Consider the following 72,089-nt stretch of genomic DNA (forward strand, 5'->3'; position numbering starts at 1 on the left):
CCAGGAGTAACCTCTGAGCGCTGGGTGTGACCCAAAAACCAATCAATCAATGCATCAATCAATAGATAAGTAAAGTAAAAAAAAATAACAACGCGGTAGGAGAGATAGCACACCAGTAGGGCATTTGCCTTGCATGCAGCTTACCTGGGACGAACCCAAATTGGATACCCGGCATCCCATATGGTCGTTGAGTCTGCCAGGAGCGATTTCTGAGCTCAGAGCCAGGAATAACCCTCGAGTGCTGCTGAGTGTGTTCCCCAAACAAAAACAAAATAAAACAAACAAAAAAAGCTCAAAATAAAAATAACTCAACAAAGGGAACAGGCAAAGGCAAACAGAAACACACCTTGGATTCTGCCCATAGAACTGAGGTAACCAGAGTGGGAGACAGCAGGAGTTGGGAAAAGATTGTTAGGCAGGGGAGGGAGAGAGGTAGTTTGGTGGCAGGTATGGTATGGAATCAAGAGGTTTGAGCTTGTGCTCCTAAGTCATGGAAGGTCTTCTCAACCAATTTTACCAGAATAAAAAATAAAATAGGGTGAAAGTTTAATGGTTCAAGCATTTTCCTGGCAAGCAGAAGACCATGAACTGGACCCCCACCCCCTTGCTGTCACATGTGCTACGACCCAATCTGCCATGTGCCATCCTTACTGAAGGCAACTTCCAGCCACATCTCAGCTAGGAGGTGCTTGTATTGGAGTGAATGATGTGCGAGCACCACAGCCATGAGTTCAAGCCCCAGTGAGAGCACTGTAGCCAGAATATGTGTGAGTGCCAAACAAATGAAGCGACTCCTGCAGAGCAGGAGTAGAGTGTGCAAGCCCTAGTGGGTACTGTTGTAAGATCTGGATTCACAGCACAACCACCTGTGCAAATACTACACCAAGTGGGGGCGTGACCTGTTATAGAAAAACAGCAGCAGAGGGAAGGAAAGGGAGGACACAGAAACCCAGGGTCAATGTTTCCGGGACATTCAGGATGCTGCAGCAGCCCCCCCCCCCCCCCCGTCACTGGTATAGATTTCTGGAACATTCTCATCACCCTCAAAAGAAATCCTGTACTAACGGTCACTTTCTTTTCCATCCTTGACCAGTGTTGGAGGCAATCATGAATCACCTTTTTATTTTTATTTCTCTAGATTTGTCTATTCTGATGAAGTATGTGTGTGTGTGTGTGTGTGAGAGAGAGAGAGAGAGAGAGAGAGAGAGAGAGAGAGAGAGAGAGAGAGAGAGAGAGAGAGATTAATGCACAAGAGGGAAGTTTGGAACAAAAACCAAAATATTCTTTGCCAGTGAAGTTCCCCTGTGTGACAGGAAATCCTGCTTTGCTTGAGAACACAAGGAGGTACAGTTTCTAGGGGGGAAGCTGAGTGTACTCCTGAAAGGTTTTGTTCAAATACAATAGAATTTGACTGAGATGTGACTATTCCCAGGGTCTGGTCAGGATATGGTAGCCCTGCTTCCCAGGAGACTTGAGAAATATCTGAAATTTGCTTTTATTTTCTCACGAAGGGCTACAGATGATAAATGTGGTTGATAAAAGTGAAATTCCCTGGAGCCCAGAGATGGTACAGCAATAGGGCATTTGCATTGCACTCAGCCAATTCAGGGTGGATGGTGGTTTGAATCCTGGCATCCCATATGGTCCCTCGAGCCTGTTAGGAGCAATTTCTGAGTATAGAGCCAGGAGTAACTCCTGAGTGCCGCCGGGTGTGACCTCAAAACAAAAACAAACAAACAAACAAACAAACAAACAAAAAGAGTGAAATACCCCAGTCAGTCATTAAAAGATGATAAACAGAACAATCAGGTGAGTGCCAGGTTAGCATTGATCATAAAGTTGTGCTCATAAAAACAACTAAGTAAATGCAGGAGCCTTCACAGCCCCCCTCAGCCTGTAAGAAGAGTGGATGTATATAGGATCAGAGGGCTGATGCCAATATCCTTCCAACAGACAATATTCTACCCAGTGTATGCCCCGAGCATTCTGCTCTTTTGCTCCCAGGCTGCATTTCTCTTGATAAAGTCATCTGTCTTGGTGTGCTGGGCGGTTGCTAGGGAGCTTACTCAGGAAACTCTGTTTGCTCAGGGAGGGATAATATTACTCGTGATTTCAGGTAGCAGCCTGCCTTATGTTGTCTATGCCTGCCTGGTTCTACAGCTTATGCTATTTTAACTTTAGAGTTTAGGGCTCACACCATGAAGTGCTGGAGGTTATTCCCAGCTCTGTGCCCAGGAGACCACCTGGTAGTATCTGGGACCAACCAGGGCTGGCTGCATGCAAGGCAGTGCCTTACCTGCAGCACAATCTCTCCAGGTACTACAGTTTAAGAGACAATTCCATGTAATTGGCCTCATTTCATCCTCATCAAGCGCTCTCAGAGGGGGTACGGTTGCTTCCACCTGGAGCTTAAAAAAATGGAGTCAGGGGGCTGGAGCTATAGCGTAGTGGTAGCATTTGCCTTGCATGTGGCCAACCCAGGACAGACTCTGGTTCGAATCCCAGCATCCCATATGGACTCCCGAGCCTACCAGGAGCGATTTTTGAGTGCAGAGCCAGGAACAACCCCTGAGCACTGCCAGGTGTGACCTGAACACACACACACACACACACACACACACACACACACACACAAAGGTGGTGTGGCTGAGAGATAGCACAGTGGTAGAGCATTTGCCTTGAACACAGCTGACCCAAGACGGACAGTGGTTTGAATCCCGGCATCTCATATGGTCCCTCTTGCCTGCCAGGAGTGACTTCTGAGCACGGAGCCAGGAGTAACCCTTGAGCACTGCCGGGTGTGACCCCCCCCCAAAACCAATAAATAAATAAATAAATAAATAAGTAAATAAGTAAGTGGAGTCAGTACTTCTGAGCTGAGTGAGGACTCTGGGACAAGGCATAGGGACTCTGTAGTCTGTTTTTACTCATCTGCAAAACAGAGACCATTAAAGAACTTACTTCCCAGGGAAGCGATGGAGATGAACAGGCAGGGGCTGTTCAAAGCATGTCTTGAATAAAGTAAACAAACACTCGGCCATGATTCCCATTAGCATTGTTATTTCTGGTGTTATTTTAGAAATGTGCGGACTGAGGCTTGGCAAGGGCCAATGGCTTTCCCAAGAGCGTAGCAAGAAGCAGCGAAGCTGGCTTTCTTCCCGGGGCTCCTGACTCACAGCCTAGGGGTTGTGAAACTCTCTGCCTGCCTGCAAAAACTAGTGTTCAGCAAACCACTCCGAGAGAGGGTGTTGCTAAAGTCAAAAAAACTGTGGCTTTCTAAATCAGCCCAAGGAAGTCAACAGCCAGACTTTTCTAGAACTCAAACATTTCCCCTTGGACTTTTCTTAGATTTTGAAGATTCACTGCCACGTTGTCAACTCTCCCTTGCTTGGAGTAAGTTCACAAGCAAGACAAATCTTCATATATGTGCAGTGGTTAGAACTTAGACCGAATTCAACAGATTTCTGTTTTCCTAGACACTTAATTTCAATGGCAAGCACCCCCCCCACACACACACACACAGACTTTCTGCAGGTTAAGCTGTTGTCCGTCACAGGGAAGAACTGGAGATGCACATAAACAAAGAATATCCTGCAAAGAACATGCTGTTCAGTTGGGAACTCAACCACTGCTAAATCCACCCTCCCTGTAGAAGCCTGATTGCCAAGAGTGCCACCCTTGCCTGCCCGGATCCATGGAACATGGGTGCTTTTCGCCTTTCTCCCACAACCATGCAATAAGGCCAGAAAGGTTCTCAGAGCTGCTTTGGAGAGTGGCACAGAGCTTTGGACCACACCTGAAAGTGCTCGGTTGCTATTCCTGACCCTGTGCTCAGGTGTTTCTCCTGGCTCTGTGCTCAGGCATCACTTCTGGTGATGTTTGGGAACCATAGGCAGTGTTAAGTATGAAATCCAAGTTGACTGCTTGCCAGGCAAATGCCTTAACCCCTATCATAGCTCTCAGATTATCAGCTACTCTCCGAGGAGACAAGAATGAGGAAGCCAGGATATCAAGGACAGACAGACCATGCATGTTTTTGCCATACAAGGTAACTGAGGTAAAAATCAGCCTGAGGGGGACTGAGGAAGAGTTCCTGTTGGAAGGCCACCCACTCCTTTTCATTTACTTATTTGGATGCTATGAGTTACAAAGTTGGCACTAGAGTCTCAAACACACAGTGTGCCAACTTCAGTCCCACCACCAGTGATGCATCAACCGCTTATGTCCCCCAGTTCCTTTCTTTCCCCCAATATGCCTCCTTGATAAAAAGCATCCTGAAGGTCAGTTTACTGTAGTTTGGAGCCTAATTCAGAAAGCCATGTTGCATTTCATGGTCTGGAGATAAACAGACACCAGACACTTCTGCACCTCTGCTGAGTACAAGGCCCTTCCCTGTGCCCCTCATGACCTCCAGGCAGCCCCTTCTTGCTTCAACTCTCCGTTTCACACACACTCCGCCCCTGCATTTTTCCTTAAAAAAATGTATGCTTTTAGTTTTGGAGCCACACCCAGGGAATTCAGAACTTCTCTGAGGAGCTCAAGGATCTTGCCTGGGGCTCAGGGTACAATCTGGGGTACTGGAGATTGAAGTTGAATCAGCCAGGCGCAAGGCAAGTGCTTTACTTATTGTATTGTCTCAGTGACCCCCTCTTATTTTTTTGTTTAAAGAAATTGATGGTCCACACCAAGCAGTGCTCAGAGGTTACTCCTGGCTCTGCATTTAGAAATCACTTCTGGCAGGCTTGGAGAGATAGCACAGAGGTGTTTGGATTACTCTTGGCAGGGCTTGAGAAATGCTAAGAATAAAATTGGATTGATCACATGCTATACAAATGTCCTGCCTGCCGTATTATTGCTCTGGCCCCTCTTTTTTTTCTTTTAGGGAGCTACATTTGGCCCTAGTGATGCTTGGAATGCCAAAGACCACCAGAGTGCTAGCTTAGGACCTGTTCGACAGAGCATATCCACCAACCCTTATAACCATTTCTCTGGCCCTTGTGTTGATCCTTTCAAGAGAAAGGCCACACAGGGCCTGCTGTGTTGTGATTGAAATAATAAGAACAAACATGTGGTCCCCCCTTTTCCCCTTAAGCCTGAATATTTGGAAGGAGTTCTGAGAAATGCTCTAGTATGTATATAAATTTAACAACATTTTTTGGGGGCCACACCCAGTGAAGCTCAGGGGTTACTCCTGGCTATGTGCTCAGAAATCACTCCTGGCTTGGGGGACCATATGGGACGCCAGGGATCAAACCCATGTCCATCCTGGGTCAGCTGCATGCAAGGCAAACGTTTACCCTACCACTGTGCTACCACTCTAGCACCAAATTTAACAACTTTTATTCCCCTCAAGCATGGAAGGTCATATAGGACAATGGCAGAACCAGAAAGCTAGTTTATAAAACAAACCAAAGCACAAAAGATTGAAGATGTGGAGAGAGAAGCAGCAAAAATATTAACACACAGAATACAGTGAAATAGCTCTAGTTCTTCAAAACAAGGAGGGATGCGATAGAACTCAATATCTTGTTTATGGGATACCCTGGGTTTGGTTCCTTATTATCTCTTTCTACTTCTTCCTTTTCCTTTACACACATACATATCAGTGGCCCAGAGTTTGGCAGAGCAGAAAGCTTCATGCCTGAGGTTCAAAACTAACAACACATAGAGGAAGGTAAAAGTGGAAATATAAAGTGGTAGGGCTGTAAAGCTATCATGAACTGCCAAACTAACCCTGTGGGGTTATTAGGAGGTATAAAGCTATTGGTTATTTTACATTGCTATCAAGTCAACAAGTCCAGTTGATGTGTCCAGTTGTGTTTTGGATTCACTAAATATCTTTTTATTTGGGGATGGGTGGGTCACACCCCGTGGTGCTCAGGGGCTACTTTTGGCTCTGTGCTCAAAAGTCACTCCTGGCAGGTTCAGGGGACCATATGGGGTGCCGGGAATCGAACCAGGGTCCATCCTGTGTTGGATTGCTGTGCTATTGCTCTGGCCCCTCACTAAATATCTTGATTTCTAATGCTTCCATCCCCGCCCCCAGCACCAAGAGTTACCCACTTCTTTCTACCCCCAAACCCCTTACATCTAATAGCCCTGGATTAGATCCCAGAACTGAGGAATGGTTCTCCTTTTTAGCCTCTCTGGCAGAAGAAGAGCTAAGGAGATTGGAAGTGGTTCTTAGGTCGGCGTTCAGCAATGTTTACATGGCTCCACGGTTCGTGGAAATGAAACTCAGGCTTACACTAAAGAGGACCAAACAATTCTCTGAGTGTGAAGCAAATCACATCAACACAGCAATTCTGGAGAAGTAAGAATCCATGCCTGTGGCATTACCACTGGGATGTTTGTCTTGTTTTGTTTTGCAGTGCCAGGAATCAAACTCTGAGCTTCACAAAAGCAAGTCAAGTGTTCTTTCAATAAGATTCAGCCCAGAGGCTGTAAAAAAAAAAATAGTACAGCAGGTAGGGCATTTATTTGCCATGCATGCAACCAACCAGGTTTTTTTTGTTTGTTTTTGAGTCACACCCAGCAGCGATCAGGGGTCATTCCTGGCTCTATGCTCAGAAATCGCTCCTGGCAGTCTCTGGGGACCATATGGGATGCCAGGATTCGAACCACCGTCCTTTTGCACGCAAGGCAAATGCCTTACCTCCATGTTTCTCTCCGGCCCCACAACCAACCAGGTTTAAACCCTGACATTCCTATGGTCCTCCAAGCATAGCCAGGAATGATTCCTGAGTTTAGAAGCAGAAGTAACCCCTGAGAATTGCCGGGTGTCGCCTCCCCAAAATCCCAGCCAATCAACCAAACAAACAAACAATGGAGTTACAATCCAGTCCCTACATCACCCCTTGGAATACTTTTAGGTCCTTGAAAACAGTAAATATTATAAAAGTTAAAAGAAACAAGGGTGAAATCTTTCTGTAAATATAATATAAAATTGTCATGTAAGCAACAGATGTGCCAAGCAGCTATTTCTTTCCTCAGGGGGCAAGTGTGTTGTTGTGGAGGCTGAAGTAACTGAAGAGGAAGAAAAAAAAAAAAGCCTCAGAAACACAGTTAACTACAGAAATGACTCTAAACCGCTTCCTGGGCCAGAGCAGTGCTTCAGAATCAAAAGCAACTGACTGCGTGCACGGAAATATCATTCGACTATATGACAAATGAGTTTGAACTGAAAGAAAAAGGAAGGAGCTTGCAGTGTTTACACATTTTGTCTAGGTTCCTGGAAGCCTAGTCTCAGAGCAGAAGATCCAAAGCTTCTTGCTAATTAAGCAGGGCGCCGCCTTGTGGTCATCTGTGGTCACTCACTATGTCCCTTCTGCTGATCATGGAAACTGGAGTCAAGACAGACAGACAGACAGACAGACAGACAGACAGACAGGGGACAGAGAGATAGCACAGCGGTGGGGGCTCTTGCCCCCACAGCCAATCCAGGACAGGCCTAGTTTCTATCACCGGCACCCCATACAGTCCTCCGAAAAGCCAGGAGCGATTTCTGAGCGCAGAGCCAGGAATAACCCCTGAATGACGCTAGGTGTGGCCCCAAAAACCAAAACAACAGCAACCACAAAAAGACAGACACTAAGGATGTAGAATGAGTGGTGAAGTTTGCTGTGGACCTCAGAAACTTAGAACTTAAAAAGCTTAGAACTCAGAGAAAGAGCAGTTTCTCAATAAATGAAGTCTTATAATTGAAAAAGAATTTTGAGTGGCAAAGCAATAGCACAGTGGGCAGGGTCCAGGTTTGATCCCTGGCATCTCAAGCATGCCAGTAGTAATTTGTGAGTGCAGAGCCAGAAGTAACCCCTGAGCAATGCTCAGAAGTAAACCCCCCTCAATATTTCCCCCCTATTTTGAGCAGCACCCATTTGTGCTCAGGGTTTACTTCTGGCTCTGTGCCCTGGATTCCCCCCTAGCTGAGTATGCAATCCAGGTCGGCTGCATTCAAGGCAAACTCTCTACCCACTGTACTTTCTCTCCAGATCTCTTATACGCAGTTTAAAGAAACTAAAGACCAAAGACAAAGGAAAGAGCCTCTTTTTCTTTTTTGGCTGGCTGAGTGGGCAGGAGACTTGGGGTCTGGACCTGTGTGTGATTTTCAGCCAACCTGGCCAGAGATTCAATGCAAGAACTGAAGTATGTGATATTGTTTGAAACCGGCAGTGATGGGGGTTTTCTGGGCTACTCTAAGGGTATTAGAGCCATAAGGTCTTCCAGGGCTGCTCCCAGAGGTGCTCAGGAAGCCACAGGATGCCAAGAGTCACACCAGCTCTGGAACATTCCAGGCACATGCATTAACAAATATATTATTTCTTGGCCCTTGAAAAGGTTTTCTTTTGTTTACTCATCACAGATGGGAAGGCAAGGGATGTGAGATGACTATCATATGTACCAGTGTTTTGGGGTCACAGTCCATCGTGTTCAGGGGAGCATATACAGTGCCTAGGATGGACCAGACTGCTTATCAAGTTCCTCCCCCACCTGTTGTATGGCCCAGGGTCATCTGTACCTTTTTTTATTTTCATTTTTTTTTGAGCCACACCCAGCAGCGTTCAGGGGTTATTCCTGGCTCTGTGCTCAAAAATTTAGCTCCTGGCTGGCTCAAGGGACCATATGGGAAGCTGGGAATAGAACCCAGGTCCATCTTGGGTTGGCTGCATACAAGACAAATGCCCTATCACTGTGCTATCTCTCTGGCCCCATATGTACCATTTTTAGACACAAAAGTTAGAGAAGGCCCGAGGTCCTCCACCTATGGCATTTGTTGTCCTTTTAGTCACCCTCAAATCTAGCTAATTTGACCTTTTTAACTCAGCATTCTGGTTGGAAAACACTCTTGAGCTTTCATCTTCTCACTTTCTCAAATCTCTTGTTGCCTCTACTCTCTGAGCACTTTATTACCAAAGGCACCTACTGCAGCTTGCAGAGCTGGCCCTGACACGTAGGTGTTGTCCTGCCCACAGTCCATCAGGGAGGTCATAAGTGACTCACTTGTCCTTCCCAGGACCTTCTGTTCACTGGAGCCTTGGCGATTTCTTCCAGGTATTTCCAAGTGGGTCTCTCCAGTAAGCGTCCAGTTCTCTACACTTGGAGAATGGTCGACCCAGAGACAAACTGAAGTAAGTGGGTACAGGAGTTCAGATGGCCTTTGCATTTTGTCTTTCTTGAAATCTGATCATGTAAACAAACAGAAAATAATCACCCCATCCACATACAAAAAGCCAATCCTTTTCTGTTTAACCTAGGTGGACTCAGGCTGCAAAAACAGTCAGTACTAAAATCTTCTGTACATGCCTTCTTCTTTCCCTTCAAAGAAGGAGTTTTACACAAACATGCTAATGGAATGCTTTTTAGCAGAGACAATTTATTTTGCAAATCACGTATGTTCAGGTTTATCTAGGTAAGTCCAAATTCTTGTCAAGCACCAGTGTTCTCAGATATATTTGGAAGGAATAGCAGTTAAAATACAGTTAAAATACAGGCAGGCAGAAGTTGTTTCTTTTTTCATATGCAATTTGAACACACAGAAGAAAATTAACTACTTTATTTTGCATGATAAAAATAGTATATCCACTCTATTATATAAAATATAATTAAATATTTACTTAAGTAATACAAGGGTTCAGAAACAATTTGGGTTCTAACCAGAGGATCATACTTGCATGATCCTATACATCTTGTAGAAAGATGTTTTCCAAACAAAACCCTAATGGAAGGCTAAACATTCACCAGCATTTCATGTACATGAGGAATAAATTACTTCTGGTTCACATGGTTTTTGCTTTGCTGTCAAAAGGCCACAACAAACACAATATGTGGATCAAAATTAGTTTATTAGAGATGGAAACACATCACTATGTGTTTAGGAAAGAGACCCAGTTTCTCAGAGCAGAGCCTGTGACAAAGAGAAAATGGATGGCCCAGGATCTGCCCTGGGAGGTGAGAAAGTGTTAGAACAGGAGGAAAAGGATGACATTGAGGGTGAGTCCAGCTATTCAAGATGGGCCCGACTGGAGCATGGATCTGGGCTATTAGTATTCAAAGACCAATTCCAGCAAGACAGCTGGTTCTCATCAAGCCTTGTTCCCATATGTCTGACTTTTAGCTCAGGTGTCAAACGGCCTACCTCCGGGGAGAGAATCCACCGGAATCTGCATCAGGAATCAGCAGCATGACAGGCTGAGGAGAAACAGCCCAGAAATGTAAATTTGGTGTTTCCTTAAGAACCTGACACACGGGGCCGGAGCGGTGGCGCAAGCGGTAAGGTGTCTGCCTTGCTCATGCTAGCCTAGGACAGATCATGGTTTGATCTTCTGGCATCCCATATGGTCCCCCCAGGAGCGATTTCTGAGCACAGAGCCAGGAGTAACCCCTGAGCATACAAAAAACAAACAAACAAACAAAAAGAACAGGACACACAAGGGCAAAGCTGACTAATGGGCTGGGCATAAAGAGCTTAAAACTGGGGAGTACCCATGAATAAAGTAGCTAGTGAGGGGAAGGAAGGCTGAAAGCTTCCTTCAGGGTTCTGTTGAAGGTCCAAGTGCCCAGAATCCTCTAAGCCACAAAGTGGGCAGCCCCTTGCCAGTCACTATGCCCAACGGGCAGAACCCACTGGGCACTTTCCCTTGTAAGTTGTAAGAATATTCTGGAGTGAATGTGAGTCCTGGACCACAGCTCTGCCCTGCCCTGAAAGGATTGTCCTTCATTGTTTTGTCAAAGGTGGGTTTGTCTAGATGTGAGGAATTCCACAGCAAACCCAGGCCAGGATGCTGCAGAAGAGACAGGCATACAGCTGTCCCTTGCTTCTGGCATTCACAATGCCACCCTTGGTGGTTTCTTTCAAAATTGTGTATTAGGAGGAAACGGCACTTGATTGATTTTTTTTTGTTGTTGTTGTTTGTTTTGTTTTTGGGCCACACTGAGCTGCTCAGGGGTCACTCCTATCTCTACGCTCAGAAATTGCTTCTGGCAGGTTCAGGGGGACCACTTGGGATGCTGGGAATCGAACCCAGGTCTGTCCTGGGTTGGCCATGTGTTAGGCAAATGCCCTACCAATGTGCTATCTCTCCAGCCTCCATTTTTTTTAAACTTATACAAATGAGTACATTCTTTGAGGCATTATTGCTTTATAGAACATTTTTCCCCATTGGGGATACTTTATCTTGGAGGGCTCTCTGCCATCCGCCCCACCCTCTCTCCAAAACTCCACTAAGCTAAATCCACATTCAGAAGGCTGCGCCTTACTAGAATGCCATTTACTGTGGCTTTTAACCATTAAGGAGCACTACACAATCTGCAATGTTTTCTTGGGCTCCCTCTGCAAGGAGAGTACATAGAAAGGATTTTGCTGGTCACTTCTGTCAACTTTGGGCCCAGTAGAAAAAATTACATTTCACTGTGAAACTATAACACAAATGCAAGTGTTCTTGGTCTTCATAGTTATTTGAAACTCAACATTTTTCAGTTTTGTTTGTTTTGGGCCACTCCTGGTAGTGCTCAGAGGCTACTCCTGGGTCTACATTCAGAAATTACTCCTGGCAAGCTCAGGGGACCATATTGGATGCTGGGGATTGAACTAGCCTTGGCCAAATGCTAGGCAAATGCCCTACTTGCTGTGGTAATGCTCTGACCTAGAATTCAGAATTTTTATGTTACCCAAATATTTTACCTTGTATTTATTTTTTGTGGTTTTGTTTGTGGGCCACATTCAGTGGTGCTCATGGCTTAATCCCGACTGTTTCCAGGAATCATTCCTAGAAGTCTCAGGGGACCACTAGGGGTTACCCATGTGAAAGGCCAATGCCCTACCCTCTCTACAATCCCTCTGCCCCCCTCCCCATGTGTTTTTAAAAGACAAAGATTAAAACATGTTCCCAATTGAGAAATAACACCCAAGGAAATGAAGGTAACTTTTCTGTCAAGATAGCTGAACAGGGGCTGGAGAGATAGCTTGGAGGTAGGGCATTTGCTTTGCATGCAGAAGGATGGTAGTTTGAATCCTGGCATCTCATATGGTCCCCTGAGCATGCCAGGAGTGATTTCTGAGCATAGGTTGAGCCAGGAGTAACCCCTGAGTGCTGCCAGGTGTGACCCCCCCCCAAAAAAAAAACAAAAGCAAACAAACAAAAATGATGGCTGGACAATGATTGTGGCTAATTGATTCTTCCATGCCAGGCATGTGCAGGACATGTGCAAACATGGGTGGAGCCTTCAGTGCTTGTCTCCACGGGCACAAGAGGCACTAAAGGCAAGACCACAGTTCTGGCTTTTTATCTAGACTTTGTCTTGCTTTAAACAGGAAGACAAGGTAGTTAGGAGGAAGTTGCCAGCAGGACAGAATGGTCTCGCTTTGGATTTCTGGCTTGTGAGTTCTTTAGTTTGGAAAGCAGACACCATTGGAACTTGCAGTGGGTGAGGGCGAAACCAAAGACCTAAGTGTCAACTTTCAAAAGTGTTACTGAGACACCGAGATGCCACCACAGAGAGACAGATTGGCCCTTTGGTACAGAATGCAGATGAAGACGAGAAGTAGACCCTAGCCTGCGAACAGAAGTATTTTAGACCAAGAATGAGCAGCAAATGTTCTAGGTGGTAAATGCCATAGGTGGAATAGTAATTTAATGCTCAAAACATATGGAAGAGCTGGAGAGGTGGCGCTAGAGGTAAGATGTCTTCCTTGCAAGCGCTAGCCAAGGAAGGACCGCGGTTTGATCCCCTGGCTTCCCATATGGTCCCCTTAAGCCAGGGGCAATTTCTGAGCTCTTAGCCAGGAGTAACCCCTGAGCATCAAATGGGTGTGGCCCAAACAAAACAAAACAACACATATGGAAGAGAGGCACAGAGCAAGAGGAAGAAGGGAAAGGTGAGAGTGAGGAAAGAGAGGTGGGGGAAAGGAGAGAAGAGGGAGGGCTAAAGGGAGGGAGGGTGGAAGGGTGAGTGAGAGAGAGAGAGAGAGAGAGAGAGAGAGACAGAGAGAGAGAGAATGAAGTGATGGAGAGCATTTTAAAAGAGGAGAATCCTCTTAACAATGATAACACTTCTGGGGGGAAGAGTTAAGCTTTTCTAGCTTGGAAGACACATCAAAATGAATCTTAACAATAACTTGAGACAATGGATATTGAGAAGAAAGAAATCTCCGGCATAAAATACAACCATCTGTCAGTCTGTCTCCCAGACTAGCACTCTCAGGTGGAGACCAGTCCTCAGATGTGGGGATGGATGAGAGTCAAAGTCAAAGCTTGTCTTCCAGCTGAGGAGATGGTTGGTGGTAGAAGGGATCTAAGCTTTCCTTCCAGTGATTTCTTCAGCTCTAAACCAGCTACTAGGCCTGTAAATGGAGACTCCCAACTCCTTGATATGACTAAAGGCTTAAAACTAGAGAATTTTTCAGTTTCTGTAGAGCTGTGCCACCATTTAAAGCAAGACCACTGTGCCGTTGAGCTGATCCCTCAGAGGTCTGCCCATCATCATGCAGAGTGGCCAAATGCATGTTTTGCCACAGAAAAACCCAGAACACGTGAGATGCATGACTTCTTTCCCTTTGTTTTATGTCCATATTTACATATAATAAATAATCTGGATGAAATCCACATCAAGGTTAAAATTTAAAATTGGAGAATGGGTTGGGGGGAGATGAACAATCTGGCATTAAGGCCCCAAACAGGGATCTCTTTCAAAAAACACTTCATTAGATCCAGAGGCGATAGAATCCCAGAGCGACCGTCAAACATGTAAATACAGACCCTGGAAGAGACATGGAATTGAGAGCAGCATTAGTGCCAATAGTTATTTAAGAATGTACTAAGGGGGGGGCAGAGTGGTGGCGCAGTCGGTAAGGTGCATTAGCCTAGGATGAACCTGCTTCCCATATGGTCCCCCAAGTCAGGAGCAATTTCTGAGTGCATAGCCAGGAGTAACCCCTGAGTATCACAGGGTGTGCCCCCCCCCAAATGAAAAGACTGTACTAAGGGGGATGGGGTGAAGTGATAGCACAGTGGCAGGGCATTTGCCTAATTGGCCGACCCGGGATGGACCCAGGTTGGGTTTCTGGCATCCCATATGATCCCCCGTCTTTTTCTCTTTCTTTCTTTCTTTCTTCTTTTCTTTTCTTTCTTTCTTTCTTTCTTTCTTTCTTTCTTTTTCTTTCTTTCTTTCTCTTTCTTTCTTTCTTTCTTTTTTTCTTTCTTTCTTTCTTTCTTCTTTCTTTCTTTCTTTCTTTCTTTCTTTCTTCTTCTTTCTTTTCTTTCTTTTTTCTTTCTTTCTTCTCTTTCTTTCTTTCTTTCTTCTTTCTTTCTTCTTTCTTCTTCTCTTTCTTTCTTTCTTTCTTTCTTTCTTTCTTCTTTCCTTCCGTCTCTTTCTTTCTATCTTCTTCCCTCTCTCTCCTTCCTTCCTTCCTTCCTTCCTTCCTTCCTTCCTTCCTTCCTTCCTTCCTTCGTTCCTTCCTTCTTCTTTCTTTCTTTCTTTCCGTTCCCTTCCTTCCTTCCTCCTTCCTTCCTTCCTTCCTTCCCTTCCTTCCTTCCTTCCTTCCTTCCTTCCTTCCTTCCTTCCTTCCTTCCTTCCTTCCTTCCTTCCTTCCTTCCTTCCTTCCTTCCTTCCCTCTCTCTTTCTTTTTTCTTTTTTTTGTTTTTTTTTTTTGGGTCACACCTGGCAGTACTCAGGGGTTACTCCTGGCTCTATTCTCAGACATCACTCCTGGCAGGCTTGGGGGACCATATGAGATGCCAGGATTCGAACCACCGTCCTTCTGCATGCAAGGCAAATGCCCTACCTCCATGCTATCTCTCCAGCCCCAGGAGTGATTTCTTAGTGCAGAGCCCAGAGTAACTTCTGAGTGCTGCCAGTTGTGGCCCAAAAAACCAAAATAAATAAATAAATAAATAAAATAAAATAAAAAATAAAATAAAATAAAAAAAATTCCAAAGCAAAGAAAGAATGTAATAAGGACTGGAACCATAGTAGGAAGGGCACTTGCTTTGAATGCAGCCAACCTGGGTTTGATCCCCAGCTTCCCATATAATTCCTGAATTAGCCAGGAGGGACTCCTAAATACAGGGCCTCCAGCTCTGAGCACTGCTGGCTATGGTCCCTAAACCAAAAGAAAATTACTAAGAAAATACACATGGAGCCAGAGCATAGTACAGTGGGAGGGGTACTTCTTTGCAAGCAGCTGACACAGGTTGGATCTCTAGCATCCTATATACCCTTTCTCTGAGCTCTATCAGGAATGATTCCTGAGCACAGAGTCAGGAGTAAGCCCTGAGCACTGCCTGGTGCCCTGCCCCCCCCCAAAAAAAAAACAATAAAAAAGGAAAGATATATGCACCTACATTGAAAAAGCAAGACTTTAGTGCTGTGTCATATTCCATGTAGAAGCAGGCTATTAAACAGACCCCCCTACACACACACACCTGGAAAACATCATCTTCACAGTATAAATGTGGCCACAAATTCAAGAGAACTTTTCACTTCAAATTTAGATTCGGTCATAAAATAATATGGATATTATCCTACAGGGATCTACTTTTTAATTTTGTGAATAAAATTTCATGACGAAATACCAGAGCAACTAAATTATAAATGAATTCAGTCTGTCAATTTGAAATAAAATAATGCCTACATATGTTTTTTACATAATAATCCCTCCTTCCTTTGACTCAAAATATGCAAGACAAAATATTCCTTATAGCAACTAAGGCAAGGTGATCAAAAACCTTTCCTTGCTTCAGTAAAACATTCTGTCTTGAATTTTACACACACACACACACACACACACACACACACACACACACACACACACACACACACACACACACACACACAGAGAAATTCAGGGGCTGGAGAGGTAGTACGGTGGAGAGAATGCTCATCTTGCATGCAGATAACTAACTTCCCATTGACCTAGCTTCAATTTCTAGCACCCCATATGGTCCTCTGAGCCCACCAGGAGTGACCCCTTGAGTGCCAATGGATGTGACCCCAAAATAAACAAATAAAAAGTCCAAATAACGGCAGTTTCATGGTAGCATCTTATCAAACTCCACCAATTGTAAAGCACTTCATAATATTTACTAAGCAAAAAAGTTAATCATAATATGATCCGTCCATCTGCTAGAAATTCAAAGTGTCCATCTAATTTCTAAGATGTCTGATTGTGGGGCCGGGGCGGTGGCGCTAGAGGTAAGGTGTTCGCCTTGCCAGCGCTAGTCTAGGATGGACCGCGGTTCGATCCCCCCACGTCCCATATGGTCCCCCAAGCCAGGAGTGACTTCTGTGCGCATAGCCAGGAGTAACCCCTGAGCGGGTGTGGCCCAAAAACCAAAACAACAACAAAAAAAGATGTCTGATTGTGAAGAAAGTATTAGCATCGATGAAGCTAAATACCTGCTTTTGACTCACTTTTTTTCTTTTTCTTTTTTTGGATTTTTGGGCCACATCTGGAAATACTCAGAGGTTGCTCCTGGCTCTACGCTCAGAAATAGCTCCTGGCAGGCTCAGAGGACCCTATGGGATGCTGGGATTCCAACCACCATCCTTCTTCATGCAAGGCAAACGCCCCACCTCCATGCTATCTCTCTGGCCCCTTGACTCACTTTCTACATTGCATTCATTTTAATTTTTCAGTTTACCCGTGAACAACCGCAATACAAAATAACTTACCAGCTAAATATTTAATGTTGTCCAGTTTGTGGGACTCCAGCATAGTCTTAAGGCCGGCAACTTCAGTGTCAATCTTCCTGTCAGTTTGCGTGACCGCCCGGTCTTGCTGGGCATGCTGGTAAGGTAAACAGAGGCACAGTGTCAGGGCCTTCCAGTGCTGCCCCCTCTGCTGACAGTTCTAGAGCTCTTTTCCACAGGTACATTGCAGGGAAGTTGGGTTAAATGCAGATCATGTGGACACAGGCCTGCTTCCTTCTTTCTGAATTATGAAAAACAATAGGGCCAGAGAGATAGCATGGAGGTAAGGCATTACCTTGCATGCAGAAGGTCAGTGGTTCGAATCCCGGCATCCCATATGGTCCCCCGAGCCTGACAAGAGCAATTTCTGAGCGTAGAGCCAGGAGTAACCCCTGAGTGCTGCCGGGTGTGACCCCCAAAAAACAAACAAACAAACAAAACAATACCGCAGGGTCTGCCTCTGGCATGTGTTTCCTGAAGCCATCTAGTCTCAGTGGCAATAGAGATGTTTAATCCTTCTATATTCCTTTCAGTGGAAGGGACACAGAAGCCCTTTTTGAAAAATGAGCAGGGGACAGAGAGAGATGCCCAGAGATTATGGCACTTGCCTGGCATGTGGCTGAGCCTGGTTCATCCCTTGGCACCACACTCGGTTCCCAGAAAACTAGCAGGATCCCCAAGAGTATCTGGTGTGCCCCCACCACAAGACAAAACAAAATGATTAGAATATCTTGGTAGTCTGAAAGCCATAGTGCTTGGTACTATTTCTACTTCCTTCCCTTTTTTTTTTTTTTTTTGGTTTTTGGGTCATACCCATTGGCATTTAGGGGTTAATGTTGATTCTGCTCTTAGAAATCCTGGCAAGCCTGGGGAACCATATGGGATGCCCAGGATCTAACCCAGGTCTGTCCTGGGTCAGCTGTGTGGAAGGCAAACGCACTACCACTATGCTATCACTCCGGCCCTCCATTTCTACTTTTATTTATTTTTGTTTTTTGGGGCCACACCTAGTAATGTTCAGAGGTTACTCCTGCTATGCAATCAGAAATCGCTCTGGGCTTGGGGGACCATATGAGGCTCTGGGGGATCGAACCATGGTTCATCCTAGGTCAGTCACATGCAAGGCCAACACCCTACCTCTGCGCCACCACTTCAGCCCCCGGCCCTCCATTTTGAAAGGTTTTCTTCTTCTATAGAACCAAGAATGGTACGGCTTTAATTTTAAGACTTGGTTAAATGGTCTATTTTCTTTTCCATTCACAATACAGTTAAATTAGATATATAATTAACTTCCAAACAGTGAGTTTGATTGATGTTGTAATGCATGAAAACATTGGAAATACATAAGTAAACATCCTTGGGAAATTAAACAGTTCTGAGTAGCTAAATAGTTAATAAAAATATGCATTACAGAAATATGCCTGAGTAAGTAAAAAGGCAGCCAAAAGAAGTAGTCGAGTATTCTCTTTCGTGGAAGTCCCTAGTAAGTTTCAAGTTCCTGATAACTTATGATAGAAACAATTAACTGTGGGGGTTGGAGTGGTAGCACAGTGGTAGGGCATTTGCCTTGCACGCAGCTGACCCAGAAAGGAGACAGATTTGATTCCCTGGCAACCCATATAGTCCCCTGAGTCAGGAGTAATTTTTTTCTTTCTTTTTTTTGTTTTTGTTTTTTTTGTTTTTTGTTTTTGAGTCACACTTGCAGCTCTTAGGGATTACTCGTGGCTCTATGCTCAGAAATGCTCCTGGCAGGCTCGGGGGACCATATGGAATGCCAGGATTTGAAACCACCATCCTTCTTCATGCAAAGCAAATACCCTACCTCCATACTATCTCTCTGGCCCCAGGAACAATTTTTTAGTGCAGAGCCAGGTGTAACTCCTGAGCGGTACTGGGTGTGCCCCCCCCAAAAACACACCATAAAAGAAAAAAGTAATTGTATGTCTTGAGTTAAAATAGAGTTCAGTAGGCTGAACAGACAAATGAAGTTGGGGTGGGGGAGGGCCGGGGGGTGGGTGGGCAGGAGATGCTTGCCTTGCATGTGGCCTGGCCTGGTCTGATCCCTGGCAGCACATATGGTCCCAAGTACTGTTAGGAGTGACCTCTGAGCAGTCAGGAGTAAGCTTTGAGTACCACCAGGTACCCAAACAAAATATTTAAAAGAATTGGGGGGGGGGGATGCCTTTGCTTTTTATTCTACAATCTCAGAGATGGAAACTTCCAAGATGATAAAATATTTTTGTAAAAAATCAATTCCTAGACTAATTGGCTTCTGGGTAAGGACACAAAGGAGCTGTAGGCAGGTCCCTGCTAAGGCCTGTCACTCTCATGCATGCTGATAGTGGCACAGTGAAGGCAGCAGAGCCCCTGACTGCATGTGGTGGGACTCAGCAGTTGGCATATAGGCTTACAATGAGCATCTCCTGTACCACTGGCCTCTGCAGGCAGGCCCTGGCCCCTCCTCACAGTTGCTCTGATGGCCCAATACCTGGGCAAGGGTCCTCCAGGGTTTGGGGGCAACTCCCTTAATCCCCAATGTCTAGGTCCAAACAATAAAATGGAATCCAGCCTTCCAAGAAAAGGAAATTCTAGGGCCTGAGCAATAGCACAGCGGGTAGGGCGTTTGCCTTACATGTAGCTGATTTGGGTTTGATCCCTGGCATCCCATATGGTCCCCCGAGCTTGCCAGAAGTAATTTCTGAGCACAGTCAGGTGTGGCCCCCAAACAAAGTAAATCCATGGAAAGGAAATTCTTCAATATGCATTAAATTTAGGGGCTACAAAAAACCAAATCTAGGAAGAAGGCTCAGAGCGTTAGGTGCCCACACCATGTATATTGGAGACCCAACTCTGAACACTGGACACCCCTGGATAGTTCCCTGACTACAGCAGGGGAGATCCCCAAACCAACAGGACAAGTGTTTCAGGGTGATTCCATGAAGTCACAGAAAGTAGAAGTGTCATCGCAGGGGCGGGAGGAATAGGAAATGAGGAGTGAGACAGTTTCCGTTCTGCATGATGAAAATGTTTCAGCTCGGGGTGATGACGGCACAAATAAGGGAGTGGATTCAGGCACAAGGAAACAAATCTCAGGACAACAGGCCTGCGTGCTCCATGCCCAGAACAGACCGCTACACACTGTAGGAACCATGCGGAAGGCAAACCCGAGATCCTGAGCTGGAGACCTGAAGTGAGTCCGTCCCATTTCTTACCAGGGCCACCATTTCTGTCCTTATTTCCAGAAGCTTCCTTTCATTCATCGAGTACTGCAACCAACAGGAAACATCAGTCAAAGTCCTGCTTATACTTTCTCTCTTTTTCTTCTCTGAATCTGAAACACCCCACTTTAGAAGTCACCTTAGGGATTAAACAGCTGCTTCTTAAACCTTACTTCTCTCTTTCTTTTTGGTTTTTTGGGCCATACCCGGTAACGCTCAGGGGTTACTCCTGGCTATGTGCTCAGAAATTGCCCCTGGCTTGGAGGGGACCATATGGGACGCCGGGGGATTGAACCAGACACCTTACCTCTAGCGCCACTGCGCCGGCCCCTGCTTCTCTCTTTCTGCCCTATTTCTCTTTGCATTTCATATGACATCTCTAGGCCCCTCACACTTATAGATACAGTTGCTATAAGTATAAAATAATAGTTATAGGGCCAGAATGATAGTACAGTGGGTAAGGTATTTGCCTGGCATGCAGCAGACCTGGATTTCATCCCTGGCATCCCCTATAATCCTTCAAGCCTGCCAGGAATGACCCCTGAACGCAGAGCCAGGAGTAAGCCTTGAGCATCACTGGGTGTGGTCCAAATTTCCCCTCCTCACCAAAAATTAAAATAGCAAACGAGGGGCCGGCGCGGTGGCGCTAGAGGTGAGGTGTCTGCCTTGCCATCGCTAGCCTAGGACTGACCGCAGTTCGATCCCCTGGCGTCCCATATGGTCCCCCAAGCCAGGAGCGACTTCTGAGCGCACAGCCAGGAGTAACCCCTGAGTGTTACTGGGTGTGGCCCCAAAAAAACAAACAAACAAAAAAAGCAAACGAAGGGCCAGAAAGGTAGTTTAATGGATTGATGCATGTTATTTTATTTGGTAAATTTGATCCCTGGCCCCACATATGGTCCCCTGAGTACTGTTGGGAAGTACTCCTGAGTACTGATCTGGGAGTAGCCCTTGAGCTCTGAGAGGACTAAGCTATACAGTTCCTCATAAAGTGTAAACTCAAGGCTCTGAGTGTGATCCCCAGCACCACTGGCATGCAGAATAAGATACTGGTCATACTGCCATTGTGTTGTGGTCTCTGCAGCACAAGTGTCTGATGTCTTGTGCTCCAGATCTCTGATGTCACCCCCAGATACAACAGGAACAGCACCCATAAAGGGAGAGGAGAGAGTAAAACACCTGTGAAACTGTGACTAAACTAGTTCCTGGAAAAAAAAATTTTTTTTTTTTTGGCCACACCGGCGGTTCTCAGGGGTTATTCCTGGCTCTGCACTCAGAAATTGCTCCTGGCTCCTGACCCCATGGGTTGCCAGGGATTGAACCTATGTCCGTTCTGGGTCAGTCATGTGCAAGGCAAACACCCTACTGCTGTGCTACCACTCCGGCCCCCAGGAAACCAATTTTTGAGGTGGTCAAACCATGCTGGCTGGATGAAGGAAAGTGAGAATGAATTTGCTATAGTAAATTTGTCCCATAAAAATCACCAATAAGGGGCTGAAGAGATAGCATGGAGGTAAGGCATTTGGCTTTCATGCAGAAGGACGGTGGTTCGATTCCCGGCATCCCATATGGTCCCCTGAGCCTGCCAGGGGCGATTTCTGAGCCTAGAGCCAGGAGTACCCACTGAGCACTGCAGGTTGTGACCAAAAAAAGAAAGAAAGAAAGAAAGAAAGAAAGAAAGAAAGAAAGAAAGAAAGAAAGAAAGAAAGAAAGAAAATCACCAATAAAAGTGGTCCAGAGTTGGGGTTTAAAGATAAACTCCAGAGGCCAGAGAGATAGCATGGAGGTAGTGCATTTGCCTTGCATGCAGAAGAACGGTAGTTCAAATCCTGCCATCCCATATGGTCCCCCGAGCCTGCCAGGAGTGATTTCTGAGCACAGAGTCAGGAATAATCACTGAGTGCTACCGGGTGTGACCCAACTCCCCCAAAAATAAATAAAATAAAATAAAAATAAAGATAAACTCCAAGGGGGCCGGAGAGATAGCATGGAGGAAAGGCGTTTGCCTTTGATGCAGGAGGTCATCGGTTCGAATCCCGGCGCCCCATATGGTCCCCCGTGCCTGCCAGTAGCAATTTCTGAGCCTGGAGCCAGGAATAACCCCTGAGCACTGCCGGGTGTGACCCAAAAACCACACACACACAAAAAAAGATAAACTCCAAAATTTCAGAGTAAAGACAAAAGGGATAATGTAAAACCCTTCAGAGCAACCCTAAGCACTGCTGATTATACCAAAAGAAAGCAAAATAAATAAATACATAGATAAAGAAATAAAATCTTTACTAAATTGGTATTGTCATATAGAGGGGAAAATTATTTGCTTGGAAATATTTTATTGCTTAATATATATGGAATATTTTACCAGGACTAGCATCGGTGGAGATTGTCACACAGCATTACTTAAAAGAGAAACAAACCTCACATCACATCCCAAAAGGACTGTGACTCAAAAATCAAGACAGACATTCTTGAATACAGGCAGGGGTGGGGAAGGAGGGAGATGGGGGACATTGGTGGTGGGAAGGTTGCACTGGTAAAGGGGGGGTGTTCTTTTTATGGCTGAAACCCAACTACAATCATGTTTATAATTAAGGTGTTTATTAAAAACAAAATAAAAATAAAAATAGAAATCAAGGCTTTCTACAAGGGGAGCTATGCCTCGGGTCACCACCAGAGGGCAGGCGGCACCAGGTCTTTTGTGCACCCTAAACAAAGGGCCCCTCCAGGCTTCCTGAATTCAATACAGACCTTTGGTCTGTCACAAGAGCCAGTCAAGTCTCAAAGTCTCAATGCATCAAAAATCAGTGCATGATTTTTAAACAAATAATTATGAGGTTCCATCTCTGCAAAGCAGATTCTCAGGCTACCCTGCTTGTGAAACTGGCTTATCAGCAGTTATTTTAGCTGAATTATTAAAAACTAAGTGGGTAAGGTACTTGCCTGGCACAAAACAGATCTGGGTTTTATTCCTGGCATCTCATATGGTCCTTCATCAATGCACATGAAATAGATGCCAGCTGCATAACAACAGACTACCTTCCACTTCAGAGCCATCTGAGTTTAGGGTCATCAATACCTTCTCAGCGAGGTTAGGGACTCATTTAAAAAAAAATCACTGACTTGGGGCCAGAGTGGTGGTGCAAGTGGTAAGGCATCTGCCTTGCCTGTGCTAGCCTAGAATGGACCGTGGTTCAATTCCCTGGCATCCCATATGGCCCCCCAAGCCAGGATAGATTTCTGAACGAATGGCCAGGAGTAGTCCCTGAGCATCACCAGGTGTGGCCCCAACCCTCCCCACCCCCAAACTCAGTGACTTTTGGGCCAGAGACAGTGCAGCAGGTAAGGTGCTTGCTTTGTCTATAATGGTTGACCCTGGTTCAGTCCTCAGTACTACCACATGGTAGCACAGCTGGGAGAGATACCTGAGCACAAAGCCAGAAAAAAGCCCTGAGCGGGCCCGGAGAGATAGCACAGTGGCGTTTGCCTTGCAAGCAGCCGATCCAGGACCTAAGGTGGTTGGTTCGAATCCTGGTGTCCCATATGGTCCCCCATGCCTGCCAGGAGCTATTTCTGAGCAGACAGCCAGGAGTAACCCCTGAGCAACGCCGGGTGTGGCCCAAAAACAAAAACAAAAAAAACCCAAAAAAACAAAAAAACCAACCAAACAAACAAAAAGCCCTGAGCACTCCTAGGACTGACTCCAAAACAAAAAATAAAAAAGCAAACAAACAAAAACCATTGATTTCTCAGCATAGCTACAGCATCCTTCTTAATTGAGTGAAACCAGCATTTTTGCTAAACACACAACCCATAAGGCTATTAGGTCATTAAAAGTTTCTCCTAGATAAAGTGATATGCATACTACCCATTCATTAACAATATTGGAAACCAGTGTCTAAAAGAAAAAAAAAAGGGAGAGGAGAGAGAGGGAGAGAGCAAGAGAGAGAAGAAAATTGTCTGCCATAGAGGCAGGTAGGGAAGAGAGCAGGAGGGAAGGTGAGTGAAATTGGGGACACTAATGGTCAGAAATATGCACTAGTGAAGGGTGTTGGACATTGTATGATTGAAATTCAATCATGAACAACTTTGTTACCAGAAAAAATTCTGTATTATGGACAATCTTGTAACCACGGTGTTTAAAAAAAGTAATAAAAAAGTGGGGCTGGAGAGATAGTATGGAGGTAAGGCATTTGCCTCACATGCAGAAGATCAGTGGTTCAAATCCCAGCGTCCCATATAGTCCCCCGAGCCTGCCAGGAGCAATTTCTGAGCGTAGAGCCAGGAGTAATCCCTGAGTGCTGCCGGATGTGACCCCCACCCAAAAAAAATTTCTCCTACAAGATAATCACAAGCTCAAGACAAATGTTTCAGTGACATCTCATGGTTAAAAAAAAAATTAGGTCTGGAAAGGATTTTCAGCATTGACCCTCAGCACCCCTGGATCTATCATGGTGGTACCTGAGTTCCACTGACTGTAATGCTGGGCTTGGGTGCCACTGAGAAGTCCCCCCCCCTTCCACTGCAAGCTGCACGTGGCCTTTAGAAAACTCATCACGGGGCCCGGAGAGATAGCACAGCGGCGTTTGCCTTGCAAGCAGCCAATCCAGGACCAAAGGTGGTTGGTTCTAATCCTGGTGCCCCATATGGACCCCCGTGCCTGCCATGAGCTATTTCTGAGCAGACAGCCAGGAGTAACCCCTGAGCACTGCTGGGTGTGACCCAAAAACCAAAAACCAAAAAAAAAAAAAAAAAAAGAAAACTCATCACATTTAAAAGAAAAAATTTCAGGGGCTGGAGAGATAGCACAGCGGTAGGGTGTTTGCCTTGCAAGCAGCTGACCCAGGACCGATGTTGGTTCGAATTCCGGCATCCCATATGATCCCATGAGCCTGCCAGGAGCGATTTCTGAGCAAAGAGAGAGCCAGGAGTAACCCCTGAGCACTGCCGGGTATGGCCCAAAACCCAAATAATAATAATGATGATAATAATAATAATAATAATAATAATAATAATAATAATAATAATTGCAATTGTCTGAAATGACAGATGCTGGTCTTACCTGTATGATAATTTTGCAATATATACAAAGATCAAGTCATCACACAGCTTACCTGAGGCTTCTATCATATTAGATGCCACTCAGATCGCAGTAAAAGGATTAAAATAAAAACATTAAAAGAGGGGCCGGGCGGTGGCGCTAAAAGTAAGGTGCCTGCCTTGCCTGCACTAGCCTTGGATGGATGGACCGCGGTTCGATCCCCCGGTGTCCCATATGGTCCCCCAAGCCAGGAGCAACTTCTGAGCACATAGCCAGGAGTAACCCCTGAGCGTTACTGGGTGTGGCCCAAAAACCAAAAAAAAAAAAACAAAAACAAAAAACAATAAAAGAGAGCCAGAGTTAATAGTGCAGGGGGCTGGTCACTTGCTTTGCATGTAGCAGACTCAGGTTTTTTTGAGGGGTCACACCCAGCAGCGCTCAGGGTTTACTTCTGACTCTACACTCAGAAATCACTCCTGGCAGGCTCAAGGGACCATATGGGATGCTAGAATTCGAACCACCGTCCTTCTGCATGCAAGGCAAATGCCCTACCTCCATGCTATCTCTCCGGCTCCTCAGACTCAGGTTTGATCCCCATCATCCTATATAGTCAGAACCCACCAGGATTGATTCCTGAGTCAGGAATAACCCCTGAGCACCACAGAGTGTGGAACCCCCCCCCCAAATAAAACCTTAAACATTTGAGTGAAAACTCTGGGAGATAACTGCATTTATATGTATTTTCTTTAACAGAGTCCTATTTCTCGTTTTCTCATGTCGGATACATCATAGCACAAGTTGTTACTCCAATATGGTTATCCTTCAGCTAAATTATCCTCAGCCTACATTCTGTGACCTCTTTTTGCTGTATTATATGCATGGCACTATTTCTAATAGAAAATTTCAATTTAATATACTTAACAGATCGTTTCCAATTTGCATTTCAAAGCAAAATGTCATTTTTACGTTTTGGATTTTAATGTATAATTTCGTATGATCAGCTTAATAGTATTTAAGATAACCAACTTCATCTTTGTAAAATCAGGACTTTTGGTAGTTCAAGTCAATCATCTAGATCAAAAGCAAGTTTTTTTCAATGATGTCTCAGTGACATGTAATTTAATGTCTTTAAAATATTCAAACATGATTTGACCTGGATATTTCATTTTAACGTTCCTTTTGAAGGTCTCAAAATTCAAGTCCTAATTCAAAATATAACTAAAAAAAGAAGACACAAGGGCAGGTGCTATAGAACAGCACGTACTATGTAGCTGATTTGGGTTGGATCCCCAGCACAACACACAGTCCTCTCTGAGTTACCAGAATGATCCCTGAGCTCAAAGACAAGACTTATGCCTGAGAATCTCTGAGATTGGCCCCAAAAAACAATAAAAAGAAAATTAAAAGAAAAATAATGGGCCAGAGCAATAGCACGGTGGTAGGGCATTTGCCTTGCACATAGTCAACTTGGACAGAGCCAGGTTCGATTCCCAGCATCCCATATGGTCCAAGAACAATTTCTGAACTCAGAGCCTAGAGAAACCCTTGAGGACTGCCAGGCGTGGCCCAAAAGCAAACAAAAAAAATGAAAAATAAAAAAAAGACACAGTGTTCAATACTGGTGAACAGGTAATACTTAATAATGTTTGTAAACTGTATGTAATTTTACACATTACTAATCAATGTTCCTTCCTAAGAAATTTATACACATCCTGTTTTACACAGAGAAACATACCAATTCTTTTACTCTGCTCTTCTCCAGATTAAAGTCTAATTTGGTATCTGTTCGGACTTTGATCACTTCATCCTAGTAGGAGAGCAAATAAGAAAGAAAAGAAATTGCCAGTAAGAAACCAAATGCATGGAGAACCCAGTCTGGAATTTGCCTTCTGCTGTTCCTATCTTGGGCGGGGCAGCCAAAGTCAAGGACAGGGGCAAGTTTGGGCAGAGAAATGGAGCCAGAGCCTGGTGTGTCAGAGACATGTGGACTTGGCCCAGGGATTTCCTGCCATGAAAATACCCCAATGAAGGTGGAACTCATGTTAAGCTGGGCTACTATTGCTTGCACCTCAAGATTTCTAGTATCAATTCTTTGGAGAATTTATTAATGTTGTTCCATAGACAGCGTTGGAAAGCCGAAAAGGAGTGAAAAATATAAGTCAATTCTAGCTTAAATAAAGAAAGCCTCATCCTGATACTTATATAAACCTCTTTTTTCATTAATGCCAATGTCCTTTCTACGTAGAAAAATAATTAAACAGCAGGCCTGATGAGTAGTTTAGAATCCCATGTAATAATCTTAAGGGAGTTCCTCCAATGAAATCTAAGGGCTCCACAAGGCTACTTTAGGAAATTGTAATTTAAAGAAGAATTAATTCTTCTAAGAACATGATTTTCTTAAGGAGTTTGGCGGGTTGCGACATCAGTAATTTATTCCTTGGTTGTGTTTTAGCTAAATCTTATGCACTTAAAACTTTTTAATGTATTTGGTTGGTTGTTTGGGGGTCACAATGGGCAGTGCTCAGGGCTTACTCCTGGCTTTGAGTTCAGGAATCATTTCTGGAAGATTTAGGGGACCATATAGGCTATTTGGAGTCACACTCAGGTCAGTCTCATGCAAGGTGAACACTCTCCCCACTGTACTATTGGTGGGCCCCAATTTTTCATACTTTTGGGATATATAAATGACATATTTAATATAGAATTATGAGTTTCAGAACATATAAAGCTTAGGTAATTACAAACAAGTAGCACATGGAAAAAAGTCTCACCATTACTTGTTGTTTTAGCTGATGCAGTTCAAGTTTAATTTTCTAAAAAACACATTATTAAGAAACAAGAGGATATAGTTAGAAGCATAGAAGACAAAATTAAACTTAGTAATAAACCAATGTTAAAGCATGTACTTATACACAAGTTCTTGCTTCCTTCAACATTCATATGGCTGCTCTAATAATACAACATGAATTGGATAAACTCAGTACCACAAAAGATGATTTTTTTCATATGAGGACAGTGCTACAGGCAAGTGTGTACCTTCAGATATTTCTTTTCCCTTCCTTCCTTCCTTCCTTCCTTCCTTCCTTCCTTCCTGCCTTCCTTCCTTCCTTCCTTCCTTCCTTCCTTCCGTCCTTCCTTCCTTCCTTCCTTCCATCCTACCTTCCTTTCGTTTTTGGGTCACACCCGGCAGCGCTCAAGGGTTACTCCTGGCTCTACACTCAGAAGTTGCCCCTGGCAGGTACGGGGACCATATGGGATGCCGGGATTCGAACCACCATCCTGCATGCAAGACAAACACCTTACCTCCATGCTATATCTCCGGCCCCATTTTCAGATATTTCTTAAAGGTTATATAGATAACACAACTTTCAGAACCAAAACCAAAAGCAAACGAAACAAACAAAAAAAAGAAGTTCTAGAATAGACTATGTTGATCAAATTAAAAGCTTCAGGGGCCGGTGAGGTGGCGTAGAGGTAAGGTGTCTGCTTGCAAGCGCTAGCCAAGGAACGGACCGAGGTTTAATCCCCTGGTGTCCCATATGGTCCCTCCAAGCCAGGGGCGATTTCTGAGTGCATAGCCAGGAGTAACCCCTGAGCATCAAACGGGTGTGCCCCCCCCCCCAAAAAAAAATTAAAAGCTTCCTTTGAAGGTGGGTAAGGCAGGGAAATTCCACCTCTTATCTCTTGGGCTATCTTAGTAGCAGTTTGAAAGGTTTCCTGATGCACATTCAAGTAGATACAGCTCAGTGTTTTAAAACATCACATTTTGTAAGCTCTTTAGCTTTACCTCGTTTTCTGCTCGGAGGGCTGAAAATTCACTCTTCTCCAAGATAATCATGTCCTTTTTCACGTTAGAGATCTGAGACATGATTTGCTGAAGAGTGATCTCCTAGGAAGAGAAACATAAAATATACAAACTGGTCAAACCTCAGAAGCTCCTTCCAACTGTCTCTACCTTAACCACCTTAATGAGAAGCAGGAAGGGGACAACACGAGCATAACAGCACGTCATCCTGGATTCCACAGTGAGAGGAAATAAATAAAAACATTGATCCTGTTTCCTGAGCAAGTGCATGAAGCCCTGGACGCCAATCTAAGTGCCCCTGAGCAATCAGCCTCAGTTCTGGCACATTCCAGTTTATTCAAGAATGCCAGAGTAGGGGCCAGAGCAGTGGCATAAGCGGTAGGGTGCTTGCCTTGCATGCGCTAACCTAGGTCGGTTAGATCCCCCGGCGTCCCATATGGACCCCAAGCCAGGAGCGATTTCTGAGTGCGTAGCCAGGTGTAACCCCTGAGCGTCACTGGGTGTGGCCCAAAAAGAAAAAAAAATGTCAGAGTAGAAGAGGCCACTTCTCAGCATCCTTTGAGGTTTTTTTTTTTTTTTTTTTTTTTGGTTTTTGGGCCACACCCGGCAGTGCTCAGGGGTTACTCCTGGCTGTCTGCTCAGAAATAGCTCCTGGCAGGCACGGGGACCATATGGGACACCGGGATTCGAACCAACTACCTTAGGTCCTGGATCGGCTGCTTGCAAGGCAAACACCACTGGCTATCTCTCCGGGCCCACATCCTTTGAGTTTTATGCTTTCTTTCTTTCTTCTTTTTTTTTCTGGCTTGTCTTCTTGTTGTCTTTAAATGTCAGGGATTAAACCCAGCCAGGACCTCACAATGCAATGACAGTGCCTGACTGAACCGTATCTCTGGTCGTGAGTCATGAGTTTTTGAGCAGAATTCTATAATCGTTGGCCAATTAATTAGCTTTGAATAAACACTTTAAAAATGCTGACATCATTTGTTCTCAACTATGGTTAAAATGATGACATGCTTGTCAAGAATATAAAATCCATGGGCCCGAGTGATTGTACAGCGGGTAGGACTTGCATGCAGATGACCCGGGACAGACCCAGGTTCAATCCATGGCATCCCAGATGCTCTCCTGAGCCTGCCAGGAGCATTTCTGAGCACAGAGCCAGGAGTAATCCCTGAGTGCCTCTGGGTGTGCCTCCCCCAAATGTACCTAACAAATAATACCCCAACTTTAGAGGTTACTAAAGCCCCAAACAGAGCTACCTGCTGCATCTTGGTGACCATGTCTTTGTAGACGATATCCAGGTTGGTGTCCAAAATCTTGACCAAGGCAGATACAATGATTTCTGCTTGTTGAGTAGTAAACCCTGAAGAGACAGAGAGATCATCATATTCAGGAGAATGCCAATGGTTGGGGGAAATAAATCCCAACCCTTGACCAGAAGAGAACACCTGAAAATGTAATATTCTGAAGACCATCTGGGTTCAGAAACCAGTGGAAAAATTAGTGAAGGGCCTAAAGGAACTAACTGGTGGCTGTCACTCTGGTGTCTCATATGTGTCTCATAAGTCTGCCTCTCCTGGCACACAAAGATCTGGACTGAGGATGAGTTTTAATTTCCTTCCCAGAGGTTATATCTTCAAAAATGCTAAAATACATGGAGTATCTGCAAAGCAAGGTCAATGTAATAAAAATTCAAATGCAAAAAAAGCCAGGTCAAAATATACCACCAGTAGTATTGCTCTCATGATTTTAATAGAGTCTGGTAATCTTTGTCATTTTCTGTGCTATCTCAATTTTCTACAACTTTCTATTTTTGGTTTTTCAGTCACACCCAGCTGCGCTCAGGGGTTACTCCTGGCTCTATGCTCAGAAATCACTCCTGGCAGGCTCGGGGGACCAGATGGGATGCCGGATTCAAACCACCATCTTTCTGCATGCAAGGCAAATGCCCCACCTCCATGCTATCTCTCCGGCCCTCTACAACTTTCTTAAGTTAAGGTTGTGATTTCCTTAACTTGAAAATGTTAGCTAAAAATAATTTGCTTCAGTGGGAAAGCTCAATTTCTTATACTCAGCACAACTCAACCAAATCATTAACTATATAAAAGGAAGTTCAATTGTTAATTTAATGTTAAAAGGCAAATCAATTCTTTCATTTTCCCTCTACTATGTTCCTCAGTCATTAGTGGAGAGACCTGAAAGGGAAAATATATATTGAAATTCAATAAATGAGGTTAAATGAAATTCTGTCAAGTTTCATTTCAACAGTTACTATTTTTTTTTTTAAATCACTTGAGGTAGTAACATGTATTATGTTGTAAATTCTCCATTCTTTTTTTTTTTTTTTGTTTTTGGGCCACACCTGTTTGACACTCAGGGATTACTCCTGGCTATGCGCTCAGCTTGGGGGGACCATATGGGACACCGGGGGATTGAACCACAGTCCGTCGGTCCGTCCTACGCTAGTGCTTGCAAGGCAGACACCTTACCTTTAGCGCCACCTTCCCGGCCCCTATGTTGTAAATTCTAATAAAATGTCTGATGGGCCGGGGCCGGGCGGTGGCGCAAGAGGTAAGGTGCCTGCCTTGCCTGCACTAGCCTTGGACGGACCACAGTTCGATCCCCCGGCGTCCCATATGGTCCCCCAAGCCAGGAGCAACTTCTGAGCTCATAGCCAGGAGTAACCCCTGAGCGTTACCGGGTGTGGCCCAAAAACCAAAAAAAAAAAAAAAAAAAAAATGTCTGATGGGCCGGAGACATAGGACAGCAGATAGGATGCTTGTTTTGTACCTGGCCAACTCAAATTCAATCCCCAGCATCCCAGAGTGCCCTTAGCATTTCCAGGAGTAATTCCGGAGCACAGAGCCAGGAGTAACCCCTGAGCATCATGAGGTATGGACCTCTAAAATATTAAAAATAAATTTCTAGGGGCCAGAGCACAGTGGTAGGGAATTTACTTTGCATGGAGCTGACCTGGATGGATCGCTTTCTAATTCCGTCATCCCATATGGTGGTCCCTGGAACCTGCCAGGGGCAATTTCTGAGCACAAAGCCAGGAGTAACCCCTGAGTGCTGCTGGGTATGAGTCAAAAACCAAAAAAAAAAAAAAAAAAAAAAAAGAAGCCCAAACCCAGAACAAACAACAACAACAAAAACTCTAAACAATCATTCTAGTAAATACTTCATCAGTAAGAAATAAAGAAAAATGCATTGATCCTTGCTTGAAAAAAAAAGTTGAACTGATATAATTTGATTTAACATGGAACTATAATTAAAATTAATCCTTTAAATTTGTTTCCTTGGTTTTGGACCACACCTAGAGGCATCATAGGGCCTTATATCTCAAGAGGTCAAGCGCAAGCTTATGCATGCCAAACATGCACCCCAGTCCTTTGAGCTATCTTTTGAGCTCCCAAATCTTTCAATTATGTATCCATATCTAGAAAAAAAACATCACTGGAAAAATCTCTGCACCAAAATGTTGACATTGGTTGCCTTTGATGTACTGAGATTCAGAAAGACATTTTTTTATTTCTATTTTTTTAAATTTAAAATCCTATACATAGATGTACATGGAATCTACTGTACTGAATGAAATAAGTCAGAAATAGAGAGCTCGACACAAAATAGTCTCACTTATCTATGGGTTGTAAGAAAAACAAAAAATAACATTATGGTAATAATTCCCAGTGATAGTAGAGATCAAGGCTGGAAGGATTGGCTCAGTCAACATGAAGCTATCCAGAGAGGTGAGTGCAGCTAGGAACACAATTACACTAATAATTAGCATGACAATGTTAATGAGTGAGTAAAGTAGAATGCCTGTCTTGAATACAGCAAGAGTTGGGGGCATTGATGGTGGCATTGCACTGGTGAAGGGTGGTGCTCTGTTTATGACTGAAACCCAACCACAATCATGCCTGCAATTGTGGTGCCTAAATATTTCATTGAATAAAAAAGTCTCTGATGTCTGAGATTCATGGTGGCACATGAGACATCATATTTTGGATCTTAGCTGGCCTTGAAAAAGTGTAATAATGGACTCATTAGACTGTTTATGTCTCTGTCAAGTTTGTTTCAGGGATATAACCACTATTTTCTTTCATATAGCCATCCTGTTTACTACTACTTTAATTTAAGTGCTGGTGAATACCCTACATCAAGGATAAAAATAGTTCATGTGGGTCTTGTTGACTGTCTCCTGAAAACTGATTATTTTTCAAATGGTCATCATAAAACTTTTTGGGCTGACATACCTATAGTGTCCTTCCCAAGCCAGGGTGATTTTTGAGTGCATAGCCAGGAGTAACCCCAGAGAGTCACCAGATGTGGCCCCAGAATCCAAAAACAAAACAAAAAACAAACAAAAACATTGGGGCCTGTGAGATAGCACAGCACGGAGGGCATTTGCCTTGCATGCGGCCAACCCAGGTTTGATCTATGACATCCCATATGGTCCCCCCCGCCCCAACCTGCCAGGAGTGATTCCTGAGCGCAGAGCCAGGAGTAATCCCTGAGCACAGCTGAGCGTGCCCTCCTCCCAAATAAAACAATGTCAAAGATGGGGAAGGGAAAAAAAAATCTCTTTAATCTTCTAGCTCCCTCTGACACTTTCCAAAATCAATGATGCTTCCTTCAGGTCATCCCATTTGAGGCTATACCGATGTGCCCACTGTCTTTAATGTTTTTTTTTTTTTGTACAATGTCTTTAAATGCAAGAATATGAAATCCACAAGAAAGGGAGGGAAGGAGGAAGCAGGAAGGCTTGTGCTTATCAAGGTAATGTTGGATTCTCTCATCTCTTTTCTAAATTCCAAGCTGAAAGATGTCTAGCTGAAAAAAAAAAAAAGCCCTACTGTTTTAAGTTGGAGACGAAAAGCCATAGAAATTATGAGAGAGCACTGACATTTTCTCCTTTCAAAGTGAATTGAATTCAAGTAAGTTATTTAAGTCTCAAAGGGGCTTTGATGGGGGCTGAGGAGAGGGAAGATGAACAGGATCAAAGATGACCCAGGCTTCTGAAGGGGAACTGGCCCCCAGACTGTCTAACTCACCCCCTTATCTTTCCTGAGCCCAGAAATTCACTTTCTGTCCTGGGTAAGGACAGAAAGTAGCTTCTCGTAAAGGGAGAAAGTACTTGAAGAATAAGCACAGGTACCTCTGAAGTTTTTGATTTGAGGGCCTTGCTCTGCACTCAGGAATTATTCAGGAATTACTTCTGTCTGGCTCATGGGAGCACATGGGATGCTGGGGGATTGATCTTGGTAAGGCAAGCAAGCACCCTACTTGCTGTACTATCACTCCAGCCCCACAACAGGGATATTGTTTTTAAAGGCATAACCCATACTCATTGAAAATTCTGACTTTGAGAATAAGTATGTTGCAGTTTACAAAATTTTAATTGGCAGTATTGCTAGAGCAGTAGCACAGTGGGTAGGGTGTTTGCCCTGCACATGGTCAACCTGAGTTCAATTCCCAGCATGCCATATGGTGCCCCAAGCCTGCCAGGAGCAATTTCTGAGCTCAGAGCTAGCAGTAACTACTCAGTGTCATCAGATGTGGCCCAAAACAAAAACAAATAAAAATATTAAATATGATGAGCAAAGAGATAGTAACAGGGTTAAGGCACTTGCCTTGCATGCTGCTCAACCTGAATCAATACGGGCTGAACTGACTTTGATCCCTGGCATCCCATAGGGTCTCCTGAGCAAGCCAGGAATGACACCAACATACAGAACCAGTAGGAATCCCTGAGCACTGCTGGGTGTGGCCCCCAAACCAACAAAATAAAATAAAATAAAAACCCACACAAGATAAAAAGATCATTTTTGTGTTTCAGACAATTGTCATAGTATTCATTTCTACTGCGACTTAATGATATCTAAATTTTAATCTTTTTTGTGGGGGCACATCTGTTGACGCTCAGGGGTTACTCCTGGCTATGCTCTTAGAAATGGCACCTGGCTTGGGGACCATATTGGACACTGGGGGATCGAACTGCGGTCAGTCCTAGGCTAGCGCATGCAAGTAAACAGACACATTACGGCTTGCACCTCCACTTCGGCCCCAATATCTAAATTTTAGATGATGATGGTTTCTAGAGGGATTTATAAAAATGCATGTTATTCGGGAAAAAACAAAAAGAGAAAAAAATGTGTGGGAGATGCCTCAAAAGCAATCAAAATGCCCTCAAACAAAGACATTAAAACGAGCTGCTCTCTAAGATTACCTGCAAACTGAAAAGCCAGAAAAAGGAGAATTGATAGGACAGCTAAGAGCCACAACAATTAGGACCACCAGGCGGCCAGTGATCGGATTACCATTCTGCTCCAGCACACACACTAAGGCATGTGTGTCAAAGAAGAGTTTCCTGCTTCCTCCACATGAGGCGAAGTCTTTGTTTTTATGCTCCAGCTGCAGACACCCGGTGGATAGACTCAGATCTAGGAGGGATGGGATAAAAAAGGGTTTCAAACAAGGTCTCACGTTAAAGGGAAATAACGCAATGCCATGCAAAACAAAACAAAACAAAAAACACAGGTATACTGTTATACCATTTTCCTGAACAGCTCTGTTGAGATCTACTTGCACAGAACTCACCATTCAATCCCTAGAACCCACTTATTTCCAGGAAACCAGGATCTTCCTTTGAGAATAATCAGAATTGTGACTTCTCCTCCTCCTACCCTTCTACCCCACATACCAATATGAATTTTATTTTTATTGTTTTAAACTTTATTATTGATTGATTTTTGGACCACAGGGGTTACTCAGGGGTTACTCCTGGTTCTGTACTCAGAAATAGTCCCTGGCAGGCTGGGGGACCATATGGGATGCCAGGAATCAAACTGGGTCCCTCTTGGGTCCGCCTCATGCAAGGCAAATGCCCTACCACTGTGCCATCTCTCTAGCCCCACCAGTATGAATTTTAGAGCATTTGCATCACCCCCAAAAAGAAGAGAAGTCCTGTCTGGGGGTGGAGCTATAGTACAATGAGTAAAGTACTTGCTTTGTACATGGTCAACCCGAGTTCAATCCCCAGCAAACATATGGTCCCCTTCCAGCTGAGTACCACCATGAGTGTTTCCTGAGTGCAGAGCTAGGAGTAAGCCTGAGCAGTGGCCCAAAAACAAAGAAGAAGAAATTCTGTTTCCTTGAGTTATCATTCATTAACTTCCCTTCTCTCCCACCTTCTGCAACCCCTAATCTAGTCTCTCTCTCTCTCTCTCTCTCTCTCTCTCTCTCTCTCTCTCTCTCTCTCTCTCTCTCTCTCTCTCTCTCTCAGGAGTTTTCCCATTTCTCTACACAGGCCACACAAACATGGAAAGCACATTGCATTTGGATAAACAGGTTCCTTTCACTGCTTCCATCTTCCTGTCCTCTGTGTCAGAATCTCACTCCTTCCTATTGCTGAATAGTCCTTCCAGGCATCAATCTACCGTGTTCTTAAACAATTCATCAGTGGAAGGACACATAGACAGTAGCTATGTCTTGGATGTTATAAGTAATGTGAACCTTCAGGCAGGTTTTGTGGCATGTTTTCAAGTCTCTGCATATGTATGTAACTAGGCCTGGCACTACTATATCTCAGTAGAACTCTGCTTACCTCTGAGGGACTCTGCCAGCTCTTTCCACAGTGGTCACACTATTTTATGTTCCCAAATACAGTCTATGAGGGGTCCAGTTTTTCCCATTTTGGGGGTGTAGGTGATGCTGGGCCACACGCAGCTGTACTCCTGGCTCAGTGCTCAGGAACCACTCCTATTGGTTCTTGGGGGACCATATGGGAAGCTAGTAACTGAACCTGGGTTGGGTGCATGCAAGGCAAGTGCCCTATTTGTACCATTGCTCCAGCCCTTTTCTTCCCATTCTTTTTTGTTTTGGGGGGGCACACCCGGTGATGCTCAGGGGTTACTCCTGGCTATGTGCTCAAAATTCACTCCTGGTTTGGAGGACCATATGGGACGCCTGGGGATTAAACTGCAGTTCGTCCTACGTCAGTGTGTGCAAGGCAAATGCCCTACTGCTTGTGCCACTGCTCTGGTCCCATCCCATTCTTAATAATAAGCTGTAATTTTCTTCTAATTCCAAGAATTATTATGATTATTATTAGGAGAAGATTCTGGCCCCATTCATTCTGACTTTTATGGTGCAAATTTAATTCATCTAAGGGCCGGAGAGATAGCACAGTGATAGAATGTTTGCCTTGCAAGCAGCCAATCCCGGACGAATGGTGGTTCGAATCCCGGTATCCCACATGGTCCTCCATGCCTGCCAGGAGCAATTTATGAGCACAGAGCCAGGAGTAACCCCTGAGTGCCACTGGGTATGACCCAAAAGCCAAACCAAACCAAATCAAACAAAACAAAAACTAATTCGTCTATTGAGAGTTCAACAGTTTGCTCACTGTCTGAAGAGAGCAAAAAGACAACTCCTACTCTTTTTTTTTTGGGGGGGGGTTTGAGTCACACTCAGCAGTGCTCAGGGGTTACTCCTGACTCTACAATCAGAAATTGCTCCTGGCAGGCTCAGGGGACCACATGGGATGCTGGGATTCGAATCAATGTCCTTCTGCATGCAATGTAGATGCCCTACCTAAATGCTATCTCTTCAGCCCCCAACCTCTACTCTTAACACTTTGCTCTTCAATATTCTACAGGAAGTTCAGAAGAAGCAGAATCCTACAAGGAGGTCCCTGGTGGATCTGACAGCTGCAAGCTGTGGTTTCTAGCTTGCAGCCCCTGGAAGGAGAAGGCGCCTAAGCTACAAGTCAGTCAGCATCAAGATCCCAGTGATCCCAATGGTGGTCAACACTGCAAGCTGAGAAAACAGCACATGCAACCATTATTTCATGTGCCTGTGTGTGAGAGCAAAACAAGGGCCCTTCAAATCCAACAGCCAACAGCTGCACAATAGTACAAACTCTAGGCAAGGTTCTACAAGGCCTGCACAAGTCCCACCCACACTGACCCTTTCTGTCTTCTGTTTTCAGTACTTTCTTTTTTTTTTTTTTGGTTTTTGGGCCACACCCGGCAGTGCTCAGGGGTTACTCCTGGCTGTCTGCTCAGAAATAGCTCCTGGCAGGCACGGGGGACCATATGGGACACCGGGATTCGAACCAACCACCTTTGGTCCTGGAGGGGCTGCTTGCAAGGCAAACACCGCTGTGCTATCTCTCCGGGCCCTGTTTTCAGTACTTTCATATCTAAAACACAACTTGCTTCCTTTGCTTAACTTGACAATTCAAAATATGTTGGATATCCAGACATCCAGGAAATAAATATATTTAACTAGAAAGATGATAGTCTGAGAAGAGGAGCTACAAAATTGATTTAGGGACTCTTAATTGCTTATTCATGACTGGAACACTGGCATCCTTGGGGAAGGCCCTATTGTGGGGCCCTGTATTCACTCTGGTATCTGCCTCCTCTCCCAGGACTTTTGCATTAGCTACTTTGCTATGTAGAGGCCTAGTTAGGCTAGATTAGCATAGATAGACAATTGTCTATTAATGTTAACCCTTCTTCTAGGTGTTCAATGGCTCTAAACAATAAATACAATAGCTAAGGGGAGTCTGAGCTCTTAATCTACGAGGCTGGTAGCCTCCAGACCCCATGCTTTTCTCTCTTAAATCTGTCTTGTTTTCTTAATCCTTGAGCTGCTCCTTCTTTAGGCTTGTTCATTCATCCAGAGCTGTTCCTCGACACTTTCCTTTCCACTTCTTTTCATTTAAGCTGACACCGAAATCTGCTAAGCACCCATTCTGGTTCAGATTGGTTCAGGAAGGGGTTACACTAATGCTAACTTACATTGTATGATTCTCTGCAATCTTGACCTGGGTCAGGAGTCAGCTTTTATTGCTCCACTATCAGTATGTTCAGGGTTAGAGATAGCAAGACCAGGGATTTTCCTACTTTCTTTTCTTTATATCAACTCCAAGTACTGCAAGAACAGCCAATCTTATTTAGTGATTCGTTGTCTATCCTGAGCACCTTGCAGAGGACCTAGCATAACTGCTTAGATAGAATGACATGTTTTTAAAAATTGAAGCAACTCTATGACTGCTAAGATCATGAGACAGTAAGGGAGTTTATGGCCAACTTCTTTCTCTTTAGCTAGGCTCCCTTTCAACATAAATGTACTCACTTCAATTTGGGAATACGTGTTTTTCCTCCCTTTGGCTTCATTGAGTCCTAAGGTAATGCTGGCTTTCAGAAGAGATAACACCGTGGGTAGGGCATTTGCCTTGCACACAACTGACTTGGGTTTAATTCCCAGCATCCCATATGGTTCCAGTAGCAAAGCAAGGAGTAATCCTGAGTGCAGAGGCAGGAGTAACCACTGAGCACCACAGGGTGTGCCCCCCAAACCAAACAAAACCAAACAAATAAACACAAACCAAAACCACAATATCAACCAAACACACACACACACACACACACACACACACACACACACACACACACAAAACTGTTTTGGACTAGGGGAACAGCAAAATATTGTAGAACAAAGGGCTGAAATACAGTAGTTAGGGCATTTAGTATGCATGTAGCCAACCTCAGGTCGATCCCCTGCATCCTACATAGTCCCCTGAGACGTTCAGAAGTGATTCCTGGGTGCAGAGCCAGGAGTAAACCCTGAGCACCGCCAGATGTAATCCAAAACCAAAACCAAACTAAACTAAAAAATAAATAGTAGAGCAGGTTGGGCACTTGCCTTGCAGGTGGTCAAACTGGGTTCAACCCCCAGTAGCCTATATAGTCCCAACACAACGAGAAATGATCCCTGAATGCAGAACTAGGAGTTAAGCCTGAGCACCAAGGGGTGTGGCCAAAATCAATCCCAAACTCAAACAAAACAAAACAAAACAAAACAAAACAAAAAGAGAAAATTTGCCCTGGACTGACCTGTGGTTCTTGCAAACATGTAGGTCAATCAGTGGTTTTGAAGAAAAAAGGGATTATTTGTTTCCTAAATTCTTAGCTGCTGATAATAAAACAAACATTTGTGCACTTTAAAATCACCACTACTCCTTGCTTAACAGAAAGAAAAAAAAATGACAAGTCTTTTCTGGAAGTTTGTTTTCCTTTCCAGTAAAGGAAAGACTAGAATATATTTCAGGAGCAAGCTGAATTTGAAGGCTGCCTTCTGGAAAGTGGAGGAAAGGGCTGGCAACAACTCCCACTTAACATTACACCATCTCTGTGGCAATGGCTGAAAGCAGCATGCTCCATCTAACGGCCAGCCTGAGGACCTGCCACTTCAATTTTTTTCTTTATAATGGCATTAAAATAAGGCTCGAGATCTACAAAGTGCCTCTATCAGTCAGGAAGTAAGCAAGGAAGCAAATAGAATGGAAATAGACTTCTTTGGGAAGACCTTCTGCATATCAAAAAGATATTATAAACACAGCCACAACAGGCCCCAAGTTAGATTTGAAACCAAAAAGGAAACCAACACGAACTTCCTGTTCTTACATCTAAGCAAACTTTCCCAGGACTCTAGAGGCTCATAACCACTTGCTCCCAAACGAACCTATGAAACACATTTGTTGCTGGTTAAACCTACTCCTTTCCCTGCTGCTGCTATTTCCTGCTGTTGTTGCTGCATCCTCACGCTTTCTGTGAGGTCAAGAACTACATCATGGGAGCCTCTAACATCAGAAAACTGTTGAGGAAGAGCACTCTCCTGGGTTGAAGATTCCTGCATTGGGAGAGGAAAAGAAGCCACAGCTAACAGTTGTCATGAAGAGCAACACAGGCAAAGTGGACACAGAAAGACCCTAATGACTGCTGCTCCTGCAGCCCTCTCAGAGCTGGGCAGAAAGCTCCAATGGCAAACATCTGAAAGACCCTGAGTTCCAGTCTTGGGTACTGCTTGTCCCCCAGTATCTTCACCCCAGCCTCAGGTGTGACCCCTATTAAAAGAGGGAGCAGTGGAGTCTTGCCTGGTTTGCTACCAATAAAGATTACCCAGGGTCATTTTTTGTTTGTTTGTTTTGTTCTGGTGTCACACCAGGCAGCGCTCAGGGCTTACTCCTGGCTCTGCGCTCAGATATCATTCATGGCAGGCTCGGGGGACCATATAGGATGCCGGGATTCAAAGCACTGTCCTGCATGCAAGGCAAACGCCTTACCTCCATGCTATCTCTCCGACCCCCCAGGGTCATTTAAAAAAATACAATCTATAGGGCTGAAGGGATAGTACAGAGGGTAGGGCGGTTGCCCTGCATGCAGCCAACCCATGTTCAATTCCTGGCACCTCAGATGGTCCCCGGAGTCTAGCTCGGAGGGATTCCTAAACACAGAACCAGGAGTAAGCCTTGAGCATCAGTAGGTGTGGCCAAAGCCAAACCAAACCAAACCAAACCAAGCCAAGCCAAACCAAACCAAACCAAAACCAAAACCAAAACTAAACTTAAATCAAGAAAACCTCACAACTTGTTCTCCAGTAAACTGAGTGAATGTAGGACTGCCCTAACTTCTTTTAAGCGAGTTTCACCCAATTAATTCCAACTTCTAGGTGCAAGCTGTTCTAACGAGCTTCTCCAAACTTCTCACAGGACCCCGCCTAACTCTATCCCTTTAATCCTTTCATTGTTCTGCTATCTGTTCAATTGTGCAAACTCTGTTTATTGATATGTATAAAGCTGTATGTAATTACATACACAAACTATACTTAGAGCACAGGTTCGTAGTTAAACATACTATATACATTAAAATTGCAGGGGGAGGAGTGAAGCGATAGTACAGCGGTAGGACATTTGCCTTGTACGCAGCCTATCCAGGATGGACGGTGGTTCGAATCCCAGCATCCCATATGGTCCCCAGAACCTGCCAGGAAAGATTTCTGAGCTCACAGCCAGGAGGAAACCCTGAGCACCGCCGGGTGTGGGCCCCCCACTAAAAAAATAATTGCAGAGGGGCTGCTGGGCCACATCCAGAGGTGCTCAGGGACCAAAAGTGGGTGTCAAGGATCCAATCCAACACAGGGTCAGCTGTCTATTTTATTTCAGTCTTGGCTCAGAGAACTCTGCCCTGGAACTAAATGAACTCCAGGAAGAAAAGTTCTATGGACCGAGGGAGGTCCCTTGCTTTTGGAGGGCCGGTAGGGGCCAGGCCAGACCAAGCGCCAGCACTCAGCGAGCCAAAAAAAAACAGGACGCCCCTTTTTTGGGGGGGCTCCAACACTCCTTGCCTGCACCCTACCAGTTTTTAGGCTGTTTTCACCAAGGACACCCCAACACCCCAAAGCTGCGGCGTGCAAAAACTTGACTCCCCAAGCCTGAACCGGTCCTTAGGTTGTGTCCCACCAAGCTCACCCCAACACCCTAAGCCGCGGCGCGTAAAAACTTGGCTTCCCAAGCCTGGAATGGGCGCGGCCTCCAGAGAGGGAGGAACCCAACAGACCTTCGTTCCCCACGCCCCAGGAGGAGTCGGGGTGACCGTGGCTGACCCTATCGCCGGGTAGAGTGCAGGCCAAGTCTGGAGGTGCCCGGGGAGCCCCAAACCCCGCGCCCCAAACCCCGCAGGGCCCTCACCTCTCCTGGAGCACCCGAGGGAGGCCGTGGGGCCATGGCACGCGTGGAAAGCACCGGCCACGCCCGCCTGGCACCTGCCCACGATCGGGGTGGCAGCCGGGGGCGCAGGGCGCAGACACTCCCAGTCTCCGAGCTGCCGGCGCGGGGCGGCGGTGGGCACGCGCGGGGCTGGCACCAGCAGCAGCAGGAGCAACGGGGACGCACGGGACGCGCCCGGGCCAGCGGGCGGGCAGGGCAGAAGCCGGCGGCGCGTCCAGCCGCGATCCATGCCCGCGATCGCGTGGCCCGACTGGCACCGGGGAGCGGGCGGGGACGCCGGGCCGGGCCCCGGGGACTCGCGGCTGCGGGGCGGAGCGATGGCACCGCGGGGCCGGGCTCCGGGGACGCCCGCCCCGCCTGGGCGCGCAGGGCTGGGCGGTTCCTCGGTGGCGCAAATGGGGAGAAACCGGGCACCGGCACTTTGGGCATATGCATGACTTTTGGCATGCGGGTGCATGAAATTTTTTTCTCCTGGAATCAGAGCACTCCCAGATAGCCCGCGGTGCCCGAAGGTGTGGTTCTGGTTTTTTTTTTTTTTTGTTTTGTTTTGTTTTTTAAAGCAATGATTAACTGGGTTCTTGGCTTGGTGCTCCAACCTGGGCACCGGCACTTTGGACACATACATGACTCTTGGCATCCAGGTGCATGAAATTTCTTCTCCTGGCACCCTCCGGAATCAGCAATACCCCCAGGTTGCCCTCGGTGCCCGAAGGTGTGGTTCTGGGGTGCTTTTTTATTTATTTATTGTTTTGGGGGTGCTTTTTAAAGAAATGATTAATGGGATTCTGGGCTTGGTGCTCCAACCCGGGCACTGGCACTTTTAGCATATGCATGACTTTTGGCATCCAGATGCATGAAATTTCTTTTCCTGGCACCTTCCAGAGTCAGCAATACCTCCAGATTACCTGTGATGCCCGAAGGTGTGGTTCTGGGATGCTTTTATAAAAAATGATTAACAGGATTCTGGGTTTGGTGCTCCAGCCTGGCCAATATTTTATTTGTTTGTTCATTTATTTATTGGATTTTGGGTCACACCCATCAGCGCTCAGAGGTTACTCCTGGCTCTGCACTCAGACATCGTTCCTGGCTGGCAAGCTCGGGAGACCATATGGGGTGCTGAGATTCGAACCACCATCAATCCTTGGTGAGCTGAGTGCAAGGCAAACGCCCTACCGCTGTGCTATCTCTCTGGGCCCTCCCCCCTAAAGTTAAAGTGTAATTGGTCGGAGTGCTAGCACAGCGGTAGGGCGTTTGCCTTGCATGCGGCCAACTCAGGAACCACCCGGGTTCAATTCCCAGCATCCCATATGGTTCCCCAAGCCTGCCAGGAGCGATTTCTGAGCACAGAACCAGGTATAAAATCCCTGAGCACTGCCGGGTGTGGCCAAAAAAACACACATACACACACACACACACACACACACACACACACACACGTTAAAGTGTAAGTAAGCGTAAGTAATTGCAAAAGTTAATTGGAATTACATTTGTAAAACTTGTAGGAAAAGCAAGGTAGCAGTATGTGGTCATAATCCTTTATATTAATTTTTCTCAGCTCACCTAATGAAAACGACAAGAAAAATATATTGTCTAATATTATGAACTTGATCTTTTTGTATATTTGGATGCTGAACATTGGGTCATTTAAATATTATACTCTCGGGCCCGGAGAGATAGCACAGCGGCGTTTGCCTTGCAAGCAGCCGATCCCGGACCAAAGGTGGTTGGTTCGAATCCCGGTGTCCCATATGGTCCCCCGTGCCTGCCAGGAGCTATTTCTGAGCAGACAGCCAGGAGTAACCCCTGAGCACTGCTGGGTGTGACCCCCCCCCCAAAAAAAACCAAAAAACCAAAACAAAAACAAAAAAAAATTATACTCTCAAAATTTATGTTGTCAATCTAGGTGTTAAAACGAAGAATTAGAGGAGCAGTTTTGTTAACTCTCCATAAATATTTCTGTGTTTTGGGGGTCATAGCTGACTGTGCTCAAGGCTCACTCCTGGCTCATGGATCACTCCTCAATAATCAGGTGTCAGAGATTGAACCCTGGTCTCTCTCCAATCCCCTAAACATTTAAAATTGCTATTAGTGGGGGCCAGAGTGATAGCACAGTGGTAGGGTATTTGCCTTGTATGCAACCAATCAGGGATGGATCCCCATCTCACATGGTCCCCCAGAGTCCTCCAGGAGTGATTTCTGAGCACAGAGCCAGGAGTAACTCCCAAGCACTGCTGGACGTGGCCCAACCTCTCCCCCCAATTACTATTAATGGTCTATGCAAAGTGCTTTAGTGTATCACAGTTAGTGCATAATAAATGTCAGTTCCAATAGTGGCTGGATTAAGACGTGTGGTTTTCCAAATCATCTTTCTTTTGGTCTTGTCACCTCAGTTTCCCCTGGAAAACCATTCTTCCCCACTTTTGGACTGAGTGGTTTGGAGACTCGATCTTTCTCCAGTTCACAAACCTAGGTAAATCATTTAATTTGTATTATGAAAAGTCAACTTAAGGATTTTTCTGGTAATTACTGGAAAGATCTTGTTTTGATTGGTGGGTCATGCCCTGTGGCACAAAGGGATTATTCCCAGTGGTATTCATACAGTGCTGGGAATTAAACCTAAGGCTATAACTGACAACAAATGCATGTAGATTTGTGAGCTGATTCTCTGGCCTAACTAAGGAAAACTGATTTTATTGTGTAACATTTTTAGGTGTAAACATTTTGTTTGGTTTGGGCTTGGGGGCCACATCCAGAGGTGTCAGAAATTGCTCCTACTCTTTGTTCAAGTATCATTCTTGGCTGTGCTGACAGGACTGGATGGGGGTACTGGGGATCAAACCTGGGTCGGCCACCTGTAAGGCAAGCCATCTACCTGCTATCCTATCGCTCTGTACTCAGTGTCAATGTTTTGATCTTTGCACCCAGAACCTGAACCCAAAGCCATTATGTGGCAAAGCAGAACTGAAAGATGAAGAGAAAAGCTCTAGGTTCTAGCTCAGCTTGTGTTCAGCATTTTTACTTACATGAGTCCATTAGCTGCTTCTGTTTCAACCAACCAGACAGAAGAGCCAATATCCAGGTTCAGGTTTCTTTGTTGTTGTTGTTGTTTAATATCTTTATTTAAGCACCATGATTATAAACATGTTTGTAGCTGGGTTTCAGTTAAGGTTCAAGTCCTTCTAGCAATTCTCACAATTGAGATAACACTGGATTATAAGGTTGTATTTTTTTTTTTAATGTTTGTTTTTAGGCCACACCCAGCTAAACTCAGAGTTTATTCCAGGTTTAGCTCAAGGATCACTCCTGGAGACCATTTAGAGTTGTGGGGATTGAACTCAGGTCTTCAGTGTACAAAGCAAGCACCCTGCCACTGTAATAACTCTGGATCCCAAAACTATATTTATGGCACAATTTCACATCTCCTTAAAAATATGTCACCACACCACACCTACCACTCAAGTTTTTTTTTGTTTGTTTGTTTTTGTTTTTGGGTCACACCCGGCGGTGCTCAGGGGTTACTCCTGGCTGTCTGCTTAGAAATAGGTCCTGGCAGGCACAGGGGACCATATGGGACACCGGGATTTGAACCAACCACCTTTGGTCCTGGAGGGGCTGCTTGCAAGGCAAACACCGCTGTGTTATCTCTCCGGGCCCTTCCTACCACTCAAGTCCTAAAACCTGCCTCTGCTACAGTCCACTGGAGACCTCCATCTTTTCAACTTTGTCCCCCTCTGCTTGGCTAATCTCTGTTCTGTGGTTAAGTCCAAGGGTGAATGCCGGTTGGACTTTGCTTCTCCCCTTGCTTCGTTTCTTGATATTTCACACAAGAGAGAAAAATCATTAGTCTTGGTCTTTTGTCTTGTAACTTACTTATTTTTTCCAGTTATATCTCATTGTAGCAAAAGGCAAGATTTTCTTCTTTTCCCTTAGTGATGTGATATTCCATTATGTATATGTTTCAGATTTTTGTTCTGATTAATACAGGAGTCTAAAGGACAGAGAAATGAGATACTGGAGTTTAATGATCAATTTAAAAAACTACTTATGAGACCAGAGAGATAGCATGGAGGTAGGGTGTTTGCTTTCATGCAGAAGGTCATTGGTTCAAATCCCGGCATCCCACATGGTCCCCCATGCTACCAGGAGCGATTTCTGAATATGGAGCCAGGAGTATTCCCTGAGCACTGCCGGGTGTGACCCAAAAACAAAAAACAAAACAAAACAAAACAAAAAAAAACAAAAAAACTACTTATGAAGGTTTTAATGGGGTTCAACATCCTCATTTGAGTTCTGGACTTTCTGACAAAAGTTGGATGGGCTACAGTAGAGGTCCCCTATGCTCACTGACCCTCTTCAAGAGCCATTTAAAAAACTGAATTAATGGGGCTGGAGCAGTGGCAAAAGAGGTAGGGTATTTGCCTTACATGAGCTAACCTAGGACGGTCCGTGGTTTGATTCCCTGGCGTCCCAGATGGTCCCCCAAGCCAGGAGTGATTTCTGAGCACATAGCCTGGAGTAACTCCTGAGCATCACCAGGTGTGTCCCCAAAACAAAACAAAACAACAAAAAAGAAACTGAGTTCAGGGATCTAGTGTATAGGGCATTTGCCTTGCACATGACTGACCCAGGTTCAAACTCTGCATTGATCCCTCAAGCTTGTCAGGAATAGTTTTTGAGGGCAGAGCCAGAAGTAATCCTTGGGTGTGGCCCCCCCCAAAAATTGAATTCACAGCGTGTTCCTTTAAAACCCAGCAGCTATAAAATCTCAGGATTCCCACACACTCCCAGAGCTTACATGGAAGCAGACATGGGCTGACCTAGGTGTTTTGCCAGGTGAACAGAAAGGTCAGTGACTCATTGTTCTGGTGTAGGCAGGTCAAAGGGCAAACCAGGTCCTGAGACATGGTTGGCGTGACCTTTCACATAGTAACCCCATTTGCCATTCACCATACAGATCAGATTAGCTCCTTTCATCAGTGAAAGACTAGAAAGAACAAGGAGAGGGCTTTGACTGAGTAAGATGGTATAATTATGTTCTTTCTATTGCTCCAATTTAAGTGAGACTGTGAGACCTAGAGAGAAGGCACAGAACAGGTATTGAAGACAGTGGCAGACAGATAAAACTTTCTTTTTCTTAAATTTTTTTAAACCTTATTTATTGATCGATTAGTTTTTGGGCCATACCCAGCAGCGTTCAGGGGTTACTCCTGTTTCTGCACACAGAAATCACCCCTGGCAGGCTGGGGGACCACATGGGATGCCAGGATTCAAACCGAGTCTCTCCTGGGTCAGTTGCTTGCAAAGCAAATGCCCCACCACTGAGCTATCTCTCCAGTCCCACAGATAAAACTTTTAATGTACCGCTAAACTGAAGTAGAATTTATTGTTTATGTTCCCTCTAGGATCCCTCCAGCCTAGACTGTCAACCCAGTATTCTAGATGGAGTTATATTTACTTTGGGAATAAAGTTAGACAATGACAGAGGAAGGAAATGAGGGAGGAAGGAAACTTAGAATTTGTTTTTGGTGGGGGACACCCCTCTGGCACTTGGGGGCTCTTTTTGTTTCTATGCTCAGGTAAACACACCTGTAAGTACTTGAGAGCAATGTAATCCCAAGACTTGAAGCAGAGCCTCTGGCATGCAAAGCATGTGCTCAGCCTTTTGAGCTATCTCTCTAGCCCACGCTAATGCTAATTATACCAGCAGGCTTTCTTTAGAAGAATTGCCAAAGTCTGGGGATGTGCTACATCAGTAGAGTGTTGGTTTTGCATTTGTTGAAACCCAAGTTGATCCGTGACACTGCAAAAAAAAGAGAATTGACAAAGGTAATTTAGTAGGTACAACGGATACCAAAAGAAAAGAAAACTTGGAATATTAAGAATGAAACAATGGGGGCTGGTGAGGTGGCGCTAGAGGTAAGGTGTCTGCCTTGCAAGTGCTAGCCAAGGAAGGACCACGGTTCCATCCCCCGGCGCCCCATATGGTCCCCCCAAGCCAGGGGCAATTTCTGAGCACTTAACCAGTAGTAACCCCTAAGCATAAAATGGGTGTGGCCCAAAAAACCAAAAAAAAAAAAAAAAAAAAAAAGAATGAAACAACGAGGGGCTAGATAGATAGTACAGTGGGTAGGGTTCTTGCCTGCATACAGCTGACCCAGGACACTGACCTGGCATCCCATATGGTCCTCCACATCTGTCAGGAGGGATGCCTGAGTGCAGAGCCAGGAGTAAGCCCAGAGTACCTCTAGGTGTGGCCCAGAAGCAAAAACAAAAACAGAATAAAGAAAGAGATCTGGAGAGATAGTACAGCAAGTAGAGCATTTGCCTTGCACAAGACTAATGTGCGTTTAATCTCTGGCATTTGATCCCTCAAATTCTTCCAAAAGTGAAAGTGCATCCTGAATAATTCCTAGGAACCGTTGGGTATGGTCTGTACTTTTGTTGTGTCAACTGTGCATTTAGTGAAAGTGATCTAAACTAAGTGCTGACAGCAGTGCTCAGGGGTGACTCCTGGCTCTGCTCTCAGAAGTTACTCCTGGCAGACTCCGCAGAACATACAGAATGCCAGGAATCAAATCCATGTTGGCAGCATGTAAGGCAAATGCCCTACCATTGAGCTATCACTCCAGCCCCTCTTTTTTTCAATGCAGGATGCTTTTGACCATGCTTGAGCAGTGACATTGCAAACATTCGGATTATTCCTATGCTGATTTACCATTTTATATGCAATAGTAAACACCTTCTCTCCTCCACAATCCCTGCAGATAAGAATAAGTAACTGAGGGGGCCGGAGAGATAGGATGGAGGTAGGGTGTTTGCCTTGCATGCAGAAGGACGGTGGTTTGAATCCCAGCATCCCATATGGTCTCCCCAAGCCTGCCAGGAGCGACTTCTTTTTTTTTTTTTTTTTTTTTTTTTTTTGGTTTTTGGGCCACACCCGGTAACGCTCAGGGGTTACTCCTGGCTATGCGCTCAGAAGTTGCTCCTGGCTTGGGGGACCATATGGGACACCGGGGGATCGAACCGCGGTCCGTCCAAGGCTAGCGAAGGCAAGGCAGGCACCTTACCTTTAGCGCCACCGCCCGGCCCCAGGAGCGACTTCTGAGCGTAGAGCCAGGAGGAAACCCTGTGCATTTATGGATGTGACCCCCAAAAACAAACAAACAAAATAAATAAATAAAAATAAAAGAATCAGGGGCCGGCGCGGTGGCGCTAGAGGTAAGGTGTCTGCCTTGCCAGCTCTAGCCTAGGATGGACCGTGGTTCTATCCCCTGGCATCCCATATGGTCACCCAAGCCAGGAGCGACTTCTGAGCGCATAGCCAGGAGTAACCCTTGAGTGTCACTGGGTTTGGCCCCCAAACCAAAATAAATAAATAAATAAATAAATAAATAAATAAATAAATCAGTACCTGAAAAGAGAATTAAGATACTCAAGTACTTATGGTGATGAAAGATAGTAACTGCTGTCAAGAGAACTATTTAAAAATAGTAGAAAAGAAACTTATGAATGAAATTGTTCAGAGGAAAAATGAGAACCAACGTGGAGTAAAGCAAGATACCCCAGTTAGCTTTGGGATGTGGCTCATGGACAGAGCAGAGAGTCCTTGGTTTGGTCCCCAGCACTGAAAATAAAGGGAAAAAAACTAGTAAAAAATATTTCAGTGAACTGGCTGTCCCAGCCCTTCCTCCCCCCCAATTAGATTCCTTTATAAAACAATATAGCAGGTGGTCTCTAAAGCAACATACTAAAGTAACAATGTACTTGCTTCAGCTGGCATTTGGTAATTTTCAAAATTCTCATCCCTATGGAAAGTGCATATTTGAAATTGGGATGTTTACCTTGTGGCAGGTGTAAGGTATGAGGAAATGTCAGAACAAAGTCTTGCATCTGTCTTAAGCCTATCTCATGAGGAAGTAAAGGTACTTTCTCCTAGTACAGAGGGCTTCGAAGCCAGCAATTTTACTGTTGCCTTAAGCCTTGACTGTTTTTCTTTCTCTCTGTTCCCGAAAAATGGATTTTACTACATAAAATATAACCAGTGTCTCCTGTGTGAATGTTGCTTCTGTCTCATTCTTATTTTTAAAGACTTTTGTCTTCAATATGCAGATTTCGTTTTTCTCCTGTTTGATCATCTTTTCCTGTATTTTTTTTTTTCTGCTGAATTTCTACTGCAGTGATTATTCACCAATGTCTTGGATCTTTTGTCTTTTAAATGGCTTTGGTTCTTTTAATTCTTTATTGTTTTGTATTCCCTTTGATCATCTCAAGCTTTTCTGCCTTGGGAAGAGTTTGAATTTTTTTCTATACTAATCTGTTTTTTATTATAAACTGTCATACCCCTGACGTTTGTAGGGATCACAGAGCAAAAGAACATATACCTATAATCCAGTTATTCAAATTTTTATGGGGGAAAGAGTTGAGGCTATACTTGACTTAAATTAGGGGTTGTTCCTGGCTCTGTGCTCAGGATTAAATCCTGGTGATATTCAGGAGCATATATGTGATTCCAGGGATTTGAACCAAGGTCTGTTACTTGCAAGACAAGCACCTTAACCCCTTTGCTATCTTTCCAGCCCCCTATATCCAAATATTCAAAAGTTTCAAATCAACAAACATATAGATGTTTAAATAAGACACATTCTATACTCCTTCCTTGAGAAGTGATGAATATTAAAAAGTTCAGACTCTATTTTGGGTGTGGGATACTGCATAAAGGGTGATGCAATTATAAAATAAAACTGCCTAGCACCCAAGTTCCGACCAGGATGTAGGAATCCAGAGATATAAGCCTAAAATTCTCAGCCAATTAAAATGGGGACTAAAGTCCCTGTCCTTGATGTCTCAGTAAATATTCCAAAAAATGTCTCAGTGTATTTCTCATCTCATTAGTAACACCAATAGACAATAATGTTTTTTTTTATTTTATTTATTTTATTTTATTTTATTTTATTTTATTTTATTTATTTATTTTTTTTGTGGTTTTTGGGTCACACCCAGCAGTGCTCAGGGGTTATTCCTGGCTCCAGGCTCAGAAATTGCTCCTAGCAGGCACGGGGGACCATATGGGACGCCGGGATTTGAACTGATGACCTCCTGCATGAAAGGCAAACGCCTTACCTCCATGCTATATCTCCGGCCCCTTTATTTTATTTTTTGGTTTTTGGTTTTTAGGCCACACCTGGCGGTGCTCAGGGGTTACTCCTGGTGGTGCTCAGGGGTTACTCCTGGCTGTCTGCTCAGAAATAGCTCCTGGCAGGCACGGGGGACCATATGGGACACTGGGATTCGAACCAACCACCTTTGGTCCTGAATCGGCTGCTTGCAAGGCAAACACCCGCTGTGCTATCTCTCCTGGCCCAGACAATAATGTATATTAAGCTTAGCAAAGTAGTTGTCAGGAAGTATCAGCATGATAAGAGAGACTTTCCTTGGTGATTTTCTTTTTGTTGTTGTCCTGGGCGCTTTTTCTTATTTTCTTATTTTTTTTTTTTGGTAGTTACTGTTTTTTTTTTGTTTTGTTTTGTTTTTGTTTTTTTTTTTTTTACTGTTGTTTGTTGGTGTGTGTGTGTGTGTGTGTGTGTGTGTGTGTGTGTGAGAGAGAGAGAGAGATTTGGTCTCCTTCCAGCTGAACCACACAACTTGAATCATCTTGTTCTGCCTGTTGAGGGGGAAATAAAAATGAATGGTACCAGGACCAAACAGTTGTATGAACATTGAGTGGAAATAAAAAATAATCATGGGCCGGAGAGATAGTATGGAGGTAGGGCATTTGCCTTGCATGTAGAAGGATGGTGGTTCAAATCCTGGCATCCCATTTGGCCTCCCGAGCCTACCAGGAGCGATTTCTAAGCAGAGAGACAACAGTAACCTTTGTGCGCTGCTGGGTAAGACCCCCCCCCCCCAATCAGATATAAACACCAAACCCAAAGTCAACAACAACAGAATCGATGCCCTATTTACAACATGCTATACACAGAGGGAAATAGTTATACCAGCACTCTGGGGGGACAAAGGAGGGAGATATGGGACACATGCTGGGAAAAAGGGTGGAAGGAGGACAACCCTGGTGGTGGGAATGGACCTGATTCATTGTCACTATGTACCTTAAATATTACTTGAAAGAGTTGTTATTCACTTTTGGTCACAATGAAAATTATTAAAAAAATATATACTGGGGCCGGGCGGTGGCGCTAAAGGTAAGGTGCCTGCCTTGCCTGTGCTAGCCTTGGACAGACCGAGGTTCGATCCCCCGGCGTCCCATATGGTCCCCCAAGCCAGGAGCAACTTCTGAGCACATAGCCAGGAGTAACCCCTGAGCGTTACCGGGTGTGGTCCAAAAACCAATATATATATATATACACCAAGAGAGAGACAGAGACAGAGACAGAGAGAGAGACAGAGAGACACTTTCCTAAGTCTGAGTCATTTTCTCAGGTCATTGCAGGTGTGTGGGTGTTTTTCAAGAAAGGTTGTATAAGAGCCAAACAAAGAACAATACTGGGTCAATTACTGAGTTTTTTTTGGGGGGGGGGCTCACACCCAATGACTCAGGGGTTACTCCTGGCTCTGCACCCAGAAATTACTCCTGGCAGGCTCAGGGGACCATATGGGATGCCGGAAATCGAACCTGAGATTGCTCCGATCTGCCATGTGCAAGGCAAACACCCTACCACCGTGCTATAATTCTGGCCCTGTATATTCTACTTGTACATGTCCTGTTTCCCTACACAGCATTTCTTTTGTCTGTAGTGTTTGAAGTGACATCTCTTACAAAGCTGAACTTCAGACACTACCACGAACAGCAACAGCGGAACAGGTTGCTGTGATTTAAGGAATATTTTGAGCTGAAAGCAATTAAGAAGGAGAAGATACTCGAGAAGTTCCTGCTCTCTCTCCAGTTGCTTACAAGCAGGACATGAATCTGTAAATGTGTCTGCCTCTTTTCCTTCTCTTCCTATAAGCATTGCTCCACTGACACAAAACAGGAACTCTGGTGATTGTGATGGGTTGAGAAGAGTGTTATTGGGAATGCACTAGCAGGTTGGATGATGGAAAACTCTTGTTCTTAAAGGACCCACTAGTCTGCAGGATTGAAAGCAGCAAATTTTATAAAGAAAGAGAAATTACAGAGAAAGAGAGAGATCACTTAGCTCATTAACCTTCAGCCCAAGCAATAAGCTAAATTCTTAGTCTCACTAAATTCCTCAGTTTCATTTATGCCACTCCTGCCAACAAAGAAAAACAGCTTTTCTTCTCGAACTTATTAAGGATCTTCTGATGGGCCCTCACATATAGGTTTCAGATGAAGGTTTCTATTGTTTTGGGCTAGAGTGTTTGGGTAAGGCCTTGCCCATAGCTGACCTAAATTTAGTCCCCAGTTGGATCTCTGAGCACTGCCAGGAGTAATCTCTGAGCTCAGAGCCTAAGATCTGAGCACAGCTAGGCCCAAAGCAAAACTCAGAATTAAATAAAATAAAAAAAATAAAAGGGTTTCATCCTCTTATTGTTTGATAAAAGATAAGGGAAATAACCTCAACATTTTCCACCACCTTAATCAGACATGTTTCTAGTTTTGAATTTAGGTCCTAATTTCTTGGGCTGAAGGACAGAGGTAATGAGCTAAGAGATCTCTCGAACCTTCCTAGCACCATGTAGCATCTGTAGTATCAACAAACTCAACAAACTCACTTTAGATTCCTCTGTTCTGACATTAATCCTTCTTTAGTGCCTTCTGGTAATTTCTGAGTATATGCTTTCCTCAGCTCCCTGCCCCTAGAAACTCCAAGTCCTTTTCCTTCATCTTGTTCTTTTACTATTGTTCTTCAATAAGAAACTCCATAGGCCTGAATTCTAGCAATTTCTTCATATTACTTCTGAGTTCTCTTTTGAGTATGTACCATGAATATATTAATAAAATTCTGTTTGTTTTTCTCCTATAAATCTGTTTTTCCTCTGTCTCATTTTTGGCACTCCTGCCAACAAACCTAAGAAAAACAGTTTTTCTTCTCTTACTTGATAAATATATTTTCATATACTTACTGACAAAATAGAGAGGATGTGTAAATGCCTTGATTTTTTTTCATGGCTTTATATGGTTTTTAAATGACTGAAATCTGGCAAAGCATTAAAGTAGATGAATGTAATTATCATTAGGCACATTTATGTGTTCTGTTCATGGGCCAGCGATGTTTAGACGAACACACAACTGAAGATTTTTCTTGTAGACAGATTTTTTAATCTGTCTACAAAATTAAAATTTTTTCAGCAAAATTACTAATTATGTTGGTGTAATAAAGAATTTTTACATAATATTTTTCCTAAAGAGAGATAAGATCTAAAGGATTAAAATAATCATACTCAGAATGAAGAAAATTTACATCAAATCAAAGTAAATGTGAAATGCTTTCTCTTTTTGGTTTTTGGGCCACCCCCAGTGGCTTTCAAGGGTTACTCCTGACTCTATATTAAAAAATTACTCTGGGACATTGGTGATGAGAATATTGCACTGGTGAAGGGGGGTGTTCTTTACATGACTGAAACCCAACGACAATCATGTTTGTAATCAATGTGAAAACCTAGAATCAGTTTTAACTGTTATATCTCGAATGTACATATGTATTCTTTAGTACTGCAAAACATACATTGTATTATTTAGTACTGCAAAACAACCCTTTAATACCATATGCCACATATATGAATAATGCTCTACTTTTTAACTTTCCAAAACAAAAAAATATAATAGCTTGAATACTTGGCTTATTTGGATATAACGGTTGGTTAGACAAGAATTGATTGGATCCAATCTCTCTGAGATCAAGTATTTAATAAGATATAAAATGAGTCTTTTTACTCTCTTTATTCACCAGACACTTTAGTTCAAACCCTTCCGTTACGTCCAAGAAGAACCCATTTCTGATGCTGGCAGAAGCACAAGGCCTTTCATGGCATTTGGCACTTTGCAATCATTGAAGAAATATTTCCTGGGGCCCAGGAGATGTTATTAGAGCAGAGTTTAAGGTTTTGAGTTTCTCTGGATCTCAGAGTAAGTCCTGGGGATGCCTCTGCACTAAATATTTTATAACTTATTTTATTATTTAAAAATGTACTGATTGAGATTCTGTTGTTTATAATACATGAGAAATAATAATTCAGCATGCAGATAATTCCAACACTACATGTATCATCAATGTACCCACCTTCTCCTAGAGCTCAACACCCACTTTTCCATTCCCTTCTTCTGTATTCATCATCAGTTTATCTTCTTGATTTGTGAAATCAGCTGTAAGAGCCAGATCTGAGGTAGGAATGTCTCTTATTTATCTGTAAGGGTACATTTCAGGGAAAATATTGTTGTAAGAGCCATAGCAATAGTACTGTGGGTAGGACTCTTGCTTTGGACATGGCCAACCTGGGTTCAATCCTGACATCTTATTTGGCTTCCTGAGCACTCCCAGGAATTCTGCTGAGTGTAGAATCAGGAATATACTCTGAGTTCCATCGGGTAAGGTCCTCAAACAAAAACAAGCCAAAAAGGATTGTTGTAATATTCTTTTTTGCTTTTGATGTGTTTAGATCAAATGGTAGATCTCCCTTTCCACATCATAACTTGATGTTTCATCTCTTCTTTTATCTTGCCTTAAACTTAATGGTTGGGGGGATCATGTAAAGTGCTAGGATTAAACTAGGTAGCCTAACATTTTAATTTTTATTTTTTGCTTAGGAGTTACTACTGGCTCTGAGCTCAAAATTGCTCCTGTCAGGCTCGGGGAACCATATGGGATGCTGCGGATCGAACCCAGGTCTTTCAGGGTTTGCTGTGTGCAAGGCAAATGCCCTACCTCTCTGCTATCTATCTGGCCCAGATGAGAAATTGTTTAAAAATTCTGAATATGCAGGGGAAAAAGAAAATATTTGGAGGAAATAGTTGTAAAAATGTATGATGATGTGGGCCGGAGAGATAGCATGGAGGTAAGGCGTTCGCCTTGCATGCAGAAGGATGATGGTTTGAATCCCAGCACCCCATATGATTCCCCGAGCCTGCCAGGAGAGATTTCTGAGCATAGAGCCAGAAGTAACTCCTGAGCGTTGCTGGGTGTGACTCCCCACAAAAAAAAGAATGTATGATGATGAAAGAGATGATAATAAAGGGGGCTAGGTTTATGGTTGCATGTTAAACCATAGCCTATACAGGAGAAGTCCTGGGCTTAATGCTCAGCACCAAAAATAACAATTAAACAAATAAAAACAGGACATAGCAAATGAAAAATTGATATTCTACTTTCATTTAACCTCAGGGACTAAAAGATTGATAATATTATTACAGCATGTGGAACATGATAGTTTGGTTTGTTTTAGAGTACTCAGAGAAATGTCAACTAGGGACAGGGGATGGGCTTAGTGTTCAAATTCACACCTCGAATATGTGAGGTTCAAAACCCAATACTGCAAAAAGAAAAAAGTGAACTAAGTTGGGGTAGACAGTTCATTCAAAAGTGAAAAAGAGGGGCCGGGCGGTGGCGCTGGAGGTAAAGGTGCCTGCCTTACCTGCGCTAGCCTAGGAGACGGACCTCGGTTCGATCCCCCGGCGTCCCATATGGTCCCCCAAGCCAGGAGCGACTTCTGAGCGCATAGCCAGGAGTAACCCCTGAGCGTTACCGGGTGTGGCCCAAAAAACAAAAACAAAAACAAAAAAAAAAAAAAAAAAAAAAAAAAAAGTGAAAAAGAGAGGTCTGGAGTGACAGCACAGTGGTAGGGTGTTTGTCTTGCATAACACCACAGTGGTAGGGTGTTTGCCTTGCACACGGATGAAAAGCATGGAACCAGGTTCAATCCCCAGCATTCCATATGGTTCCCTGAGCCTGTCAGGAGTGATTTCTGAGTGCAGATCTGGGAGTAACCCCTAAGTGCCGCTAGGTGAGGCCCCCCCAAAATAAACAACCAAAAGTGAAAAAGAGAATCGGAAGAGAATATACAATAGGTAGAGTGTTTACTTACAGAAGGTCTACCCAGGTTAAATTTCTGGTACTACATATGGTCTCCAAGCCTTACCAGGGATGATTTCTGAGTTAGCACATCTTGGGATAACCAAAAAAAATGTCAAAAAGAGTGATAAAATAAATTATATTGTAGATCATGTGTACATTGATTATATAAAATGAATATATTACTACTACAACATACAAAATGCTACATGTTATTGAATTTATATAATATATGTCCAGTAGCATATATCAATATACATTATATGAAATGTTATATATTATATCAACGTATAATGTATGGCATTATATCTAACATAATATAGTACTATTTTTTGAGAACTACAATCATTACAATATTCAATGGTGGTTATTTACAAAAAAAATGGTCTTGGAGTGGTTTAATTTTTTCTTTGTACTTTTCTAGATGTATCAGCTATTTTTTCTCCAAGTGAACATGTATTATTTTTATAATAAAGTTATGAAAAAAAACATATGGCACACTACATGAAAAGCCATGAAAATTTATTAAATATTTCTTAAACCTTGAAGCAGTGTGGGGGGCACTTTAAATGTGTGACCAAACTGAGATGAATTGGAAATAGAAAACACAAAAGGGCTTTGCACTCTTAGTCAACTTAGATTAGAACACTAATCTTCTTCATGCCTAAGAAAAGCTGTGTGTGTGTGTGTGTGTGTGTGTGTGTGTGTGTGTGTGTGTGTGTGTGTTTGGGCCACACCCAGCGGTGCTCAGGGGTTACTCCTGGCTATCGGCTCAGAAATAGCTCCTGGCAGGCACGGGGGACCATATAGGACGCTAAGATTTGAACCAATCACCTTAGGTCCTGGGTCGGCTGCTTGCAAGGCAAATTGTGCTATCTCTCCGGCTCCCTAAGAAGAGCTTTTAACCGAATCAGCACCCACCTATTCCTTATGCCCATTTTTTCTCCTTTTGAAATTAATTTGATTAGTTCAGTTATTGGAGGCTTTTCTTGCAGACAATCTTTGTGCCTTTCTTCCTATACTGGACCATCATGCAGTGTTTCTGAATTTCAGCTCAAACACCTCAAAAATCTCAGACACCTGGTTCTCACTTGCAATTGAAACTTATGACTCACAGGTGAGTAGTTAATTAACACATCAACCAAATGGGAGAATTTCCTTAGGGCAAGTGCCAGGGTCCAGATCTTTCCATCTCCTAGAGAGCCACACATTCATCACTCAGGTACCCACCCGCCCAGAGGCTTTCTCAATCCCATACTTAAAAGATTTTCATGAAACTTTGCTGCTTTGGTTTGGTTGGTAAATCATTGGCCATTAGTAATCAAGCTCATGGAAGCACTTCCTTGTGCTGCCTGGGAGAAAAATAACTTCCAGTTATTTATTTATTCAATTCCCAGTTGAATAAACTAATGAAGTTTGTAACGTGCAGCTTCTCAGCAGAACTGGACTGTGGTTGGTTTAAGATGGAAAAGAAGGTGCTTATGTTGCATGGAGCTGACCCAGCTCCTGCATGGAGCATCCTGTATGGTCCCCTAGAATGATTCGCCAAGAGTAAGGCCCAAGGACCTTGTTGACCCTGAGTTGACCCTACAACAAAACAAAAAAATATTGATGAGAGCATTGAAATGAAGTATATCATCAGTAGCCTGGCGTGCTAGGCATTCAACAAATGTGGAAAGATTTGTGGAGATAGAGCAGTTTAATCAGTCTCTGGAAGGTTAGCCTCACCTCCAACTTCTGTTATGGCTGAGAGTTCAGAGTTTAAACAAGAGAGTTCAGAGTTTAAAATAGTCTTGCTATCTTGCTGCCAGCATCTCCCCTGGAGCACTACTTCAAAAGAAGCATCTCTTATCTTTTTTTGGTGTTTTGTTTTTGTTCTGGGGCCACACCCTGTGATGCTCTGGGGTGTCTCCTGGTTCTATGCTCAGAAATAACTCCTGGTAGACTTAGGGGATCATATGAGATGCTGGGGATGGAACCCAGGTGTGCAAGGCAAACGCCCTACTGCTGTGCTATTGCTCCAGCCCCTCTTTTGATCTTTTCCTAACTTATCTCCAGTGCATCGGTAGGACTATGACTATTGACTCTGCCTCGATGAATGCAAAGCACTATGGATGTAGCCAGATGCCCGGTGAATACATTGCTGGTCTGTGACAGGAGTAGGATATACCTGCAATAGGTTAGACCTTATTTGGAGGAGGATTGGGGCAGTCTTAGCATCCCCAGACCAGCACATCAGACCCTTGCTGAGTCCTAGAGTCCAGCTGTGTATAGTGGCATTAGTTACCTACTCACCTCTCCAAGTGTGAAGCCAGAAACTCCTCTTCCCAGAATCCCTTGTACTTAGGTGAGTGTCCTAAGAGCTGCTCATCAGGTGCATGTGTTCCAGTGATGCTGATGGGAAATGTCCTCCATTTCTCTGGGGTTTGTGGTAGCATAGACATCCAGTTCAAGGGCTACAGGGGCAGTGGGGTTTGGAGTATAACCCATGGGGATTCTTTGCTAGAATAAAACTATAATATGAGGGCCAGAATGATAGGGCATTTGCCTTGCACACGATTGACCTAGGTGGACCTCGGTTCCATATCCCGACATCCCATGTGGTCCCCCAAGCCAGGAGCGATTCTGAGCATATAGCCAGAAATAATCCCTGAGCATCACTGGGTATGGTCCCCAAACCAAAAAAACAAAAACATAAAACCAAACCAAAAACACAAATAAAACTATATAGTATGTTCGAGATGTTGTTCTAAGATTATTTGTTTAATTCATTTTCTGCTTATCTGATAAATTAGTGCATCACTTAGAATCGGAGTTCAGCATCTCCCTTTGCCCCCCCATATAACTTTTATAAGCAACACTGAGATGTCTTCTCATTTTTTTTATACAAGATTTGAGAGAAACGCTGTATGTGCCATGAAAATTAATTTTGCTAAAATGAGAGAAATAACTACGCTGAGAACTATCATAACAATGTCAGTGAGTGAGGGATGTGGAAGGGCTGTCTCCAATACAAGTAGGTGGGGTGGGGAAGAGATGGGGCCATTGGTGATAGGAAGGTTGCACAGGTGAAGAGGGGTGTTCCTGTGTGTGTGTGTGTGTGGTTTTTGGGTCACACCCGGCAGTGCTCAGGGGTTATTCCTGGCTCCAGGCTCAGAAATTGCTCCTGGCAGGCACGGGGACCATATGGGATGCCGATATTTGAACTGATGACCTTCTGCATGAAAGGCAAACGCCTTACCTCCATGCTATCTCTCCGCCCCCCCCCCTTTTATTGATTTTTAGGTCACACCCGGCAGAGCTCAGGGGTTACTACTGGCTCTATGCTCAGAAATCGCTCCTGGCAGACTCAAAGGACCATATAGGATGCTGGGATTCCAACCACCGACCTCTACACACAAGGCAAATGCCTTACCTCCATGCTATCTCTCTGGCTCCAAGAGGGGTGTTCTTGTTATGACTAAAAACCAACTACAATTATGTTTGTAATCATGGTGCTTAAATAAAGAAAAAAAAAAGAGAGAAAGATGGCCCAGAGAGATAGCACAGCAGTAGGGAGTTTGCCTTGCATGCAGTTGATCCAGGACAAACGGTGGTTTGAATCCGGCATCTATTATGGTCTCCTGACCCTGCCAGGAGTGATTTCTGAGCACAGAGACAGGAGTAACCTCTGAGTGCCACTGGGTGTGACCCCCCCCAATAAAAAGTTTTAAAAATTAAAATAAAAAATTAAAATATAATCAGAAAGACATATAATTAAGAAGCAAAGACATCGAGCCCAGGTTTGATTCCCAGCATCCCACATGATCCTCTGAGCCTGCCAGGAGCGATTTCTGAGTGCAGAGCCAAGAGTAACTGCAGAGCACCACTGGGTGTGGCCCCAAAACAAACAAACAACAAAAAATTTCTCACCTCTATTACAGTTAAGACTCTTTCAAAAAGACTATTTGAATCCATCTGTTTTTTTTTTTTTTTTTTGGTATTTGGATCACACCCGGCAGCGCTCAGGGGTTACTCCTGTCTCCATGCTCAGAAATCGCTCCTGGCAGGTTCGGGGGACCATATGGGATGCCGGAATTTGAACCACGGACCTTCTGCATGAAAGGCAAACGCCTTGCCTCTATGCTATCTCTCTGGCCCGTGAATCCATCTTGATGACTGGTGCCAAACTCAAGCTTTTTCTTTTTCAAGCCTGTGATTTTTTTTCAGTTGCTGAGGGAAAGCAGGTAAATGGAGACTGAATAGCCATCTGTGATCCTCTCACAGAGACATACACTTGAGGAAATATTTTTTCCCAATGGAAATAGAACCAGCCTTTCATTACCTCCTCCCCCATTCAGCCCATGATGGTGAAACCAGGTTTGTTGCAAGATCTTTATCCAAATCTCTACAAGACACTAGGACACAATTTACCTAAGAGAGACCAATGCCTTTTAAACTCCTTCCTATCAGTGCAGGGCCACAGAAAAGCAGTGGGCACAAGATCTACATAGTCCTGGTACAATTCAGAGGCAGAGACAAAGAGATTGCACCCCAAAATTAAGAGGTTTTTGAATAGACCATCCCCATCCAAAGCCTCCAGTTATGCAGAGTGGATTTGGTGAACTGCCCCATTGATAAAGTCAGCCTAGAAAGTTGCTATGCTCTGTCACCCAATTTCTAACCAGCCAGAGAGAAGAGGCGAATATGTATATTCCCTTTAGAGGAAATAGAATAGAAAGTTAAACTTGTTCTTTCCACTTATACCCAACTAACCAGCATATAGTTACAAGTTCTATAACCAAGTCTATCAGAGTTAGGGAAATATAGAGAGGCCCCAATGCTATACAGCTTTTAGGGTTCTTGCCTTGTACTCAGCCAAACTGGATTTTGGTCATTATATGGCACCTCATATAGTCCCCCAAGCCTGCCTGGAGTGATCCCTGTGCAGAGAGCTAGGAATAAGCCCTGAGCATAGCCAGATGTGTAAAACAAAAACAAAACAAAACAAAAAAAACCTAGTGGTTGAAGAGGCCTAAAGAGTTTAATGGGTGCCCTCGGAGAGATAGCACCAGTGGTGTTTGCCTTGCAAGCAGCCAATCCAGGACCAAAGGTGGTTTGTTCAAATCCCGGTGTCCCATATGGTCCCCCGTGCCTGCCAGGAGCTATTTCTGAGCAGAACAGCCAGGAGTAACCCCTGGAGCAACCGCTGGGTGTGGCCCCAAAAACAAAAACCAAAAAAAAAAAAAAAAAAAAAATAAAAAAAGAATTTAATGGGGGAAGTTTTTGCCTTGCAGAGAGTGGCTCTTGGGTTCAGTTCTCAGAACCATCTCATGTGCCAGAGTATATTTCTAGCACAGCTCCCAGGGATTCCAGTGTCACTCCAAGGTGTAACAGTCTCTTGTGTACAGCAAGCAAATGTAAAGATACAAATAGTAATACCAAACAAAAAGGGAAAGATAAACAAGGAAAATAAAACAACAGCAAGAAAATTTGGGGTGGTCATTGCTATGTGAAAGAAAGGGAGAATGGATTCTTGAGGGAAACCTAATAGTTTCTCCCCCAAAAACCTATTCCATGTGGGCATTGAACCCTGTATTGATTAAAGACTATTTTGGGCTATGTGTTTAGTACAGAATTCAACTAAAATTCTTGAATTTACTTTGCCTTTTTTCTTTTTTTTTTTGTTTTTGGGCCACACCCGTTTGACGCTCAGGGGTTACTCCTGGCTGTGTGCTCAGAAATCGCCCCTGGCTTGGGGGGACCATATGGGACGCTGGGGGATCGAACTGCGGTCCGTTCCTTGGCTAGCGCTTGTAAGGCAGACACCTTACCTCTAGTGCCACCTTCCCAGCTTCTACTTTGCCTTTTTTCTTAAAAAAAAAAAATATATATATATATTAATATATATATATATATATATATATATATATATAATTCAGAAGAGCAGTAGACAAAACCAAAATAATTTAATTTGTATTTCTATGGTTTCTCTTTTTTCAATCTACCTGACATTTCTGGGTCTTTCATTTTCTTGAATCACAACTTCCATGATCTTATTTCCTTCCATTTTTATCATTGGCTTTCTAATCTTTCCAGAAAGAGCACATTCAAAGGATTCCGGTAAAAGGAGAAGATGAAAACAGTGGGTAATGTCAATCAGATTGGGGTGATGGTACCTTATGAAGGGTGCTTGAGGATTTGGTGAAAAATAAGATAGGGGAGCAGCAGAATTTTGCAGTCCACATTAGGGAGTTTTTTTTGGGGGGTTATAAAGGTGACACGGGCAACTACTTGAGCATTGAAGCAAACATCAGACCTGACCATTCTGTATTTATAAAGATAATTTGCACCAATTTGAGTTTGTACATACACATACATACACTCCCCCCAAAAGACCCCCGCAAAAGCAAAATACCAGAAACAGATTCTAATTAAAATAACATTGGGGGGGGGCAGAGAGATAGCACAGCAGCAGGGTTTTTTCCTTGCATAAGCCAATCCAGGAGGGATGGTGGTTCGAATCCTGGCATCCCATGTGGTCCCCCATGCCTGCAAGGAGCGATTTCTGAGCACAGAGCCAGGAGTAACCCCTGAGCGCCACCAGGTATGATCCCAAAATAAAAACAAACAAAAATAACATTGGGGTCCCCTTGGGAGTGAGTTGGTGGCTGAAAGTCTCTGCCTTGCAAGCATGCTGTAATGTGTTTGATCCCTTGCCACTCACATACACAGAGCACAACTCTGGAGGCCCTGCCCTCTGGAACATCTGGCATTCAGCTGGGTGTGTGGAAACTTTGCAAGAGAAGATGTGAGAGCCCTGTGGCTAGCACTATGAGAGTCTCACAGCGAACTCCAACAAACACTACAACGATACACACAGGAATCCCCAGGCACTGCAACAAGCTGTGTGGTCCTGGGGTCATGACAACAACAACAACAAAAAGCAGCAAGGAAAAACAATATTGGGTTACAGAATGCTTAGGAATTTGGTTTGAAGCTCAGCCTTCAGGAACAGGGTCTCAAATCACATGGTAAAACTGGTTTGATTAGGAAATTGTCACCATTGGGCATTAGCTGTGCTCTATGCTTTTGTGCCAGGAGGTCAAGGTTAACATACAGACATCAGGGGGCTAGAGCGATAGCACAGCGGTAGGGTGTTTGCCTTGCATGTGGTCTACCCAGGAAGGACCTCGGTTAGATCCCTAGAGTCCTATATGGTCCCCCGAGTCAGGAGCGATTTCTGAGCACAGAGCCAGGAGTGACCCTTGAGTGCTACTGGGTGTGACCCAAAACACAAACAAACAAACAAACATACAGACATCAGCAGATGTCTGCACCCAGCAGTCCAGCCCTCTGCTGCTGTTCTTGTGTGCGGGCTGCCTTTGTGCCAGGAAACGAGTTGCCTTTGTAGCCCAGCCATCTGCCCACTCAGTTGGCTACCAGGAAGTGTGTTCTTGCGGCTTGTCTGCAGGGAAGCCTGGGAAATCAGCTTTCTGAGTGGATTTCTCAGGCCAAAGCATCATGATTATAAGGCACTGGCCTGTCTGGTTCTGATTTTTGACCAGGTCCAGAAGTGCACAGGGCTTTAATTCTGGCTCAGGAATGGCTCTTGGTGGGATTTGGGGGACCATAAACAGTGTCTGAGATTGAACTGGGGCTGGTCTGCTGTATGCAAAGCAAGCTCCTTACCTCTGGTACATCTCTGCAACCCCACAGCTGCTGGCTTGTCTGGAAACAGAACACATGTTCATGCCAGTAACTCATACTGCTTGCTTTGCTGCAAACACACAGCATTTATCATGAGTCAAGCTAAGAAGAAAACAATGGTTTTCCTTATCAGGAGCGCATGGGACTTGCCTTTCCAGTTCTGCATTTTAAATAGCAACCAGATTTTCACTCTAATGTTACTGCCAGGTACTTTTCATGTACACACACACACACACACACACACACACACACACACCTCCCACACACAATACCTCCATTATTTGTACAGTGACTTCAACTATTCAACAGCTGAGCTTCAGAGACACAGAGATTTGAGGTCAGAGTATTCGAAGCATCAGAGACTCAGCAAGTTGAGATCAGAGAACTAAACAGAGAACTAAAATTTACTTATTTATCTATTTATCTATTTATTTATTTATTTTGTTTTTGGGTCACACCTGGCAGTGCTCAGGGGACCATATGGGATGCCGGGATTCGAACCACCATCCTTCTGCATGCAAGGCAAACATCCTACCTCCATGCCATCTCTCTGACCCCAAGAACTAAATGTTTTAAAAAAGTTAATCCAATATTTTTTACTTTTATGACCATTTCAAAGTTTATTATTCTAAGTATTGCTTTTGTTAAAAAAAAAGAGGAATTGAGTAGTAGGAAGAAAGTACATGGAATTTATTTTTACTTTTCTAATTTCTAAAACATTATTTTTTATTATTTTTCTTTTTTATATAAACACTGGTACAAGGTTGTTTATAATAAGTTAATTTTCAGAGATAAAGTTGTTCATGATTGTGTTGCAGTCAATGAATCATAGTCATATAACAATCTTCACCAGTAGTGTGTATTTTCTGCTACCTATATTAACAGTTTCCCTCTCACCTTCTCTGATGTCCTCTTCCCTCCCTCCTACCTTCCCCAGCCTGCTAGAACTTTTTAAATATTCGTTTAGTTACTGTGAATTATAAAGCTGATTCATGATTGGGTTTCAGGCATCCAATATTTCAATACCCATCCATCGCCAGTGTCCCTGTCCTTCACCCTTTTCTCCCTCCCACCAGTCTGCTTCTACGAGAGGTGTTTTTTGTGTATTTATATTTATATATATAAAACTTTTTGCATTGTGGATTATAGTACTATTGCTGATAGGAAGGAAATAACTCAAGTTTCTTTCTTTCTTTCTTTCTTTCTTTCTTTCTTTCTTTCTTTCTTTCTTTCTTTCTTTCTTTCTTTCTTTCTTTCTTTCTTTCTTTCTTTCTTTCTTTCTTTCTTTCTTTCTCTTTCTTTCTTTCTTTCTTTCTTTCTTTCTTTCTTTCTTTCTTTCTTTCTTTTCTTTCATTCTTTCTTTCTTTCTTTCTTTCTTTTCTTTCTCTCTTTCTTTCTTTCTTTCTTTTCTTTTTTTTCTCGGGCCACACCCGTTTGATGCTCAGGGGTTACTCCTGGCTAAATGCTCAGAAATTGCCCCTGGCTTGTGGGGACCATATGGGACACTGGGGGATCGAACTGTGGTCCTTCCTTGGCTAGCGCTTGCAAGGCAGACACTTTACCTCTAGTGCCACCTCACCGGCCCCAGGAATAACTCAAGTTTCTTAACTCTTTTCCTTTCTACATTGCATAAGAAATCCAGAAATTTCCTAAGCATAGAAAATAGTTTTTTTTTTTTTTTGGGGGGCCACACCCGGTGACGCTCAGGGGTTACTCCTGGCTATGCGCACAGAAGTTGCTCCTGGCTTCTTGGGGGACCATATGGGACGCCGGGGGATCGAACCAGGTCCGTCCTAGGCTAGCACAGGCAAGGCAGGTACCTTACCTCCAGCGCCACCACCCGGCCCCCAGAAAATAGTTTTAATAAGTAGCACAGGCTTACTTATTAACAAATTGCTGTTGACTATAAACTCAGGTCTTCAGTTTATAACAAGAGAGCACACAGAACCTCATTATCATCCCATGAGCATTTTTTTTTCTTTGTTTTTTGTTCTAGTTTATGGGTCACATCTGATGGTGCTCAGGGGTTACTCCTGGCTCTGCCCTCAGAAATCACTCCTGGCTTGTAAGACCATATGGAAATGCTAGGAATCGAACTGGGGCCTGTCTGGAGTTGGCTCTGTGCAAGGCAAATGTCCTACCACTGTGCTATCTCTTCGGCCCAAGTATTTTCTTTTTTTAGTTACAAGGCTCTGGGGACCTTTTCAACACTGTCTTTTCTTATAGCAAATCTTTCCTAGAGTAGAGAGGCCCGTCCAGAGATGGCTTCTGAGGTCCAAATTTCGATTTCTGGGGTGATAAACATCCCTCAGGAGTTGGTGGCTAACAGAGAGTCAACTTTTAGCTCTTTGCAGAGATAAAACTATAAAAGCAAAATTTGAATTTGGTGACAGGTTTTCTCCCACCTCCAAATACTTTTGTTTGAGTTGGCTTTATACCCTCATCCTCAAGAAACTAAGACTAAGGTAACAAGATTTTTATGATAAAATGAAAATTTTCATAGCTTATCATATTGGCATTTTGGCCTACTTACTATTGTGTTATTGGTATCTTTTGTGTGTTTGAAAAAAGTCATTGTTATATATGGTAGGTTCTTTTGCTTAAATTGAAAATAAGACTTATGCAAAATATGAACAATTATTTTACCTAAAAATGCTCTGTTCTACCTGAAAGTATTTTTTTGGGGGGAGGGCCACACCCATTTGATGCTCAGGGGTTACTCCTGGCTATGAGCTCAGAAATCACCCCTGGCTTGGGGGACCATATGGGACGCTGGGGGATCGAACCGAGGTCCGTTCTATGCTAGCACAGGAAAGGCAGACACCTTACCTCTAGCGCCACCTTCCCGGCCCCTACCTGAAAGTTTTTTGGTATGCTTGTATGTGTGAGAGATTCTCCTATTGCCAGAACAATTAAACACACATATTCGTGGGGGTGTGTATTTTATTTTAAAATTATACATACATAACCACATATAAATACAAACGGGTCCTTAGTGAACAATCTACTATTTCTTTCATTGCTGACAATTGACTGAAGCCCATTTTGGAAGTCTTGATACCTCCAAATGCTGATAAATACCATTTCAATACAGTTGACTCTTGCTTTACTTCTAGATTCAGCCCTAAGCAGGATTCTGCTTAGATTGTGAGTTCCATTTGCTGTCTCTTATGAGGTTGAAACCTGAAGAACAGGGTCTGTTTGTGTTTTTTTTTTTTTTTTTCTTTTTTGGGTGGGGGTTGACATACACTTTGAAGTGCTCAGAAGCTACTCCTATTTGTGTGCTCCTAGTGGTGCTAGTAAGTTCATAGGCTCCTGGGGATGGAATCTGAGCCTTCTGCATGTCCTTGATCCCCAACAATGCATCTTATAATTGTTAACTTTAAAATAAGAAGCTCATGGGGCCGGAGAGATAGCACAACAGTAGGGCATTTGCTTTGCAAGTGGCTGACCCAGGACTAATGGTGGTTTGAATCCTGGCATCCCATGTCCCTAGTGCCTGCCAAGAGCAATTTCTGAGCAGAGGGCAGGAGTAACCCCTGAGCACCACTGGGTGTGGCCACAAACAAACAAACAAACAACAAGAAGCTCAACGTGGCTGGAGCACTAGATAGCACAAGCTAGATAGCACAAGCACAAGCACAGCAAGTAGGGCACAGCTGACCTGGGTTTGATCTTCAGCATCCCATATGGTTCCCTGAATCTGCCAGCAGTAATTTCTGAGCTCAGAGCCAGGAGTGACCCCTGAGCACTATCAGGAGTGGCCAAAATACTAACCTCCCCCCAAAAAAACTCAAAATACATGTCTTATTTCTTTTCTTTTGGTGAGGGGTCTTCTTGGGCCACATTTGGAAGCACTCAGGGGTTACTCCTGGCTCTACACTCAGAAATCTCTCCTGGCAAGCTCGGGGGACCATATGGGATAATGCCGAGGATTGAACCCAAGTCCATCCCAGATCATCTGCATGCAAGGCAAACATCCTACCGCATATTCCTAATGATAAACTCAAGATTGGGATAGTCTTCAGGCAAAGCAGGTTAGGTCTTTTAGAATATAATCAGGCAAGCAAAAATGCACCCAGAAAAGAACAGAATAGATACAGGGCAAGTAAAAATGCAGTTAGGAAAGGACAGAATAAAACAGTTTAGGACATTGGGTACAGAGGGCAAAAATAGAACATAAGCAAAAATAGAACAGGAAACAGTCATGACTGAATGAAAGGGTGCCTGCTGATAGCTATGGGAAACACCCCAGGCGCTGCTCTTTATGTGCCTATTGAAATGTTCTTGATAACTGTTTATAAAGTCTCTGTCACTTGAAACTATTGATCTTGAGTTGTTGGGAGCCAGGTATTGTACTAAATAAATAGCTCATCTGTAAGCTCAGGAGCTGCCCAGGAAACCCTAAAGCTTGGAAGATTGTTGTGTGTTTATTTGTCTCATGTATTTGATTGCCTCATTCTTCATAACCGACCAGAACCCACAGAAATTTGAAGGTGCTGATCTAATTGACCTTAGAGGTTTGGCTGCAGGTTATGCAATTCAGCTGACCCAGGGTCAGGTTCTTTCAGTCATGTAGGGTTCTATCAATTTCCCTAGAACCCCAATCAAACCTTCTTGAAACTGGCTCCATCATCTCACAAGACCACCCATCCTTATCACTTGAATCTACTCTTTAGATCCCAGTCACCATTTATTAAATAATTACTTAAAACATTTCAATATCTTTATTTAAGTACCACAATTAAAAACATGATTGTAGGGGCCGGGCGGTGGCGCTAGAGGTAAGGTGCCTGCCTTGCCTGCGCTAGCCTTGGATGGACCGAGGTTCGATCCCCGGGTGTCCCATATGGTCCCCCAAGCCAGGAGCAACTTCTGAGTGCATAGCCAGGAGTAACCCCTGAGCGTTACTGGGTGTGGCCCAAAAACCAAAAAAAAAAAAAAAAAAACAACAAACAAACAAAAAAACATGATTGTAGTTGGGTTTTAATTATAAAAAAGAACATCCTCCTTCTCTAGTGCAACATTCCCACCACCAATGCCTTCCATCTTCCTCCTCCCTCACTCCTTGTAAATAATTGCTTTATTTAAACATTGTAGGTACAATAATGTGTATGATTGAGTTTCAGTTATAGAATGTACTCACCCTTCTCAGTGCATTGATTTTTTTGTGTGTTTGCTTGTTTGTTTTTGGACAAACCTGGTGACGTTCAAGGGTTACTCCTGGCCATGCGCTCGAAATCACTCCTGGTTTGGAGGAACATATGGAATGCCAGGGATCAAACCGAGGTTTGTCCTGGGTCAGTGCATATTTTTTGACACCATTGCCCTCAGTTTCCTTCTCACCCCACATCTCCAGACTGCCTTTGGGGCAGGCATTTTTTTTTTAGCCTCTCCCTAACCCATTTCTCCTATTTTGATACTGTGATTCGCACTATAGTTAATAAAGGGGTGCCAAGCATTTAACTTTATCTTCTTTCAGCAACAGTTCTTGTCCAGAGTGACCAGTTCCAACTATCATTGTCACAATGGAGCCTTTTCCAACTTAACTGCATTTACCAAGCTTCTTACCATGTACTGACCCTCCTGGCCCTCAACTCTATTGTCTCTGGGTATTATTACCACAGTTTTTTTTAATATCCCACAAATGAGTAAGATTATTCTATGTCTAGCTCTCTCCCACTGATTCATTTTTTCTGTTTTCTATATGCATATATATTTTAATTTTTTTCTTGTTTTATGTTTCTTTTTTTTTTTTTTTTTTGTTTTTGGGCCACACCCGTTTGACGCTCAGGGGTTACTCCTGGCTATGTGCTCAGAAATCGCCCCTGGCTTGGGGGGACCATATGGGACGCCGGGGGATCGAACCTCGGTCCTTCCTTGGCTAGCGCTTGCAAGGCAGACACCTTACCTCCAGCGCCACCTACCCGGCCCCATTATGTTTCTTTTTTATTTTTATTTTTTATCATAATGGCTTGATTCATTTCACTCAGTATATTGATCTCTGTATTTATCCATGTATAAGCAAATTTCATGACTTCGTTTTTCCTAACTGCTGCATAGTATTCCATTGTGTAGATGTACCATAGTTTCCTCTATCACTTATCTGTTCTTGGACACTGGGGTCTTTTTCAGATTCTGTCTATTGTAAAAAGTGCTGAGATGAACATAGGAATGAAGAGGGCTTTTCTGCCTGGTACATTTGTGTCCCTAGGCTATATCCCTAGGAATGGTTTTGCTGAGTCATATGGAAGCTCGATTTCTAGGTTTTTTTTTTTTTTTTTTTTTTGTTTCTTTGTTTTTGTTTTTGTTTTTGGGCCACACCCGGTGAGCTCAGGAGTTACTCCTGGCTATGCGCTCAGAAGTCGCTCCTGGCTTGGGGGACCATATGGGACGCCGGGGGATCGAACCGCGGTCTGTCCTAGGCTAGCGCAGGCAAGGCAGGCACCTTACCTCTAGCGCCACCGCCCGGCCCCGATTTCTAGGTTTTTGAGGAATATCCATATCATGTCCCAAAAAAAGGCTGGACCAGTCTACATTCCCACCAGCAGTAAATGAGAGCCTTTCTCTCTGTATCTGAACCAGCACTTGTTGTTCTTGTTCTTTGTGATGTGTGCCAGTCTTTGTAGTGTGAGATATCTTTTTTGATTTTTAATCATTTTTTAATGATTTTAATCATTTTAATCATCTTTTTTGATGATTAATGATGTGGAACATTTTTATGTGCCTTTTGGCCATCTGTATTTCTTCTTTAGTGAAATGTCTGCTCATTTTTTGTCTCCATTTTTTGGATAAGGTTAGATGATTTTTTTCTTGCTAAGCTCTACCAATACCTTGTATATCTTGGGTACTCACTCTTTATCAGAGGAGTATTGGGTGAATAGTTCCTCCCATTTTGTGGGTAGTCTTTGTATCCCAGTCAGTCACCATTTTCTTTGAAGTGCAGAAGCTTCATAGTTTAACATAGTCTCATTTGTTTATCTTTACTTCCACTCACTTGGCCATGAGTTTTTTTCGCCCTGTAGCTTCAAGGTCATGGAGTTTTCTGTCTACATCTCCCCCTCTGTATCTTATGTTTCAGTTTTGA

General features: G+C 43.9%; 1 protein-coding gene across 1 annotated transcript; it reads right to left on the reverse strand.

Annotated features, from left to right (window-relative positions):
• Nucleotides 1-13,542: 13,542 nt before the first annotated feature.
• MCUR1 (mitochondrial calcium uniporter regulator 1) lies at nucleotides 13,543-42,584 on the reverse strand. Its single transcript, XM_049765273.1, has 9 exons — nucleotides 42,291-42,584; nucleotides 35,071-35,193; nucleotides 30,010-30,113; nucleotides 28,730-28,831; nucleotides 27,714-27,755; nucleotides 26,678-26,749; nucleotides 19,899-19,952; nucleotides 16,669-16,783; nucleotides 13,543-13,755 (listed from the first exon to the last, which is right to left on the reverse strand). Exons 1-9 carry the CDS (start codon nucleotides 42,556-42,558, stop codon nucleotides 13,700-13,702), a joined length of 936 nt encoding a protein of 311 aa, XP_049621230.1. The 5' UTR covers nucleotides 42,559-42,584; the 3' UTR covers nucleotides 13,543-13,699.
• Nucleotides 42,585-72,089: the final 29,505 nt, after the last annotated feature.

The sequence above is a fragment of the Suncus etruscus genome, chromosome 18 (genome assembly GCF_024139225.1).
Source record: "Suncus etruscus isolate mSunEtr1 chromosome 18, mSunEtr1.pri.cur, whole genome shotgun sequence".
NCBI lineage: Eukaryota > Metazoa > Chordata > Mammalia > Eulipotyphla > Soricidae > Suncus > Suncus etruscus.

Coding starts and splice junctions, on each gene's coding strand:
- MCUR1 (XM_049765273.1), bottom strand. CDS start 42,558: ATGGATCGCGGCTGGACGCGCCGCCGGCTTCTGCCCTGCCCGCCCGCT. Junction 26,750..27,713: donor AGCTAAAACAACAAGTAATG/GTGAGACTTTTT, acceptor CTCTCCTACTAG/GATGAAGTGATCAAAGTCCG. Junction 13,756..16,668: donor CAACATTAAATATTTAGCTG/GTAAGTTATTTT, acceptor TGTCTCTTCCAG/GGTCTGTATTTACATGTTTG.